Here is a 72,089-nt window from a genome sequence, read left to right as displayed (position 1 = left end):
GTAAGAGGACTATGACGAACAACGGTGTAATTAGCACAATTCAAGCCCCTAGTGCACAGTCATTCTCTGTGGCCTTAAAGTAGAAACTCAGACTCAATGTCCTACCATTATGCTTCACTAAAGGCCCAGATAAACATGAAACACGTGATTCTCATGACCATCAAAGCATACACTAGATTTTGCAGAGGAGAAAGTGACAAGCCGCCCTAACACTTGAACTAAGTTCATGTTTACAAGCCAACACAGACAACATGAACAGAATCACCCCACAGTGATGAGACAGGGCCACCTGAGACTTGTGGTGGAGAAGCAGAGACACAGGGACACTCTGCAGCCTCACAAATGACTGAACATCCCCCTCTTTTGATCAACAAGACTGACTGCTGCTTCTTCAATCATGGCGACTACCCCCACCTTCATCTTCCCAACGCCTAAGCAAGTTATCAAGACACCCAATTCCTGAACTGCCCCGCTCCATTAAACCATCCATGAGATCACCCAGCACAAGCTCAAATCTTAGAAAAAGCCCCTTCCTGGCTGCCCTTTACCCATGACACCCACGATTCCTACAATGAGTGATAGTCCTTGCTGCAGCAAGCAAAATGAGCCAAATTTGTTTGAGTACAGGGTGGTTTCTGGTGGGTTTGGTGAATGGGCTTCAACACGGGGTGATCCTGATATTAATAATCTGCCCCAACATCAGAGCCTGGGTTCCTTCTATGGCTTTGGAAATCTTATCAACACAACTATGTTGTTCAAGCAGCAAAAAAAGGTTAAATTCATGAGATACAAGTCTTAATTTCAGATTACTGTCCATGAATGACTATGGCCACCGGCCATCTAGTATATAAATCCTTAAACCATCCTGTGTGCACTACTTCACCTCCCTGAATACAGACAGCAGAGCCGTGGCCGTGGTAGTGGAGGCCGTGGCTGTGGGGTGCTGCAGCCAGCAGTAGCACAGTTTTGTTTCCTAGACTTTCCATTAGTTCATGGAAATATATAGATACAAATACAGATATATAGATACATAGATATAGATATGTTTTCCATAACATAATAAAAATCATTTCAGATAGGTTTCTTTCTTAGAGCTTCCATTAGCTCATGAGAAGAAACAAGAGAGTCACTATAATCTAATAAATACCATTTTGAATAGAAATATATTTCCTAGGGTGCCCGGGTGGCTCAGTCCATTAGGTGTCTGGCTCTTGAGTTCAGTTCTGGTCCTGATCTCACCAATGGAGCCCTGCTGCTTGGGATTCTCTCTCCCTCTCTCTCTCTGCCCCTCCCCCAGCCACATGTGTGCTAGTGTGTTCTCGTTCTCTCTCTCTCTCTCTCTCAAAATAAGTAAACTTAAAAAAAAATAAGCATAGATATAAAATAGCTGAATAATCTTATTTAAAAAACAAAAGTATTTCCCAATTTTAGAAATACTCATTTGTGGCCAAAAAAAAAACCTAGTTAATATAAAAAACATCTTCTGTTACATAGAGATCTAAAACTAAAATTTCACCCTTAAAGCCCAAGTCTAGTTAAAATCATGACACTAAATTAAAAAACTGTAGTGACAACAACACATTTTGTGAGCACTTCCTATGTGCCTGGAGTTGTGCTATCTTATACACACACACACACATTATTTCATTCCGTGTATGCAACAACTCTTCAAGAACTAAGATTCCCAGGGCACCTGGGTGGCTCAGTCAGCTAAGCGTCAGACTCATGATTTCGGCTCAGGTCATGATCTCAAAGTTCATGGGATTAAGCCCCAAGTTGGGCTCTGCACTGACAGTGCTGAGCTTGCTTGGGACTCTCTCTGCCCCTCCCCTACTCACGCTCACTCTCTCTCAAAATAAATAAATAAACATTAAAAAAAAAAAAACTAAGATTCCCATCTTGTAGATGACAAAACAGAGGTTCAAGGATAAGCAATTAACCTAGGCCCACCACTACACGTGGGAGATCCAAGTTTTGAAACCCAATGTCTATAATTCCAAACTCTGAGGTTACCAGGTAGATTGTTTCTCTTGCGTGTGAAAAGGGATCAACACTGTGCCTGAAACAATTAGAAGACTAAATCATGATGAAAGCAGTTTAAAAAATAAAACTACACAGCACTAAAGTGTCCTGTAGTATTAAATTTTCATTTTGCCACATCAAGTTTATTTTTATTATCCCATTTATAACCAAAAGTTACCAAGAAAAAGTTCTTTCACAAACTACTCCTTGTACCAATGAACATCCACTGTTCAAAAACCAGTTGGTATATAAATTACCTGAAGGTAGTCTTGGATTTTTTTATAAGCTTCTCCTTTCTGAAATACCTTCTTAAAACGGGGAAATAATGCAAGTGTGAACAATGCATGTGGGAAGAGAATTTCAATGTAAAAGCATTATCCCTCCTCCCCGGTAAATAAAATGAAAATCAAAGGACCTTTAAAAGACACTTTCACTGGGGCGCCTGGGTGGCGCAGTCGGTTAAGCGTCCGACTTCAGCCAGGTCACGATCTCGCGGTCCGTGAGTTCGAGCCCGGCGTCAGGCTCTGGGCTGACTGCTCAGAGCCTGGAGCCTGTTTCCGATTCTGTGTCTCCCTCTCTCTCTGCCCCTCCCCCGTTCATGCTCTGTCTCTCTCTGTCCCAAAAATAAATAAACGTTGAAAAAAAAAATTTAAAAAAAAAAAAAGACACTTTCACTAAGTTTGTTTTGTTTTTTTTTTTTTGAATAAAATAAACAAGAGCAAAGGGCACCTTGACTACTACTTAGGAAATAAAATCAGAACACAGGGAAATCTGTAATTCTAATCACATTGACATCTTCTCTCCTTTTTTACATTTCTCATCCAACATCCTTAGGAGCTCAATAGGCTTAAAAGAATTGGAGCAGAGTAAAGAACAAAGGTGAGGAGAATCTGAGAAACAACTTGAATGGCTGTTCTCACCATTTTAATAATTTCAAATTGGGTAACATAGTTTTCAGAAGATGTAAAAGTCGCAAATATAGGAAGAAACTAAAAAGTTCTTCTACCTGCTATTATTATAAAAATGGCATTTGGGCTAGACATCTCAGGAATTAACCACTTGTGGACAGTAAATGAAGAAAGCACTAAAAAAAGATTAACTTTCAGAAAAAACGAGTATCAAATTGAAATGTACCAGCTTTAGTGAGTGAAAGCCCATGTGCCAAATAAATACATTTATTACAAGGAATATTAACATTTGTATTCTTACATGGAAATGACTACTTACATTAACTATTGTTTTCTCTTGAGCTTGAGGACACTGTTAGAAAATCGGATACCCAGCTGTTATACTCAATCACGCTAAACGTTACAGATCATACATAAATACAAAAATAAGGAAAAGCAGTTATGAAGCATGTAGTACGTGTGCTTTACTCAGTTTGGGAATGAGTTTGTTATAGCGGGAGAGAAGTAGCAATGTCAAAAGAAATAGTTTAATATTTCATTTACCTATTCAAATAAAACAATGGCTAACAATTTGGAGACAAGAATGGTTTTAATCAAGATGATTCTAATTCAAAATAATACTTTCATGTGACTTTTTCTTAATGCAATTATTAAAGGAATTTAGCCCTTCTTCCCGCCAGCAACACTGATGTCCCCAAGAGTGTAACCCTGAACAGCCCCCGGCATCTGTACTGCTAGGATTCCTCCATCTCATTAAGCCACAGATGAAGAAATGTACTAGCAATGGGGAAACAATCCAGAATGGCTCAGAAAAGAAGATGCTTGCCATCCTGGCTCTTTTTTGTGGGGGGAAGGGGGAGGCAGGGGGGGGGGGCATATGTATCAAATGCAAATAAGGACACCATTTCCTTCTGTATAAGGCACAGCTTCAGTTTCCCCTCACATCCCGGTTACAAGGTATGCCAGTGATTGATACTCTAGAAACTTCCTCTTCAAAAGACATGAAATACACAAAGTTCTAGGAATGTAACAGCTAATCAATGTGTTGCATTCAGCAGGTACCAGGAATACTGAGACATTAAGAAGGGCGGTGAAATCAAGGCCTTTACTGGGGAGCTGTCAACGTTTCCTGAACATATCAGCCAAAATTAAGGCATTTGGGGAACAAAATCTAATAATGCAGGTGACGGTTTCATAAGCTCAATGCCTTCGCCCTATCCCCCTCCACCAACACAAAGACCCACTTCAGCAGTATTAGCTACTGATACCTGAGGTTTAGCTTTTTTTTTTTAATAAAAAGAATGCACTGAAATACGAGAACGGGCTTATAAGGGGGTACTATTGTTTGAGGAAAGAACTGCCCTAAGCTGAGAATATCAACTATTTTGTTTCAAGTAGTATAGAAAAAGCACCTTGTACTGAACAGGCATTCAAAAAATACTTGAAATATTTCAAATATAAAAGACTGGTCATGTAAACTAAAATGGACTTAGGGTTCCCCAATGCCCAGATTTTCCTTGCAGGATGAGGGGAGAACTGAGTTCACAAACAGCAAAGCAATAAAGCAAAATAGTTACAGTTCCATCCATAGCGCTAAGAGCAAGTCGCTTCACCCTGAAAACATAGCCAGGGGACGTATTTTAGAACCAAGCATCCTCCATAAATTCTTTATTCAACCCATAAACTCACGGCACTCATCTGCGTCTTGCCTTCATAGGCAGGGTGCATTGCTCCAGTAAAATCGTAGCTTCAGACACCTACTATTGCATTTGACAGCTAAGACCTGATCTTCCAAACCAAAGGTAAACTGGAAATCCCAGCAGCAGAAGGAAATCTGCGCGGTACGGGTGGGGAGCAGGGGGTAAAGGTGCAGGCAAACAGCCTTACAAGAAGCAGACTCTACACTGGCTACACTCAAGGTATTCTTTCCTCTTCAATCTCTGGTATGTGTCTCATCCATGTTTAGTGACTTCCCGATACATTCAGTTTTGATCGCCTGTTGCCGTCACATCTTTCAGGCGTCGACACTACCCAGTCGTCTGAGAGACACACTGGGTACTTAGTGCAGGTTCCCCCAAGGAGGGCTCGGTGCCAGGGCACAGAGGCAGCTAAGGGTCACGCCAGTGCAGGTGTACAGGGTCCGAGTCCTAATTAAAGAGGAGACGGCTGCCCTTCTCAATGTCCCATACTCCAGCAAAGGAGAAGAACACCGGTTTGTATTTTTAGTAGCAAACTTGGAGCGACCAAGCCAACTTGGTCCACCGGAGACAGCAGCAAACCGAGGCCCCCCGGCGGGGCAGTGGTGAAATTCCCACTCGGAACAGAAACGCAGGCCGCGCTGCCCCAGCTTTGCTGACCTCTCGCAACGCACCAGCAGAGACTACGGGAACCAGCGCGGGCGGCAAACGCCCAGAGCCCAGCTTAGCCGCAGGCGTAGTCTGGGTGTCCCCGCAGCTGCGCTGCGCTGCGCTGCGCTCGGGATGTTCACGCCGAGCTTACCACCCCCTCGCCCCTCCCCGAGGCCTCCCCCGGATTCACCCTGCCCGGCCGGAGTGCCTGAAAGGTCATCTTCCCACGAAGGGCCACCCCCAGAGGCTGAGGAGCGCGGGCTCTGAGCTCAGGACGCCCCCGGCCCTCGCCCCCGCGCGCCGCCCAGCGCTGGCGCGCCGCCCAGAGCCTGCCCGCCGCGCCTTACCTGACCGCGGCGAATCCGGCAGCCCCTTGACAGCTCCCACCAGGCGCCACTGGAAAAGTTTCCGAACTTCTTCGCAGCTCTGCACGCCCTCGCTCCGAGTAGACCCAACGAGAGCCAGAAGGAGGAGACAGCAACATCCCGCGCGCCAGGTCTGTGCATCCATCATCAGTGTCCTAGTCGCCCCTTCCCACGTAGTGGACCCAACTGTCCCCGCGCGCCTTGCGTTGCAGGCGCTGGAAAACGCTCGGCGGTCGCGGTTCTCAAAAGGTGCAATCTGGCGGCAGAGGTTCCGGGGCTGTTCTGGGACACCGGCTTCACCTGGTGGCACTTGGCTTTCTCCGGAGGAGCTCGGAGGCTGAGATACCAGTTCTCGAGCAGAGCGCCGCCAGGTCTCCCTATCCGGCGGGAGAGAGTTGGCGCTGTACCACTGAGGAAAACGCCTGAAGCCCACAGAGCCCGCGAGCATCTGGCTCCGGCCGCCGCCGGGGTTGCCGCGGGCTCAGCAGGAACAGCCAACCTGAGACGCGCTCGCCTGCCGCGCTCTGCGGGCAAGCCCCGCCCCTGCACGTTCCGCCCCGCCCCAGGTCCCGCCCCACGCCCCGCCCCCTGCGCGCGGCCGCAGGCCGCACCCGCCTTTCCTCTGTCAATGCCGGCCCACGCGGGGCCGACCTCAAAGCGGCGCTGCCTGGAGCAAGGAAGCAAATAAAACGAAACGCGGGTCGCGTTCTCCCAGGCCTTTCCATGGAACAACGGTCTGATGAAAAAAAGAGCGAATGTGGGAAGAGGCTCAGAGAAGATAAGAAATGAGGAACACCAATTGGAAGTACGATGAAATATTTGACTATAAGTCAAGGTCTTCAGTACATGGGAATTTGTATCGAAATTGCGCAAAATGGGATCTAGGTACAGTACAAAAGGCAAAAACTTTACAGTTGAGATCCCAATTGAAGACTTGATAGCATTTATAGGGTTTTAAGAGTGTACATGAGAATTGGTTTATGTTACTACTTTAGAACATTTTTCTGTAACATTAGCTATGATTTTCTGAAAGAATTTAGAAGTCGTAAGAATTACATTCAGACCTTATCAGGTTCTTATCATCACAGTAAAGTCCAGTTTATTCTCTCATCAACCTTTAGCATCGTATTTTACTTCATTACTTTGTATCCATATGGGCCCTCTGCGCTTTATCACTTCTGGAATTGTTTTAAAACATTTTTCAAAGAACTTCTCAGATAAGAGTGCTTAGGGGAGATTCTAAAAAGAAAGATAGAAAAATGAAGACTTTAAGTGATTTAAAAATGACAAAGGAATTTTGTCAATTTACAACTTACAGAAAGAATGCATGAGAAAGCAGAAACCAATGGGTCATGTGCATTTTCTGAATGTGATTGACTCAGTGCTAAGCCTGTGAGTGACAAGTGTCTCTTCATCTACAAGCATCTGAAGGTGGTACTCCTCCAGTAAAACAAAACTACTTAAAAGCATCAGGCAGGGGGGACTATGAATGCCTCTGCCACTTAAAGGGAATTTAATCTCAAATTTGAACCCTTGCCAAGAGATAGAGATGAATAATTTTAAGCCGTAGTTAAGTGTCATGGGACTTTTAATGACCATTTGATATCAAAGGCAGCACTTTCAAGCAGTAGATTGCTTGCTTTAAAACCATTCCAGGGAAATGGCTGAAATACTTCTTCAGTAAAATAGTGCTCACTTGGCTTTTGACATCAATTGCATGAATAGTAGTTTTTTGTGTGTTTTTTGGAGAAGCTCTCTTAATAGATGAGAATTGAAAAAAAAAATAGCTGCTTTTAAATTCAAGGACTTCAAGCAAAGCTTTATATATGTATCCTGAGTGGGGCAGGGGGGGAACTTCCCCATGAATTCCTTCGTCTCTAGACACCAAGCATGGAAAGGTGGCTTGGAAGTCAGCTATATATGTATCTACGAGAAGAACAAGAAGAATGACCATGAGGACGTGTATAGTGGGTGACAGACAATATTCTCAGGGCTTTTTATGGATACCAATTCATTCATTGACTCTTTAGGACAACCCTGTAAAGTAGTTACTATTTTTGTTGTTTTACAGGTGAGGAAACAGAGAGGTGAAGTGGCTTGTCCTAGGCCAACATGGCTGTTAAGGAGCGGAGCCAGGAATCAAACAGGGAATACAGAACAGGTGCTATTAACCTCAGACTCTCGGCTACTCAGTGCCAAAGAACCTATTGGGTTACATTCAGTAACACCAAAGACAGTTTCCTAATTTATCAGATTTTGCAGTAATAATTATATGTAATTTTCATCTATGGAATTTTATTCTACTAGAATTCCTTCTGTGTCAATATAAGGGTAATAAATCCCCAGGTTTTTCCAGAACTTCTTTTTTCCCTACCAAGGTCTCTCCTTGATAGATTTGATCATCATAGAGCATTAGCATTAAAAGAATTCTTAGCGATTACCTGGTCCAATTCACTCACTTGGAATTTCTAAAACAATTTGTCTTGCAAGGGTAAAATCGCAAACACAACTGAGAATTATTGATGGTTCAGTGAAACTAATCAACTAACAAATATTGAACACATATTAAATGTAAAAAAATAAACCACTGTGCATAATAGGGATTATAGAGACATGCAAGCAAGTTCTCTGTGTTTTTACCATTTATTTTAACAAAACAAGTAGGTGGGAAGTGATATAGAGAAATGGAGTAGGGGCTAATGAGCAAATAAATATATTTAATCCATATTAAATGTGCCCAATTACAAAAAAATAAATATTTGTTTCTACTTCTTACTCCCTATTGCCACCACAGTGGCTTCAAAGGGTTTTCCTAGCAGTATCCTTATGCCAGGCGCTCAAACAGTATGTGCTGGCTCTGCTGTGAAGCTTTCAGGATGAGTTTCCTTCTTCTGACTAGAATGTAATGCCAAAAAAAAAAAAAAAAAAGAATGCAATGCCAAAGTGCCTTTTCTATGAACATTCTAGAACAACCTCTACATACCGTACTAAAACTAATCTTTTGTTCAATTTACCTCTAAATATTATGGATGAAGCTAGAGAGGAATTTCCATATTTTGATAGTGATAATGTCTCGTTTTTCAAAGGTTATTCAATAAACATTTATCGAATGCCTCTTATCTAATAGGCATATGTTTTGCTTTTGAAAGACCAATAAATACCATTAGACAGGAGAATCTTTAAATGGTCATTATGGAAAACACACCTTTGTATCTTCTAAATGCAAAGCTTCTAAGTAGCCATTTAAAATGTGTCAAGTCAAGACCTTGTCAAGAGAAATGAAGAACCTCTAGTGTGATTTAGGTGATAATATCACAATACCCTCAGCCCTGACTACTGCTTTAGGCTAAGACTGGCCACTGGTTAGCTCACCTCCAGAAGCTGGTTGGGTAACTTATATACCCAATCGATAATAATAGCTAATACTTATTAAGCGCTTACAGGTATTATTTCATTCAACATTTCAACCACCCCATGAGATAGTTACGTTACGTTACTAATAGGGAAACAGAAGTACAAAGAGATTAAATAACCTTCCAGAAGCCACAGATCTGATAAGAGCCCAAATGTAAGGCAGGTATGCCAAGTTCTGCACTCCCTTAGCCATTACACCCTATTGCCTCTGACAAAACAGGTTCCTGTTTCTGGCTCCTTGACTCAACCTACCATATAAGGCACTGGTACTTAATGCTGTTCCTTGTGTACAGCCAGCTTGATCTCATCTTTATAGAGGTCCAGAGACCCAAAAGTGGCTCTGACACTGACCCCAAAAGCGCCTTCCTCAGTAGATGGCTGAGGTACTACTTGCTCCTCCTTTGTTCCTCCACGAAACTTTCAGTCGTGAGAATGGTATTGTCAGGACTAAAATTTCATGTGTTGCCTCGACATCTTTGAGCCTTGTAGGGTCCCAAAAGCTTAGATATAAGTTCTGCTGTTGCCAGATATGATCTCCCCACCCACCACCAGCAAGAAAGGCTCTGACCCTGGCTAACTCCCCCGTCAGCCAGACCAGCTCCATCCCACCTTATCTTCAACCTAACAGACCTCCCTTTGTCCTTCCTGGAGAACCAAAGGTCACCTCACCCTCCTGTCTGTCAAGCCTGCCTCCCACAGGTTCACTCTGCTCTCAGGTACAACTTCTGAGGCCCTGAGTGCTTTGTGGTGTTCTGTTCCCCTGGACTATGAGTATATGTGACTAATAAGCTGCTGTGAATCTTACCTGTCCATTGTCACGTGTTGGACCATCTCAAAGTACGGGCTGAATAGGAGGTGGTTAGAACAAGAAAATCCCCGATACATGTGCTTTCACTTAGGTATTGCCGAACAATCCTGACTTTTTTTCTTGCCCTACCTTCTACCTCTCCCAAATGAAGGCCCTATTCCCCTAGCTGCCCCGCTAAAGGAAGCCAAATTAGAGGTCAGTAAGGAATTTCTTCTGCCAAGTAACCAGAAGGAAATTGAAGGATTCTCCCCAACGCCTTCCCCGTTTCAGAGCAATGATTGAGAAAAAGCTGCCTGCAAGAGATTCTCATAACAGAGTACGAAATTCCATAAAATACCCAAAACCAGACACTACATTGAGATTTACATGGAAATCAGAAACACATTTTCCAGCAAAGTCTTTCTAAAATATGTATTTACTGCTAATGTATATTTCCAATTTGAAAATTCTCATCTTCTAATCACATTTGTTCATGATTTTGAAATACATTAGATGCACTTACAGCATTATCTCCTAGTAATTATGCTTTAAGGCAAAAACAACATACCTCTTTCACAAAAGGCATTATATAAATAAATTGTTCCTGTATGGAAATTCTAAAGTATTTTAAACTGTATTTAATGTTATAGGTTTTGTCTCAATTTCTGATGAATGACATTTTATTTCTTTATTTTAGAGAATTTAGTGAGAAATAAAAATATTAGTTGCTTTCTAAACAAGAATGAAAGTACTAGTAAAGACACTAAGAAGCCAGGAACACTTGATGAGTTTATTAAACCAAATTCCTTTAAATAACTTTCTTCTAGTCTATATTCAAGAATATGAAAACAGTGCCCTTCAGAGTTGTGATATATAGTAAATCTGTAAATTATAAGACATTATAATGAAAATAGGTACAGTACACATTTCTCTCATCTTCAGATTTATATTTTGCACCATTCAAAACAGCCCCAACTATTTGTGGTTTCCAAATAGAGCAAAACTCACATTCAAAGTTCAATCCCACCATTAATTAAACCAATACTTAAGGAAAGGCAATCGTGTGAACAAATAAATTCAGTTGTTACCTGTATGGAATATATAACATTCCTGCTTAAATAATGTTTTCGGGAATTGCAAAACAAAAACCCCAACTTTAAACCCGTCTATTGCTGGTTGCTTAACGTGAGAAGTGGCCACAAGTGTTTATCTGCCTGGTTAGCAGCCTTGTGAGGTCACAGAGCCTGCACGCTTGCCTCCACCCTCTAGGGCACCGAGTGAGTACACATTCTGCGTTTCCTGCACCTTTAGTGAATGAACCTGCCCTCTGTAAGTGTGACATTCTCCTGTGTCCTGCATTAATTTGATCAGAATTCTTTGATTATTTTTTAAGCAGCAGTCAACCTTTTAACTTCAACTTAATTGCTAAATTTCTATATTATTTTCAAGGTGGCAAATATCACCATAGGATGGAATAGCATCAACAAACATTTTGAAAACCAGGTTATAACTTCCCAACTAAAATTATGTATAGATCATTGTATCGTCAAGCATTTGACTTTCAATAACTCTCCGACGTCTGTTTCACTTCTTATCATTTACTTTTCTATGACAAAAATGTGAGGTGGATAGCTTTAAATTTTAATGTTGCCACCAAATTAATTATTTAATCAAGAGTTAAAGAATTATTTTCTTAATTGTTTTCCTACAACTTTTGATATTACAATATCTTAAATATTAATACCTTTAGATCAGATGAATTTTTTAAATTATTTTCTTTTTAATATTTTTTAAGTTTATTTATTTTGAGAGAGAGAGAACGCAATTGGGAAAGGGGCAGAGAGAGAGAGAGAGAGAGAGAGAGAATCTCAAGCAGACTCTGCACCACCAGCTCAGAGCCTGATGTGGGGCTCAAACTCACCAACCGTGAGATGATGCCCTGAGCTGAGGTTGGACGCTCAACCAATTAAGCCATCCAAGCGCCCCCTGATCAGATGAATTTTAATACTATGTATCAAATATTCTCCAGAATGATTATTCATCATTTGTATCATCTTGGGCAAGTTGTTAAATCACTCTGACACTTTCTTTCCTTATTATGTAAAATGCAGGGAAAGTATAATAACTATGTTATGATGTTATTGAGAGGGTTAACTGAGATAACACATGTGAAGTGTTATGTACAATTCTTAGTTCATATCATCACTCAGTAAATAGACATTATTATTCTTCTCCATTGGAAAAATGCTCATCACTAATTCCTGATCTATTAGTTACATCTTAGATGTAATTAGCATAATAAATCTGCTCCTCTGAATTAAACAATGATTCAAAGCTAAAATCTTTTGCCCTCTCTGTATTCATTGTATGGTTTCTTCATATTATTTAGTGTTTATGCAAATATCAATTTTTTTTTGAACAATGGAAAAAATGAGCATTATCTCAACTTGTGTAGGGACAGAAGAATCTAAGTTGCCCAAGGTCATGAGCTAAAAGTCATTTTTAAAGGAAAGAGTCAATCCTCTCTGAACATAATGAGCACTTAGAGCAAGAACTAGAGACTAATTATCATCAGCTTTTTAAGATGCAAAGTGTAGACACTCTACTAATGATAAAGCCTCATAATTGATAATTATCTTTGATTAACGTGTAGGAAGTTCTTCCAGCAGCTTTCAATGCTGTGTACCATTGTCGTAATTGATCTTTAATTCTTCCATCTACAGATTCCTCTTATCTTATGTTTGATCTTTGCTATCTATAAATAAGGTCCATGCATTAACTATTAACTATTATTAACTATCCCTAGATGTGATAGTACTTTACAAATGTCTTTGCAATTTAATTAGCATTCAGCCTAATTCTTTATATTTGCATATGAAAAGGTACAAGCAGTTCATGCTCTCAGGCAGAGAGGAGAAATCCCTTGCTCTGACCACTTTTGAATTCACTTGATCCAGATTTTGTGAGAAGAGAGAACAATTCTCTCTCTGGATGTGTCTGGGGACACTTTACATAATTGCCAGCCTCTCCTGGAGGAGAAATTGTATTCTGATCCTCTCTATCTTGGGGGGAAAAAACTCCATCTGAGCTGTTTCCTATATATCATTCTAGTTTTTCCTCACTCTCCTTTTTCTGTCCATATTCTCAAATCATCTTGTAACTGCTCTCCTGATGTTCATAAATCACCCTCATCCAACACCTAGTGGCCAATTTTATGCATATATCTGCTGAACCTGACATTCCCAAACACCGTCTCTCTGAAGACTCTAACTTCTTCAGCTTTCCTGACAACGCACTGTCCTCCTCCTCCTGGCTCTCCAGTATCTGTTTCTCTATTGTTTTGCCTGTTTCTCCCCTTTCTCCTACTTCCTAATGCTTAGTTTCTCCCAAAGCTTCCACCTTTATGCTCCCTCTTTATTCCCTCCATATCTCTAGGAAGATGTGCTGGGTTGAAGTGTCCTCTAAAATTCTCTATAGAACCTCAGAATGTGACTTTATTTGAAAATAGGGTCTTTGCGGATGTAAAAAGCCTTAACGAAGGCTCTTGAGATGAACTTGTCTTGGAGTTAGGGTGAGCCCTATATCCAGTGAGTGCCATCCTTATAAGAGACAACGACACAGAGAGAAAAGGGCAGCGTGAACATGGGGGCAGAGACTAGAGTGACCCAGTTGCAACCCAAGGAACGCCAAGGATCTGACAAGCCCCTGAAGCTAGCAGAGAGGCATGGGATGGTTTCTGCCTCAGAGCCTCTAGAAGAAACCAAGCCTGCCGACATCATATTTCAGACTTCTGGCCTCTTGTACTGTGAGAGAAAAAGAAAAAGAAAAAAAAGAAACCTGCTGTGTTAAGCCACAGAGTTTGTGGCTAGTGTGGCAATTGGTTAAAGCAGTGCTTGGAAAATGAATACCGACGATCTGGTGGTTCTCACACCAATGGGAAGTGATCCGGGCATGCGAGCTAAGTGCGCGTAGCCCTTGTTCTCTCATCTACCCCCTCCTCTCTCTGCTTTTTCATCTGGATACCCTACCAGTATCTCAAGTTCTATTTTATCAAAAGGACTTTGTCTTCTCCCCCAGTTCACACTCTTCTTCATGCACTGATTTTTTCCTACTAAATTTACAAACACAAGACCCTGAAGTCTGTTCTTTTTATTAATAAAGATCATCTTGCTGGCTCAGAGTGTTTCGTATCGTCTTTCTCTTCTAATGCCTCCATGTAATATAAATTACAAGACTTGCCAATATATCTACCTATCTCTCATGTTCATGTTTTTCATTCCAACTGCCCCACCTTTTCTCATTAAATTACCAGTTGATTGCATTATTTCCCAGAGAAGACTCATCACCTACACCCTGTTCCTGATCTAAATCATCTTCCATCCTGGGCCCAGATCAATCACTTTGCAGCAGGTCTATACTCTATTCAGGAAAATTACTAATTGATGGCAAAGCAATTAGTACCCCTGTGTTTCTTCAAGTCTAATTCAGGGAATACCTGCATCATGTTAATGTGGAATATTAGAATGCAGATTTCTGGACATTTTCCAAAAATGAACTCTTCGTTTGGGATGCAGAGTAATTCCCACAAAATGCTTATGCAAGTTCAATAGTGTGAATACACTTTACTCTGTTTCTGCCAGAGGGAAAGAAATCCATCACTCCCCCCACCCAAAATATGCCTTGCTTATTTCTACTCAAAAGCATTAAACTGAATATCACTTTTAACCTCCTCTCTTTCTCTTTCTTTAAAAGCTCATTTCTTATTTTTTGTGAAAACTTTTCCAGCCACACCAAATTATTCTTTGCCACCTCTGGATTCGTATAGCATATTATTGTGCCAATGATTACTTGCTGATCAGTTACATATCATTATCTAAGCTATCCTGTGGTTAAGCTTTGTTTCCCTAAGAAAATCTTAAGCTTCTCCACACTGTTCAGAGGATCTAAGTGTGTGCTGAATCAACGTTTGCAAGGTTAGGTGTCGCATCTTAAAAATCTAACCAGTTATAATAGGAGACTTAGATGTATACTGCCTCATTAGAAAAACTAATGGAAGTAGATGTTTATATTCCCATTCTTTCCACTTGAGTACAATTATGAAACCTGACTGGTGATAATTTAATAATGATAATGTGCTTGATATTTGCTCTTCGTAAATTTGAGAGTAGATCACTAGAATGAAACCACCAACTTTAAGTAACATTGTCTACTGGTCTAATAGCCATTGGATTAGTCTTAAGACTACAAAACTTGGTTAGGAATCTAGGAAAATAATTATGCTTATAAAAGTATAATGTTAAAACTAAACCAGTATTCATTACTCACTTTCAAATGTAAATCATTCCATTCATGCTGACAAATATCTATTGAGCATAACATGTACTATGCAAATCAAAATACTGATTACTTGGTCCATGGCACACTAACCATGGAAATTGAACATAGAATGATCTCTGTCAGTCTTTATGAAGAGGAAAACACAAATATTCTGCAGAGAAATACCAATAATACAGAGGTTCAATGAGCCTGCTTTTAATCCAAATAAATATAAATAATCACCAATAATATTTTAAGATTTGTTCACAATCATAAAATAACATATGTTTTTAAATCCTGTCTTGGCTTTCACTAATTAGCTTTTGCCTTTCCCAGAAGAAGAGTTCACATTACAAATTTCAGAATTCAAAATACATTCCCTGCATTCTCCATTCCTTATTCTCACTTCTCAGATGTTACATAGAGAGAAACTGGACAAACAATCATACTATATCTCCAGTACTTCCCCTGTCCACACATTTGACACAGTGAATGTTCCTTCAAAATCCAAACAGCATTACCTAAACCACTCACTCAGACCAAACCCCACTGACTTCTTCAACACTCAGTGTGGCCCAAAGCATCTCATTGATTCATTCAAACATCAGAGCAACTATACGCCAGGCTCTGTTCCAAGTATAAAACTAGGGAGGAAGAGCTGAATCACATCAGCCCCTACCCTCCAACAATTCACAAATCCAAAGGATAGACATGCACATAAAAAAAGACCATAAAGAGGTGTGGACGCCCTGATCAAAGTGCACAATGGCTTCCATGACTTCACAAAGCACAAGGCTCAAGAAGCAAGTTGATTTCATTGTGTAATTACTTAACAAATGTCCTTCTGAATATTTCAAAGTGCAATTTACTTTTCAAAGTACAAATATCTTTTCATGAGAAGCTGTTGTATCTAGGGGAATGACATTGGAATCATAGGGCATAGACAACATAGACTCATACAGTTACTCTCATTAACTCACAGCACTAATAAAAACAATCCATATATCACATCATCAATATGATGGTATATCATGTAGTCAATAAAAATTATACTCTTAAAGTTTCAAATAACTTGAGGAATGTTGTACGAAAAAATTAAGATTGAAAATGCATCAAGAATATGTTTGCGGCTGTACTAAAAATTGCCTACAAAAAGGGATGATACAAATATACTAACTAGTTATTTCCAATTTATTACTTCCTTTTTAGAGTATCAAGTATTTTCTAAATTTACTGTTGTAATCTTAAAATAAATATTTTATATAAATAAAACTCCACACTGTCCTAAAAAGGAAAACTACACTCCCCAACGTCTGAGGAAGAAAAAGAAGTAAGTACACAGAAAGTTTGGTGGAAGAAAAGGCATTGAAAGGAAAGCTACCACTTGCCTAACATCCTCATCACAAGAGATTCTCAGATATTTCATGGGAGCTTATAAGGACTGCTCATTTTGCAGCTCAGTAAATTTTTACAAAATGTAAATCTTTATATCCAAATTAATTAGTGTGCCTTAGTGCACTCCCCAATAATGTGTAGTAACTTACTGCCCCTAAGTATTGGGGCAGCAGTTAAGTAAGCACACCAGGCCTTTCATATTATTAAAAATGTGCTCAGCCCTTCTGTTTGCTCTTCCCCCAGTGGCTTCCCCTACGGCCACGCCCCTGCACCCCCCCCCCCCCGCCCGTATGCGTGGCCTCAGCACCCCCTCCCCTCCAGCAGCTTGTCAGAAAGGTGGTGGAGCAGAGAGGCAAAACCAAGTCAATCTCAACAGCGAATGGTGGAAGTCCAAGAAGTTAATTTCAATAACTATTTTTAAAGGGCCAAAGGGACCAAAGAATGTGTAACTGACCTTTTTGTGCTGTTCGTATGCTAATTTGGATAATGCTTTCAGTACAAAAAATGTCTCCACGTTCCCTAATTATATGGCCAGAAAATGCTCAGAAAGATTTCTTTGCAGTATTTTGTGTTTCTTTGCAGTATTTTGTGATAAACTTAACTTTGAAAATCACTTTTAATCACATTACTAAAAACAAAGCAAGATAATTAGGAGGGAGAATAATCAGCTACTATATCTGATCAAAATTTCCCTTCATCTTTGATATTGTTGCCTTGGAACAGTCGCCAAGCCTCTAAAACGTCCCAGTTTCTCCAGAGGGGTTGTGGGGGTGCTGAGCTAAATTGGCCTGTTATATCTCTGTCAGCTATGAAATTGTATATATATACTTTTAAAAATATTGTTGGGATGAGCACTGGGTGTTGTGTGGAAACCAATTGGACAATAAATTTCATATTAAAAAAAAATATTACTGGGTTTAGAGGCTCCTGGGTGACTCAGTCCATTAAGCATCTGACTCCCGATCTCAGCTCAGGTCGGGATCTCACAGTGAGTTCGAGCCCCACATCAGGTTCTGCACTGATGGTGTGGAGCCTGCTCAGGATTCTGTCTCTCCTTCTTTCTGCCCGTCACCCACTTGTGCTCTTTCTTGCTCTCTCTCTAAATAAATAAATAAACTTAAAAAAAATTTTTTTAAGTGTTACTAGGTTTAAACTAGGTTCTCCTCCTCCTACCAGAGGAGGAGAATCAATTTACATTTTGTGGCTTCTGACACGAAGGGCCTGTGGGAGCTTCCTGCCGTGGAGGTGGTGGTTGAGGACACACACTGTAAGTCAAGTGGACTCCGCACTGAGCAGCTGTGTGACCTTGTGAGTCTCTTCAGGTCAAAGCTGCGCTTCCTCATCCGTACAACTGACGTAATAACCAGGGCACCGGGTGCTTGTGAAGAGAACCGTCCGTGTTCACACCTGAGGTCACTGCCATGGAAGTCGAGTCTCCATGTTTCCAATGAGAAGGTGGAAACAGTTCTTTCTGGGGTCAATTTGATGTATAATATTTACATGATCCATAATAAAGTATTATAGTTACGTTCAAGACCTCTTGAAAAACAATAAGCAAAAAAAAATTTAAACTGGAAAACATTTTAGTTGCTCAAATGAATTAAGACACTTATTCCCACTATTTATGTAGATTTAAAAAAATTATACACATAGTTTTTTAGCCTTCATATTTTACAACTGTATAAAAGCAGCACCAAAATATATAGAACTCAAAACAAAATTGGCAATCTTCGTAATAAAACAGAAAATAGGGTCTAGTTCTACAATAGAATGGCAGTGGGTGGTTTTACCTCATGAGTTGGGTACTTCAGAAATTAAAATAATTTCTGGGGCGCCTGGGTGGGCTCAGTTGGTTGAGCGTCCGACTTCGGCTCAGGTCATAATCTCACAGCTCGTGAGTTCGAGCCCTGCATCGGGTTCTGTGCTGACAGCTCAGAGCCTGGAGCCTGCTTCGGATTCTGTGTCTCCCTCTCTGCCCCTCCCCTGCTCATGCTCTGTCTCTGTCTCTCTTAAAAATAAATAAACATTAAAAAAAATTTTCTTAAAAAAGAAATTAAAATAATTTCACATAATGCAAAAACCAAGCCTATCTTATTATTATAGTTATTAGCATTTCTATTAGCATAACAGTTTTTTACCACCATTTGTCAGAGTCTGTGATGTTTAACCTCATTGTTAATTTAGTCCACATTATAGCTTGTAGGTACAGTTATAATCCCAGGAAAAATAATCAAGGCTCAGAGAGGTTGAGTAACCTGATGAGATGACAAAGCCAGCGAGCAGCAGCACCAGATCTGGACACAGGTCTGTCTGATCTGCCCGTGCTCTTATCATTGCCCTAACACCCATTTTGCTCATCAAATGCCTCAGTGACACACCACTGTCCGTTACCTGACCTACCATACGAGGTCCTTCTTGAGCTGACCCCCAGCCTACCTCTTTAGAATTCCCACTTTTCCCTTTTGTACGTACTTCATTCAAGCAAAATGGAATCACTTCTTTTTCCCACCTTTGTGTCTTTGACCAAGCTATTTGGTCAAAGAACCTGAATTCCTAAACATATCTCAGGCTATTATACTCATTGACTGTGAAACCAGTTTGCCTTGTAGAGAAGCTATGAGTCCTGCCCTCAATTCTCATCATTTGCTCCTCTTGTATGGCATTTATCACCTCATTATTGGGTATTATAATTCATATGTTTGGATTTATCACCTCCACTAGAGTGGAGTTCTTATGCACAGAATCAAGGAAGAGTATATTTTTGTATCTTCAAGGCATTTAGCACAAAGGGAATGTGATTGGATTAGAATATTAGTTAGAAAGTTTAAAAATGAATATTTTATTTTAAGTCCAGGTAACATGCGTTGGAAACTGGAGCTGCTCTAGTCTTAAGAGGGCAACATTTAAGAGGGCACACATATTTACACAACAACACACACACACTCTTAAAGAAATTAAGTAAAATAGAAGTAGAAATATGGAAAGCTGAGATTATTTGTTGGTTTTGGCTAATTGTCACTGAAGCATAAAGAAACAGAATCAACTTGGGCCATAGAACTCTAGGCCTTCCTTTACATTTCCGATTCTCACAACTGGTGATGCCCAGAATGAAATCTGGTAATTTTTAAAATTTCATCAAAGAAAAATCAATTTAATATTTTCACTCTTATTTACCTCTCTGGTTAATCTGTAAAAGTCAAAATAAAAGCTGTAGCAGTGTCTGCACAGTAAAAACATCTGTACCTTTACAGTTAATGTTAAAAGTTTTTTCTTAAAAAAAAAAGTTTTTTCTTATGAGATTTTAATTAGAAGCAGAAAACATGGATCAAATAAACTTTCAATGTGCACACATAATTTGCCCTCCCAGGCTATAGAGTTCTGTTGTGAAAAGCTCTATGGCCATTTATGGCTCCTAACAAAATGTTTGCCATCAAACAATGTCTTGGCCCTGTTTTCTGCTTACAGTATGTCTGTTCATCCTTAACTGCCTGCCTGTTTCACTTCCCTAGAAACCTCTACAGGAACTGAATCCATCAGCTTTCCACTCTTCCAAATAATAATCTGTCATTAAGAAAAAGAAAGCCATCTTATCCAAGGGCCCCAGGTTCACTACCTTTCATCACAACACTTCAGACTAAATCACTATCATCTTACTGGATTATGTCACTGAGATTCCTTTCTCTTTTAGCATCCATATGCATCCATATAATCAATCATTACATCATCAATTCTCCATTCGGAAATTTTCTGGGATTTTCCTCTTCATCATTCTTACCACCTTCAGCCTAATCCAAGCTGCGGCTTCCATAGCCATCCATCCTGCACAGACCTCTGTGAGCTACAACGTGAAAGTCAGTCCCTTCAAAGAACATGTTAACTACAAAAGAGATCCGAACGTACAAGAAAACAAAGTTAGTTATAAGATCTACACATCAGGCACAAAATAAATATTTATTGAATGTAGGGATATAATCTATTCATGAATATTTTAATGGATAGAGGATTAAAACACAAATACAGCATATTCTTAATGTACAATTTCATCTTGTTATGCCACATGATATGTTTTATAATGTATTTCTAGTTCCTGACTTATTCCACATTCTTACTGTCCAGAAATAGATCTGACAGCTGTGGCCACAGATGGTAAAAACTTAATCAATTGAAAAATCCAAGATACTAATCAGTACACAAATACTTTTCTAGTAGGTGTTTTTGGAATTGTTACCAACTTACTGGCTTTTGTTTCCTTTTCCTCCATAGATCATTATTCCCGGATTGGACTACAACAGATGGCAGAGATGACTTTTTTTTCAAATGTTCTACATTTTTTTAAACCTCAGTTTACAGTTGAGGAAGTAATAAACATTCTTGACTACCTTGAAAAGCGTGTTTAATTTCTGTGTGTTTAAGTAGTATGTCAAGTTTATTCACCAAGACCCAGAACCAATTTACTGTTCTCAAACTTTTTAAATGCTTCATTATCTCTAAGCAAAACCAATGTAACAACCATAACACCTAGCACACCATAATTACACAGTAGATATGTTGCATAGATGTACAGAACAATTACACTTGAAAAGTTGAATTTTTGCCTTCCTTAGCAACAGAATAGATCCTATTTAATAAAGAATAAACAGCACAGGGGAGAAATAAGAATATTTGTATTTTGTTTGAAGCTATATTTTCCAGAATGCTGTCTAGAGCCATGACCTTCAATCACTGTGCTTCCTCAGCACTTTCCTTGTGAAATATTCAGAAGATCCTGTCTGGTGATCTGAGGAAGACCAGACAACTTTATTTTATTAAGTTATCTGTGTCAATAGGAAGCATCTCCAATGAAATTCCTCATTCAACAATAAAAAATAAAGGTCTACCATCAAGTTATTTTATTTTGTTAAATATGATAGAGTTGATAAGAGACAACACCAATACATTTCACAGGACCAAAGGATTGAGCTAAGCCACGTGCAAGCTGATGTTTACTGTGTGGTAGATGCCAAGGACCGACGTGTCTTATTTAATCTTCACCACAATTCAGGAACCAGGCATTATAATTTTCTGCAGTTTTTAGATGTCAACTGAAGCACAAGGAGTATCTGGTTGGTCCGAGGTCACATGACCAGTTAGTGGTGAAGCCTGGACTCAAATCAGCGGGTTTGACTCCAGAGGCCATGCTCTTATACAATCTGAATGTTAACAGCAGCCTGAGAAAGGAAACACAATGTAGTCTGAGTAGACTGCAAAGGCCAAATAAAAGAATGAGGCAAGCTAAATTCTAGAAATAACGGAAGGGGAGAATCAGAAATCAAAGTCAAGCATTGGGTAAATGTTAGAATCTACCTAAAATATTAAGGGACCAATAATGGCTCTAGAGAAATCTCAAAATCCTTGCTAATGCAGTCTCTAAAATTGTCAGTAACACAAACTAATATGCTGCTAGCTAAGTCATATGCTTCATTCCTATCTCATCAAAATTGTAAGGTAATTCTCCTGGATGATTTTCTGTAGGAAAAAAGCTCCAATCTTAGGACCAAATTAATGCAAAAATAAGAATTTCTTTACAGAATTTCATTTACAAAAATTAATTGCCACCTGATATTCATAGATTGCATCTAATCTGAATAGAAGAGCTACCCTTAGGTACTTTAGACCTCAACTCACCAATACAGTAGCCACTAGCCATATGCAGCTACTGAGCTCTTGAAATATGGTAGTTGAAATTGAGATATGCTGTAAGTATAAAATATACATCGGGTGTGGAAGGGGAAAAAAGCACGTAAAATATCTCATTAGTAACTTTTATATTAATTACATGTTGAAATAATGATCTGGATATGTCAGATTAAATAAAATAAATTACTCATATTAATTTCACCCATTTATTTTTATTCTTTTTAAAAATGTGGCTGCTAGAAATTTTTAAATTACCTATATGGCTTACATTATATTTCTAGTGGAACACTTTTGATGCTTTAAGTGCACTTAGTGAATATACTACTATGTATTTACTTGTATTATTACATAGTTTGAATCATATGCTAAGATTAAAACTTTTCTTCTGAATTCATATCTGATATAACTTTCAGCTTCTGATTAAATGCACCACATTTACTCAAATGCACTTTTGTTTTCAAATTCTGCATGGAACAGTGAAAGAGAGCGATCTTATTTTGGTGCCATACTTGTAAGACAGTTGCAAAGCGTTGGAGCCACCAACTGTTCAAAAGTGGCAATACCCGACTAATTCCAACCCTCACAGAACAAAAAATAAACAGCTGAGAGAAACTTCAAGTCTATGAAGGAAAAAAACATTTAAAATAATATGTAGACAATATGTATGATTTCTGTTTTACACTAATGTGGTTTGTTCATCCAACAAAAATATAGTGGCTCACATTTTAGGAAATTCTATTTGGAAAATAGATGGAAATCGTTCGAGAAAAAAATATTGATAAGTATCTGGAAAACCATATGCTGACTGAAAGATTTCTAATAAACACTAATGGGTCACATAGAATTTTGCTGTTTGAAAATCTTAATTGGAAGAAATCAGAAAATAACAACAATACATCTTTCGTAAGTGAAGCAGATTATACCTATTTTTAAAGACATGCTTATAAGTTTGAGAAGATTTTAGTGATTTTAAAAAGTAGTTGTCACTCTGGAATATGGCTCTACAGGGCCCTCTTGCATGTGGGAATGTTCTAATGACTGTTGTGGCTGGTAGCACTTTCCCAAGTGCTGGTGGTGCTTCATTCAGGACCAGGGACCCTGATGTATCCTCTTGGCTCCCACCAGTGTTCGGAGTCTCCTGGCTGGTCTTGTGGGAAAATTTCCGGGCTTCCTTGGCCTGATGAATGAGGAGGTCCGTGTCTTGTGCCTGAAGCTAAACAACAGAGGCAAAACAGTCAATTTAGCAGACTTAAACTTTCAGATGCCCAACCTTAGGGCACGGGTCCAACCATGGAATGTTAATCCATCCAGTTAGTCTTTCTTGGGTGTTTAACAATCCCAACAAGGATATTACCACAGCTCTGGGGAAATTTCTACCAGGAAAGACAGGCCATGGCTCTTACCTGTGATGCCTGTGGCAAAAGACAACCCTGAAACTCTCTGGTGTCATCCACATATAAATATAATACTTCCAACCACTAACCTTATTATTTTTTTTTTAGTTTTTTTTTTAATGTTTGTTTATTTTTCAGAGTATATAAGCAGGGGAGGAGCAGAGAGAAAGGGAGACACAGAATCTGAAGCAGGCTCCAGGCTCTGTGTTAACAGCTCAGAGCTGTCAGGGGACTTGAGCTTGCAAACCGCAAGATCATGACCTGAGCCAAAGTTGGACGCCCAACAGACTGAGCCACTCAGGCGTCCCCCTAATCTTATTTTTTACTAGCAAAATGAACCTTAGAAATTTGGTGACATCTGAGAAAAAAAGTCCTAGTTGCTGTGCTTGGAGAACATTAAAATGAACACTGGCGTGTTTATAGTGGTGATGGCTTTAGAGGAGGATGCATTGAAAGAAGATGGAGCCTGGCTTCATAGATCATTTAAGTAAAGAAACATGAAAACTGTGTTTGGAAACTTAAGCTTTTCTTATTTTGAGGCACACATATCTTCAGGCAACATGAGGAGTTCTGATGTTTAAAGGAATTTTCTGTGATTTTAAGAATAGTGTACAATCTTCTCTTTTCCTTTGTGGACTCAGTCAACCTTTTTAGAAACTTAGTTTTTTAGGTCTTCTAATACTGGCCTGAAATATATGATAAATAAAATCTTCCCTCAGAAAGTTTCTTAGAACTATCAATTTGTTGGTAAAGATCTATATTCAAATGCATTTAGTATGTTTGAAACTAGACACCATCTCAAAGCTTTGTTCTGATTTATTATCTCTTAAATGCATCTATTTGAAACTGTCTCATTTGAACATGTTTTATTTATGGTGTGATTTTACATTAAGAATTATTCTTAGAAAAAAATAACTCTAGATGTTTATGGGTAGCCAACATGTGTGAAGCTTTGTAACATATAACATTTACCACTGATACAATTTCAAACAGAAAAACAAAAAAGTATTAAAGTAGACGTGGCAGGCAAGGTAGAAAACACTCTGTTTCATGTTACACAGAAGCGGTAGAGATATGATTTCCACCCTGATGGAAATTATACACTAATTGTGGAGGCAGGACTAACATGTGACATGGGAATGAAAATTACAGAGTAGGAGTGAGTGTTAAACTTTGTAATGAATGCCAATGGGTTCCAAGAAGTCTTGATGCAGCAGGAAAGTTATCATTGAAGAGAAGGGACCTGTGAGAGCTTTAAAGAATAAATATAGCTTGGACAAATACAAGAGAAAGAGAAAGATGTTCCAGGAAATGGGAACAAAATGAAAGAAGATAGAAAAATAGTAATTTGATTTTCCTTTGAAATAATGAGGACAAGAGGTTAAAAGAAACACACACACACACACACACACACACACACATTTTTGTTTTTATCTTCCGAAGTACCTGATTTAAAGCCATTGTCCTCTTACTTTAGCCTGTACTACAAAGCTGTAATCATCAAGACAATAAGGTATTGGCACAAAAATGGACACGTAGATCAATGAGACAGAATAGAGAACCCAGAAATGGACCCCCATAAATCTATGGCCAACTAATTTTCAACAAAGCGGGAAAGAATATCCAATGGAAAAAAGATAGTCTCTTTCTCTTTAGCAAATGGTACTGGGAGAACTGGACAGCAACATGCAGAAGAATGAAACTGGACCACTTTCTTACACCATATACAAAAATAAGTTCAAAATGGATGAAAGACCTAAATGTGAGGCAGGAAACCATCAAAATCGTAGAGGAGAACACAGGCAACAACTTCTTTGCCCTCAGATGCAGCAACTTCTTACTTGCCATGTCTCCAAAGGCAAGGGAGATAAAAGCAAAAATGGACTATTGGGACTTCATCAAGATGAAAACCTTCTGCACAGCAAAGGAAACAATCAACAAAACTAAAAGACAACCAACAGAATGGGAGAAAATATTTGCAAATGACATATCAGATAAAGGGTTAGTATCAAAAACCTATAAAGAGCTAACCAAACGCAACACCCAAAAAACAATTAATCCAGTTAAGAAATGGGCAGAAGACATAAATAGACACTTTTCCAAAGAAGACATCCAGATAGCTAACAGACACATGAAAAGATGCTCAACATTACTCATCATTAGGGAAATACAAATCAAAACCACATTGAGATACGACCTCACACTGGTCAGAGTGGTTAAAAGTAACAACTCAGGCAACAACAGATGTTGGTGAGGATGTGGAGGAAAGGGAACCCTCTTGCATTCCCTGGGTGCAAACTGGTACAGCCACTCTGGAAAACAGCGTGGAGTTTCCTCAAAAAATTAAAAATGGAACTACCCTACAATCCAGCAATAGCACTACTAGGAATTTATCCAAAGGGTACAGGAGTGCTGATTCATAGGGGCATATGTACCCCAATGTTTAGAGCAGCACTATCAACAATAGCCAAATTATGGAAAGAGCCCAAATGTCCATCAACTGATAAATGGATAAAGAAAATGTGGTTTATATATACAACGGAATACTACTTGGCTATGAAAAAGAATGAAATCTTGCCATTTGTGACAACGTGGATAGAACTGGAGGGTATTATGCTAAGTGAAATAAGTCAGTCAGAGAAAGATAGATATCATATGTTTTCACTTATATGTAGAATTTGAGAAACTTAACAAAAGACCATAGGGGAAGGGAAGGAAAAATAAGTTACAAACAGAGAGGGAGGGAAACTATAAGAGACTCTTAAATACAGAGAAAAAACTGAAGGTTGATGGGGGTGAGGGGTTGGGGGGGTTAGGGAAAATGGGTGAGGGTCTTTGAGGAGGGTACTTGTTGGGATGAGCACTGGGTGTTACACGTAAGTGATGAACCATGGGAATCTACTCCTGAAGCCAAGAATACACTGTTTACACTGGAGGCTAGCTAACTTGACAATAAATTATAAAAACAAAAAAATAAAATAAAACAAAACAAAAAACACTGTCCTCTTAAGACCAGTTATTAGATAATGTTATCAAAATGGTTTGCCGAATTCAGTCAAGTCACTTTGTATGTATGTACTTAACCATGATCAAAACAAGTTCCAATACCAATATTTATTTGGATAAATTTAAATTTAATTAATGTTAGTTGTTGTTATTTTTTCCTTCAACTTAAGATAGGATAAAACCAGGCAGCTCCCGGTTTATGTTCAAGGTGTTCACAGATCCCCAAAAAAGAATTACCAATTTGGCATCATTATCTTCAAGATTATGGTTTTGCCAAAGAAAACTCAATTAGAAGAAACTTCCTGCTACTCCAAGCAGAGATAAGCACGTGAGTAGTTGGAATTCATCTAGCTTTGTGGGTGAGTGAAGAAGAGCCAAACATCACTGGGATGCAAGATCACAGCGTTCTACACTGGCATGTTTAAGATCAGTCGACAACTGAAATGGGGCCTTGAATTGCTACCTTTCGAGAGATTTTGTCATAACAAGGAAGGTAGTATATAATTGTTGATTTTCCAAAAGACAAGTCTTCATATACTTAAATGAACCTTATGTAGAAGTTTCACTATTAGGAGGATATAATCAACCCAAATTCCAGCTCCATTTGACAGGGAAGAGTTGACTCATGAATAGGGTCATTCGACAGATATTTTCAGCCACATGAATAAGGTAAATCCTTTGACTGGAGGCCTTGATGTGGCATTGAAGATACTGACGAAAAAAAAAAACAAAAACAAAAACTTATTGTTAGGTACAAGTTGCCACTCTGGAAAGGGATACTGAAAGCAGTTAACCCTGGAGATAGTCCAGCGCTGAGAAAATTCTTCAGGTTATGGATTAAAATGACAGAGTCCTGAAAACTTCACTATAAACAGAAACTTACAAACACCTATAAGCACTGCAAGCCACACTGAAGGGGTCTTCTGTGTGGTCAGAGGTAGAGAGCAGCAAGGATTGCTTGCCATAGCGGAATGAATCAAAAACCACTCCACTGTGTCAAGTTTGCCTCCCGGCCAAGCAGAGCATCCTTCTCCTTGAATTTACTTTTTACCTTATTTGATAATTTTTTAATTCATATTCAATATTTGAAGAAATGTGAGGAAGATATAGCTCTTTATAAATGTTGCTTTGTCATCTATGTGAAGAAAACCAAATTCCAATATAGAGTTAATTGTGCTAATATGTAACTAATGGAAAGTCCTTGGATTTCATTATATTTCCAAGGATCCAAGACCCATAAAGACTAAGAAGTATTGTTTGATAGGCATACTACAGATGATGAGGCATATATTGGTTCCTCTTCAAATACACTACAGGTGTTGGTCAAAATTGTGTTGAAAGAGACGCCTCAAATTACTTAAGTAAAAACTGAAGTTTAGTCGCTTTAATGAGTGAGGTTTTTTCATGGTAAAGCTGGATCTGGGTTTAAAGTGATATACTGAAGCAGGCTTGTGCTCTCTCTCTTTCCACATTGTGGAAGTAAATGGCCACCCACAGATCAGTAATCCCAACAGAAAGCTGCAGCTCTTACCCTGAAGTTATGAAAACAAGAGTCACATGGACTCTTGGGTCAAATGCTGATCCTGCTACCTACCCATCATTCTCACCTGAGATTCTCAGGTGTCCACTTTATGATTACAGATAGGTGGAATGATCTCCAGTTAACTTATGCCCCTAAGGAAATGGAATTCTCTTACCAGTAACAGAGTAGTAAAAGTGGAGATCTATGCATTGTCCACCCAGGAGAAACAAACCCTTTACCCCATAGATGTAACCTGGTTGTGTTGAACAAGCATGACATAAGGATTGTGATCGCGGTGACAATTAAGTTATGTCTCTTACCTTGGCTTCAAGATTTACTCAGTTCTGGTAATATCCCCTTACCTTGAAAGAATATTTGGACAGGTCCATGATTTTTGTGATCACTCACTTGCAAAAAACAAAAGTTGTTCAGTTACTATCAGTAGTAAACACAGTTTCAATTTAAAAATTGGACATCCAGTACAAACTCGTAAGCAAAATCTTTAACTTGATTCACCATTGAACGTTCTTTTAGCCCAAGCTTGGATCTGCTCTCTCTAGAGGCATGCCATGGGAAGGGAGGAGGGAGGCAGAGGGAACAAAGTGTGAATCCCTCTGGACTCTGCTCTTGCCCTTCCTCTCTTCAGAGACTCCTTAAAACACGATCTCTCTGCTACACTGCCCTTGATCAGGCAGATGACTCCCTAATGATCTTATATCATTTTGTTCCACACTCATACTATGTATGTTCACCTTCATTCTTTTTCTGCTGAGATTTTCTGTCCCTTATTGGACAATATTCATGACGTCCTACACATGTCCAATCTCTGGCTCATCCGTGTGTATTTGTTATCATAACATAACCCAGCTGCTCCTGATTAACTCACACACACACAAACAACTCTCTCCAATAAAGTGTCCTGACCAATTTCCTCTTTACTACATCCTGACTCCTTTTTATAGACCTTAAGGAACAGGTTTTTAGAGATGGTTACTTTCTAATTCCGCATATGTAAGCTTCATGTGGGAAGAAAATTTTAACTGCTTTGTTCATTGCTTCATTCCCAGCACCCAGAGTAACAAGTGACGTATGCTAGGCATCACGTGGTGAATAAATCAATATGAAATTGGAGACTGTCATTTAAGTGATCTGATGTTGATCACTGGTGCCTCTGTCAAAATGGAGACAGGAAAGATCCAGTTATAACATCATATTAGACATGCACAAAAAATTCCCACATTTCCTCTGCCTAATATAGTAAATACAATTATCCCACTCACATTGAAAATGCACTTATACTTCCCCAGAGGCAGAGAACACAAAATCAAATCCAGCTACTATGGAAAGTGGCATGTCCAGGATCTCTTAAGAAGCACACTCTTTTTAGTCCAATGTGATTTGTCATGTTTGGCAATATTTGACTCAAGTGTAGGTTTAATCACCCTATGTTCTGGTTATCTATTGCTGAGTTACCAAACCACTCCAAAACTTTGTGGTTGAAAACAATGACATTTTGTTCATAAGTCCATAATTCTGGAAGGGTCTGGTGGGGGCATGCCATCTCGGTGCCCTTTGGAGTCAGCTGAAAAGGCTTGAAGGATGATGGCTGGCATCATCTGGAGACTCAGTCACCCTTAACTGAGATGGTGGCAGGGGTACAGACACATAGATTCTTCTTAAGGGCACTTAGCTGCCCCAAGTAAATGGTGATTTGGTTCCAATGGTGAGTGTCAGGTGGATGAGGTGGAAGTTGTATGCTTTTTATGTGCAGCCTCAAAAGTCGCAGTGTCACTTTTTCCATGGTCACAGGATTTCCTAGATTCAAAGAGAGAAAATACAGACTCCTTACACATCTCAATGAACATGTGTCAACATCACACTGTATCAAAAGCTTGAAGGATGGGCTATATATCATCGTGATCGCCTTTGGAAAACACACTCTTCCATACCCCAAATCTTAATCACAACAATGAAGACAGGCAGAATTCCCACATTTGGAAAAAGAGCAAAAGTAAAGCAACAAATAGTGGTCCCGTGCCTGACACCAGGCCTCGTGGCCAGGAAGACAAGGCCTTCTCTCCTGATGATTGTTCCTCAGGCTGCCAGTCTGGCGGCCACCAGTTGTGTGCCCACCACAGTCTTAACCTGAAAGGGTTTAGGGAATAAGTCTCTATCTTTGACAGCTCTCTTTTTGTTAGTGGTGTTCTGAAGCTCTGAGAAAACACAATTAAGAGAATTAATCACCACAGTATTTTGAGGATCCAGGCTTCTCTGGAGTTACCTAAAATCTGAGTTGCTGGTCAATTACATGTCTCTTACTTTCACCAGTTAGAATGCTAGTCCAGGGGCCTGCTTGCCCTCAGATACAGCACTGCCTTTGTGCTATTCTCAAACTTCGTGGACTGTTCTCCATATTCCCATGTGATCTGTGTTTTGCTAGAAAGAAGAAACCAGGAATTTCTCCCGGTGCCTTGAGTGGCATCTCTGGCTGCATTTTTCATCATTCCGTCCTCTGGGTTTCAAGAACACTTCATCCTTCCTTTGCTCTCTGGATTCAGGGAGATGGAATGCCCTACTTTTTGCTCATCTCTGGGTTGACATATCATCTATTTGACTCCTCTCAGTGATTCCATCATCTAACTAACTCCACTATTCAATGTTCTTTGTTTCAAATTCTTAAAAGTACTTAGTATTATTTAAGCTACTGTTACTCTGTTTTAGGCATAGCAACTGAATCTATAATTTGCAAATTAAAATAAGTCTGTAGAGTGTTCTTTAAGTTGTGACTTAACTCATTTTAAAGTTTATTAAAATAAACTGATTAAATTAGCTTATTCACTTTCAGAGAAAGGAAGTATTTATTGAACATTTATTACAGATGATAGCTTTTATAAAGCATTCAATTCCCACAATTCAAAAAAATTGGAGGATCACCCTGCTTTTATAGTGAAAAAACTGAAAGATAAGTTAATTAAGTAGTTTACCCAGTGTCTGATTCTTTATTATTCTTCCCACTATACCATAGTACACATTGCCTATTTTATTTTTTATCATTGGTCTTAATCATGCTTTGAAAATTGCCATTGGGTGGCTCAGTTGGTTGGGGGTCCGACTTTGGCTCAGGTCATGATCTCATGGTCTGGTCCATGGGTTTGAGCCCTGCGTTGGGCTCTGTGCTGACAGCTTGGGGCCTGGAGCCTGCTTCGGATTCTCTCTCTCTCTCTCTCTCTCTCTCTCTCTCTGTCCCTCCCCCATTCATACTCCTTATTTCTCTCTCAAAAATAAACATTAAAAAAATTAAAAAAAAAAGAAAATTGCCATTTGTTATTTAATAATAAATTTTAATGTTTTAGTAAGTACCTCCAAATCAGAGCTATTCGTATTCTTCATAAGTACCTTTTCATCTATACTTTGATAAATCAAAGGTTTGGTTGAGAATTACTGTAGGAATCCAATTAATAAACAAACATGGAGGGAGAATTAAGGCATTTCAGGATGAATGGACAAAACCAAATCACCAATAATTACTTGAAATTTTCACTATTTGCATACTAATCTCATAGAGCCTAAAAAATACATTTAATTTGTAGAAAAAAACATCATGAATAAATTAGTATTAGTATTGAAATAAACAGGTTAATTGCTTACACAGTAGGTCTGACATTAGTTAGAAAGAAATCATATTGAATTAATACAATGTTCTCATTAATATAAACTATATTATCAGTTACTATAGTGTCACAAAAGGGGTCCCCCATAAAGTGATGGTTTAGTTGAAGCTACATTTGCATTGAAAATGATGAACAGTGTCTAAGCTTATTTGGTGTCACCTTGAAACATGTTTGAAAGCCCAGGAATACATATCTTTCATGTATATTTTATTTCATGTAGACTAATTTAGTGACAACTTTAGTTTTTCTGAGTTTCTTTGGGGAGAGAAAGAAAGAAAAAGTCTTGAGTGTGAGGATATAAGCCAAAGAAATGTGTCAAGCTGAAAGTGACAAAAGCTTCTGTGGCAGGCAGGATTCTAAGATGTTCCCCAGTATTCTACCTCTGGTGTACACACCCTGCATAATCCCCAAGTCTGCAAATTTAATGTGTTTTACTCCTGTGATTAGGTTATGACATATGACACCATTAACCTTGAGATGGGGAGGATCATCCTGGAAAGCTTGACCCAATCTTATGAGCCCTTTAAAAATAGAGAATTTTCTATGGTTGCTAGCAGAAGAGGAAGTGGAGATTGGAAGGGCAGTTCTCCATTGCTAACATGGGGAGGACATCATGCTTAGAAATGGGAACAGCCTCTAGGACTTTAGAGCTGAGTCCCATCGGACAGCCAGCAAGGAAACAAGGATGTTAGTCCTACTACAGCAGTGATGAATTCTGTCAATAACAAGAATGAGCCAGGAAAAGGACCTTAACTCCACATGAGGACATGGCCAGCTGACACCCAAATTTTAGCCTGAGCAGAAGAACCCCACCACGCTGTGCCTGGACTTCTGACCTATAGGAGCATGAGCTAATAAACAGATGTTGTTATAAACTGCTAAATTTGTGGTGATCTGTTACACAGCAATAGAAAAGGAATACATCTCCAAAGGTGGTGTGAACAGATCCTTTTCAGCACACTGGGAAAGCATGGGGTGAATGGAACACGGAGGGACTTCTGCACATACACTTCCTCCATATGGTCATGCTAGGACTCTCCACTCTACTCTGAACAACTGGAGTGGGCTTAGGCACTATGGGGGTTTCATTACTCAGCTTTAGTCCAAAAGCATGTATAGTGTCCTAGTTATCAAGAACATTTTGATCCAAGGCTTGGATGAGGTCGAAGCTTGACTCCAGCAAGGATTTTGGTTCATAACAATACAGACATTAGATGTTAGAAAAATCGTGTCATAAATACTTGGTCTCCAAATGTAAATCCACTGCTCTACAGTAAGATGTATCACAGTCATTGAAAAGGGTGAATTGTATTTTGTAGAATGATATGGCTTTCTTATTGCTTTATTTATTACCCAATAAATAGAATCTGAATTTTTGGGAGTTCTTGCTTGCAAATTGGCAATTTACAGATATGCAAAAACATAATCCCCAAACCTAAAACATTGCTCAATGTTATGCTGACGATGACTTTCTTACTTCAAAGATAATAGTAAAGCATATTATTCATTTTTTTAGCAAACTGAAACATTCTTGAGAAGTTACACAAAAAATGTTTTTTTAAAATAACATGTTTGTTATTGAACAGAGTAAATTTTAGAGATGCAATTCGTTGCCAGCCCTTGCCTTTTGCCTCTGTCTCTTTAACTATGGTAAATGTGAGGTCACAGCAGCCTGTTTAGATAGTGAAGTTAACCTTATTAATAACAGTATATGCCACAGATTGTTCCAAGTCATACTTCAGTATAAAATGGGTTCTAAGTTTTATCGGTTTGCTCAATACCTAAAAAAAGAGACATAGTTAGCATTACCACTATACTGGGCAGTCAGGTCATGAACACACTTTTGCCACAATGTGATTTTAAAGTATAGCAGACTTTGTATTTTACTTAGGCTCCAGATACTAGAAGAATTTTATATAGTGCAATGCTGTATCAATTATTAACCAAAGTGTGGTATGTGGGTCATGTGAGATGACTTTAGATTGCAACCTAAGAATATTTTTTTACTTAAGTAGTTAGAAAATAATATTATGTGTTAAGCATAATATTTACGGCAGGTAAAACCATAATGCTGATTTTAAAAAATAAACATATTTAAGTAGGAATGGAATGGAATAAAATAAAATGATTAGGTAAATGTTTTTTAAGTATTATATAGATATGCCAGAAATTGAGAGGGATTGAAAAATGATTAAAATTTGGGAAACAGTGCATTGCCTCTAAACTTTTTACCTCTTTTGATTTTTAGTTCTAAAATTAATTGTATTCCTTTACTCTTTCAAAGTATATTTTCAAAGTCATCAAGTTAATGTCAGCAATTAAACTTTTTTGAAGAAATTGAAAGCATTTATTTATTTAAAATTTTTTTTAATGTTTATTCATTTTTTTGAGAGACAGAGAGAGACAGAGCATAGGCAGGGGAGAGGCAGAGAGAGAGACACACACACAGAATTCGAAGCAGGCTCCAGGCTCTGAGCTGTCAGCACAGTGCCAGATGTGGGGCTTGAACTCACTGACCATGAGATCATGACCTGAGCTGAAGTTGGATGCTTAATCGACTGAATCACCCAGGTGCCCCAAAAGCATTTATTTTTAATTACTTGAATATTTTACTAAATGATTCAAAAACTACATTCTCCTACACAAAGGTTCTAGATCCAAACTTCTCTGAGTGTTATGATGTATTTAAAATCCAATCAGAATAATCTATTATTTATTTATGAAGTAAATAAATTGCATAATTATTTATTTATGTATGCATGAAACTCTGCTTCATATAAGAGTTTAATTTAGGGGGGCACCTGGGTGGCTCAATCGGTTAAGCATGAAATTCTTGATTTCAGCTCAGGTCATGATCTCACAGCTCATGAAATCGAGCCCTGTGTTGGCCTCAGTGCCAACAGTGTGGAGCCTGGTAGGGATTCTCTCTCTCCCTCTCTCTCTGCCCCTCCCTCGCTCATTCTCTCTCTCCCTCTCTCTCTAAATAAACATTTTAAAAAGCATTTAATTTTTGAAATGAGTATATTTTGATTTAGTTAATATAAGTGACCATCAACAATCATCGCTTACTTATATTGCTTATATTGTATGTTTTAAAGGTTTTGTATATATTTATATATACTTATATATTTTAAAATTTTTTTTTTCAACGTTTATTTATTTTTGGGACAGAGAGAGACAGAGCATGAATGGGGGAGGGGCAGAGAGAGAGGGAGACACAGAATCAGAAACAGGCTCCAGGCTCCGAGCCATCAGCCCAGAGCCCGACGCGGGGCTCGAACTCACGGACCGCGAGATCGTGACCTGGCTGAAGTCGGACGCTTAACCGACTGTGCCACCCAGGCGCCCCAATATACTTATATATTTTAAAAACATATTTTAGTATATCTATACACTAAAGGATTTTCATGTGTGTATGTATTTAGTTGTTATAGATTACACAGTAACTGAAATTAATATCTACACTTTGATCAGTATTTGATCAGTGTTTTGATAATAGAAAATACTGATATGTTTTAATCATCACTTGTGTTTAGTATAAAACAGAACTAAGTCACTTAGTGCTTTTGGTGATGAGCAAAACTACTATTTGGTTATGAGATATTTTGCACACCTACAAAATAAATTAGAATTCTCCCATTCCATGCTTAGGGCCCTCCATATTTTCTGAATCCTCCCAAGATTATCAGCAATGAAAATGCATAATGTTTCATATTGTGGTCTGCCTCATTTGGTGTTAGTTACTACAGTTATTGCCTCTGTCTATATCTCACTGTGTGATTGACACCAAAAGCAATCTTGGGCTGGAGAAACAGATTCTTCTTATTTAGGTGCACCCTGGAAGGCGTTATAATTACATACTCAAGGGAACTTATGCTGAACACAATTTTACATTTACATTATGGACTCTGCCTGCAGGCAGTGACAGTAAAGAATAATGAGATGAAGCCAAAGATTTCTGCAAACTCTTCTCTCTGCAAAAAAATGGGGGGAGGGTAGACTCAAGGGAAAGAAATACTGTAAAATTTCCATGTCAGATAGAAGAAAAATAACATTTAATTTGAAAGGAATGTGAGAAAGAAGATTGTGTTAGGGAACAGGCTAAGCTGATGTAACAAAGAGACCGAGAATACATTAGCTCACAAAAACAAAACAAGAAAGATAATTTTAGCTTTCTCTCAAGTATTAGTCCAGAGGCAAGCAGGCGATGCAAGGCAAGCAGAGGACTCCCCTGGACCACCTATTCAAAACTGGCTCACCAGACTGAGTCTTCAGTCAAGACCAAGGGATAAAAGAGAGAGGAGCACACACCTAATTATGTCAAGAGCAAGACTGGGAAGTCACATGTATTTCTTCCCTTTGCATCCCATTGTCAAGAACCCAACCTTACTTATCTACAAAGGAGATTGGAAAAATACAGTCTCTGGCTGGGCAAATACTCATCAAAAACTCGAGGAGTTTTACTATTAAAAGGAAAAATGGAGAAAGAATATTGGAAAACAGAAGTCTTGCCTTTGGCCTCCAGTGCCCAAGTGTCCACATGCACCAATCTTCCCAAACAGAAAGCACAGGCCCTCCCCAGGGAATTCAGCTCAAAGTTCATCTAGTTATTGTTCCCATTTCAAAATCTCGGATCTCCTAGTGGTGTTCATTTCTGTCCATCTGATTTGGAGACGGACCTTCAAGGACTAACAATTTACTATCTTAGAGACAAGTTACTCGCACTCCCATACATCTCAATTCAAAATGATGAAGATGAAGAGCTGCAATAAAAATTACCATTCTAAAAGCAAAGAATGGCAACACTGCAATCACTATGATGTATTCTATCTGGCAGGAATTGAAAAGATTTCCTTACTAGACAATAAAGTAAATTCCTTGGTTAGGCTCTGGTTCTGACTTCTGAAATGAACTCATTTGTCCACTTGCTCCCCATGGTCCCTGGCCTCACCCCTGAAAGATTCATTCTTCTCATTATCTACTGTGGTGTCTGCTTATGTAAGCCTGGGCCCAATCAGGAGAGAGAAAACATGCAGTAATTTGAACAAGAAGTGTTTAATATCAAGAATCACTGAGGCTCCTGGCTGGCTCAGTTGGTAGAACATTCAACACTTGATCTCAGGGGCCTGAGTTCGAGCCCCATGTTGGTGTAGAGTTTACTTGAAACATGAACAAATAAAATCTTTAAAAAATATATCAAGAATCACTAACTAAACAGGGGTTTGGAAGAATGAGGATTTGGCTAGTTAGGAGCAAGAACTCCAGAGAATATAGGAATAGGCTTAGATAAGGGCCTCAAGGAAGAAGCCCCCCAAGGACTGAGATCCAGACCTTGTTAAAATTGTCAGCACAGCTCACTGAATGGTAGAGAAGTCACTGTGGGATTGACTCAGTGGAATTTGCCAGAAATCCACCCCCTGGTGTGCTAGGGATAGCTATTCATGGGGCTAGGTCTTGTCCTAGGTATTCCACTGTGAAATTGCTCAATGGAACTGTTGTTTCTGGGAACTGCAGACAGTTATAAGTTGGAGGAGATGGGCAATGGAGAAGAGCCTGCCAAGTGAGCACCAGGATGAGAAAAGAACACCTCTTTCTCCTGCAGTCTGTTCTCAGCACCTTCTATCGACAAAGCTTAGTACTACACCAGTTATCAGGGAAAAATACTTAAAAAGGTGAGCTCCATTTTTGTAGAACAGTCAATGATGGGTAAATTTGGAGGTGAAGGACATTAAGTTGATCATTGGACATATCTGAAGTGAGTTGTTGGGGATATTCCCCTCTGGAATGTTACAAAAACTAGCCTTGGTAACTTTGGGCTTCTTAGTGCAGGCGACAAGTTTGCGAGGGGGGGAGGCAGATAAAGGAGTTACTGTAATGGTGAATGTAATTCATCCTGATCACCATGAGCTAGAGTTGCTAGTACAAAATGAAGTGAGTGAAGAGTATATATTGAGCCCAGGGAATTCACTAGGGTGTCTCTGTGCCTCTATGCCTGTTGATCATGATGAATGGTAATTACAGCAACTGCAACCCAAATATGATATGGCAAGTAAGGGGTCAAAGTCTTTAGGGGTGAAGGCCTGGATAATCACACCAAGCAAGTGACCAACATCAGCTGAGATGCAAGCTGAGAGACAAGGAGATCAAGAAATCCAGAAAACGTGGTGGAAGAAGGAAATGATGAATATCAAAACAGAGGCAGGACTAGCTGCAGTAATAGGACCACACTTATTTCAGTAATGCTGTCATGTTAAGTGTGCTGAGATCATGACCAGGCATCATTTTACAGGAACTCTATAATGGATTGCAATTAATGCAGGACACCAGCAGATCTGAGTGGGGCAAAGGGTGTGTGTGCTATTGGACATCTCGTGTGCACCATTTTAATCTCCTTGAAGACACCTCATGCTCCAGCTTCCAGTATGAAGTTGCTACAGCACTGCCTGTGTTCTCCTCTAGGATTTTGGTTTCCTGTCTCACATTTGGGTCTTTCATCCATTTTGAATTTATTTTTATGTACGGTGTAAGAGAGTGGTCCAGTTTTCCCAACAGCATTTGTTGAAGAGCCGGTCTTTTTTCCATTGGACATTCTTCCCTGCTTTGTCAAAAATTAGCTGACCATATAGTTGTGGGTCCATTGCTGGGTTTTCTATTCTGTTCCATTGATCTTTGTGTCTGTTTTTGTACCCATATATATCTGCTACCCAGAAGAGTGGGGTGGTTAACACCCAGAAGCAATTTCAGCAGGAAATGAAAACCAATAAGAAAAACGAGTCCTCCTTTTCCCTCCCAAGGCAGACAGTTTTGGAATGCATTTTGTGAGGGTATTCTGAGGGTTTCATGGGATGGAACACCTGGCAATTTTAGTAGTGACCAACTTAACTCTTTTCCTGTTTTCACTCCCCTCTCCCTCATCCCCGCTCTGGGAGTCACTTCTAACATAAACTACTTGCCTGTCAGCCTTTGTTTCAGCGCAGCCCCATTTAATGTCGAAGGCTCCACTCCAAAAGGATGTCTAGAAATCCAAGCTCCTTCACTCTGTTGCTTTCAACCCTAGAGTTCCATTCTACTTCTCTGCATAGCCAAAGTTGACTCACCAGCACCAGGTCCGTATTTCCTCTCAAGGATGGGAAAAGAGAGAGGAAGATAAGCACATTGCTTTAAAGGAAGTGACCTGGAAGCTGCACCTATCACCTGTGTTTACTTATCATTAGCAAGAACTTACTCACTTAGCCACTCCTACTGCAAAGGAGCCAATAGTCTCTAGCTGGGTCCATTGGTGGGCTTTCTATTCTGTTCCATTGATCTATGTGTCTGTGGTGTGCCAGTACCTGTATATATGCACTACCCAGAAGAGTGGGGTGGTTAACTCCTGGGAGCCACAGCCAGGTAAAACTTTGCTGATCCTGTTTCTAGATGTGGGGGGTGAGACAACATTTGGAGGTGGAATGAACAGTCTGCCACAAAAATAGAAAACGTAGTGATGTATGTTAAGAATCTTCTGAAAATATTCCCTTCACCACCAAGTAGAAATCTCTGGGATTATTGTGGCATAGAAATAAGCACCAATACTGCCCTTGCCTGGCACTAGTTCTGCCATTTCTCCCAACCAGCACACACTATATTTATTTGCCACTTGTTTTTCATTTTCCCTAAATTATCAACATCCACCTTTTGCCTGTTCACTTCTTTGAGAACTTTGTGATGTCTTTTGTTATGACTTTTTTTTTTAATTAAAAAAAAATTCCTTTAACGTTTATTTTTTTTTTTTAATTTTTTTTCAACGTTTATTTATTTTTGGGACAGAGAGAGACAGAGCATGAACGGGGGAGGGGCAGAGAGAGAGGGAGACACAGAATCGGAAACAGGCTCCAGGCTCTGAGCAGTCAGCACAGAGCCCGACGCGGGGCTGGAACTCACGGACCGCGAGATCGTGACCTGGCTGAAGTCGGACGCTTAACCGACTGCGCCACCCAGGCGCCCCTAACGTTTATTTTTGAACGAGAGACAGTGCATGAGTGGGGGAAGGGCAGAGAGCAAGGAAGACACAGAATCTGAAGCAGGCTCCGAGGCTCTGAGCTGTCAGCACAGAGCCCAACACAGGGCTCGAACCCATGAACTGCAAGACCATGGAGCTGAAGTCGGACGCTCAACCGACTGAGCTACCCAGGCAACCCTATGATTGCTTTTTATATTAAGAACAGTACTTCTATTTCTCTTTTGTTATTATTTATTTCCTTTTTTTATTTCAGACATTTTCTTTAGTGTAGGTTTGTATTTTACCTATTTTGGAGTTCTTGTATATAATGGCTGTCGGAGGCCTATTTATTTTGCTCCACTGATTTGTCTTGATTACTGCCAGTGTGTCTCACTTTATTAGTCTAACTTCATAAAACATTCAGTGCCTCCTATGTTTCCTGTGTTGTTCACCTTTTTCCCATCTTCACACCTGTTTGTTCTTCCAGATGGATACTGGAATTATTTTTGCCAGATCCAAAAGTAAATTCCACTGAGTTTTTATTGGAGCAGTGTTAGTTCAATAATGCAGTATGGGAAGACTGACATATTGCTGTTTTTCTCATATAGAAACCTGGCTCGCATTGTTTATACTTTTCTTTTATGAATCTCAGTGAAGTTTAAATTTTCTACCTTTCACTCTCCATATCTAAAGTTTTTTTCTAAATGTTTTCTACTGTTTGTACTGTTTTTTAGCCTTTAAAATTGCTTTGTAGCATAAATATGCTAGTATCTAGGAAAACCATTGGTTTTTATATCTTACTTTTGTGTTAAATAACCTCATTGAAATCTCTCATTAGTCCAATTTTTCTTTTTTTTTAGTTCTAGTAATTTTTCCACTGATTTTCTTTGGGTTTCCCAGGAAGACAATCATTTTGAAGGCTGATAATGATAATTTTGCCTCCACTTGTCCAATAGTTAGGCCAATTACTTCTGTGTTCTAGTTTTTTCATTGAGTTCATTAAACACTACCAAAGCAGAGCTAAGTCACAGTGGTGACAGCAACCATTTTAATATACTATTACATATGTTATGTTATTTGCATTATATTTATGTAGTTAACTTGCATCTGTCATAAGTGAGATTACCGTCTATTAGATTTAGTATTTTTCTCAGATGTTAGTGCTAACTTGAAGAAATGCATTAGGAAGACTTTTACCTTTCCTCTGTTGTTTCAGAGTTTATAATAGCATTGGAATTGGCTCAGCCTCAGAAATTTAAAATAACTCAATACCTCAAATTCTCTAGGCTCAAAGTCTTTTTTTTTTTTTAATTTTTTTTTTCAACGTTTATTTATTTTTGGGACAGAGAGAGACAGAGCATGAACGGGGGAGGGGCAGAGAGAGAGGGAGACACAGAATCGGAAACAGGCTCCAGGCTCTGAGCCATCAGCCCAGAGCCTGACGTGGGGCTCGAACTCACGGACCGCGAGATCGTGACCTGGCTGAAGTCGGACGCTTAACCGACTGCGCCACCCAGGCGCCCCTAGGCTCAAAGTCTTTGAGGGGTGTAGTTCAGTTACGTTTTAAAATATTTCTTGGTTATTGATCCATTAACAATTTATGTGCTTTTGGTATCGTTTTTGGTAGTATTTTTTTTTTTTTTTGGAAAATCATTGATTGTACCAGGGTTATCAATTTTTAGCATAAAATCCACATGTAATTTTTATTTTTTTCTCTTAAACTAGGGGCTTAAAATCCAAACCAAAAAAATAAAAGTGCAGGAAAATAAAAAATCACTGAAAAAAATCTCACCACTTGGATAACATTGTGATGGACATTTTCCATGTATTTCTCAGTCTTTCCAGTGAGAGTCCTTTATACTACTCTTTGCATAATTTTCATAGAAATTATACTTATCTTTTTTTGTGATTATAATAAAAATGTGGTCATTCTACAAAATTTGGGGAAGGTATAAACTCAGATATTAAAATTGCCCTAGATTTGTCTGTTTGGCAGTAGGTAATGTTAATACTTTGCTGCTATTCCCTTACATCCTGTTAGCATAATTATCATAATGATACACTGGTCTGAAAGGCAGTGCAGCAGTTAAGGGAACTGGCTCTAGAACTAGACTGTTTCGATTAAAATTCTGGCTCCTCCATTTATCAGCTTTGTGAATGGGGTCAACTGCATAGTTTCCCTGCCTCAGTTCCTTCATCTATGAAATGGGGACAGTAATTACAGCAGTTATCTCATAGTGTTACTGTCAGGATTAAATAGATACCCAGTGCCTGACACTCGAGAATTGTTAGTTGCCACTATCTGTAACTAAACATAAAGACATTCACAAGTCCTCTATGAAGGATGAAGAACTGAATAAATTGTCTAAAGCAAAATTACTCAAGCCACTCAACATAAATCTTAAGGTTATTAAGAAATAATGTCTCAAGGTTCTGCACAAGGCAATGCAGCACATCATCCTGCCCTATGCAGTTCTGCAGCATAACAGCCTGGCTTGTTCATTACTACATCGTTTCAGCAAAGAGACTAAATAAATGAGTAGGGATGGAGTGGCTATAACTCCCCTTCCTTGCTGTGGAGGTCAAAGTTCAGAGAATAAGGAGGCATAGCAGGTCCTTTTGCTTTTTTCAGCAGTGTCCACTTTATCCCACCAGTTCTGTACTGTGGGCTCACAGGTTAGTGTCTGTGGTGGTCGCAACTCCCACCTCACTTCCGTAACTACCACCTACTTTTTTCTAGTCTACTTGCTCTCTTACACAATTCTAGACCAAACTTTTCCAATAATGCTTTCTTAATATCTTCAGCCTCTAATCCCATGGACACATGTAGCAATAATGAATTTCAGCCACAAATTCCAGGATAGGGAGGGGCTTTTTCCACATTGAGTTTTGGATATTAGACCATATTTGCCACTGTTGGGCTGTCTCTTATTCATGACTGAAGGCCTTTTCAAGCACGACACTCTCAGGCAAGCAGGATCCTTCTGACACTTCCAGGCCTCCTTACATGCACAGGAATCATTCTGCTGCTCTCTCATGCCACAGTTAGTCATGAGAAATCTGGTGAGAATTCTCAGGCCTGTCACCTGAGTGAGGTGGCAAACCTGGCTGTCACATTCCCAGTGTGTCTGGACTTTCTGTTTACCTCCTACCTCGGCCCCGCCCCCATGAAACCAGGGGTAAGCCATGGTGTTTCTGCATTCTCTGCTCCCTTCAACCCCAGCTATCCACATTCCAAGGAATCTTTCCTGGTCTTGAAATACAAGAAGCTTTTCTTTGACATCATTATGCAATATATTTTTTTAAATCATTATGCAATCTTTTAAACACAGTTACTTGGGGATGGGTTCATGAGATTAAAAAATACTTAAAAGGCCTTTATTTAACCTCAGATTAAGATGGCAGCAGGACATATTAGACACCATGTTAAGTCCAGGAACTTTGAAGCTGAAATGACTAGGAAATAGGAGATGGTTCAACAAATAGGCAGTTAATTCTGAAGTAAGTTAATGAATCTGATAGAAAATAATCTTGATCTTAGTCATCTGTTTCAAAATATACTATTTTTTAAAATAATACTTTTGCCTCTGAGTTTTCCATATGAATGACAAGCATCCAATTGAAACTAGAAATGTATTTTACGTTGATAGTTCCTCAAATACTTAAAATTTTGTAAGGATGGGTTAATGATTATTAGACAAAACCCTTAACCATGTGTGTATCATTGATGATGCAAAAATGATAGATGAAAAGGGAGGGAAAGAGAAAAAAAAAGGAAAAGAGGGAAAGAGAAAAAAGAAAGGGGAAGAGAGAAAGAGAAAGAAAGGGAGGTAGTAAGAGACAGGGGGAGGGAAGAAAGAGAGGGAGAAAAAAGAATGCAGGACTAGAGCTCCAACAATTCCTGGAACAAAAACTCCTACTAAAGATCTAGGAAGAGTAAAGGTCTGCTGTCATCAAGTATATTTTCTAAAATTCAGCTTTTTCATTTTATCCTGTATGGTCATCTCAGTGATAAAATTTGCCAGGCAATTGCTTAACTCCACTTCAGTTTACCTTTGCAAACAAAGTTACTGGGTCAACATAAAAAATTCAAACAGTTTCAAAAGTGGGACATTTTGAAAGCATTTTGTTTGCTAACACAAATATACCTTATGGTTAACTATTTAGTAGAAATTGATCACCTCGAATTTGGCCCAATTATTCAATGAGTTTAAGACAAAACTGTGTCAGGAGGACATAGCTTATTAAATCATGGTTAAAGTGTAAAAATCAACCAGTGGTCTCAAGCTTTTCTTCAGAGTCTTAGTAGCACATACTGTCTTTAGCATTGTATTTTTAAAAAGTGGACAAAGGTCAAGACTAAGTTATTCTCAGTTACTTAAAATACAATAGTATTTATATAACATGCTTATTTAATTTCTGCAATGTAACCTCACTAAATTCACCATTTTAAGAGGGCAAAACACTTCTATAGTGGTGAGAAGTCTCAAATTCAAAATCAGAAACTTATTCTCTGTCAGTAGCATCAATCATGACCAAATGGTTTCACTGGGCACTAAACTGCACATTCCAGCTTTGGCTGGAGAAATCTGTAAAATACTAGATTCTTCATATTAAACAAGGAGAAACATATCAAGACCAAATCAGTGAAACACTTGATTACTGTATTTATGCATGCTAAACTAGACAGAGTTAATTACCTAAATGCTATAAATACCTATATGCCAAATGCACACACGGTATCAGCCACTGTCCCTGAGCTCAGGGAGCACTTACTTGCTCAGGGTTTTATTTAGTACCAGTTACTTCTTCATTTGACTAATTCTAATTTACACATGTTAAGTTTATCCCAGAATCACTGATGTCTTCTTGAAGACACACCAGTTATCAATATATACTTTCATAAAGACTTGTCAGTTCATTGAGCAGTTTACTGCCCAAGGACTCCAGCGATCTGGGAGAACAGTACTGAAAGTAAAAAAAAAAAAAAAAAAAAAAGTGGTTCTGACGTCATGGACCCATTTCCTAAATTACAAAGCAGGAAAACTGTGAGTTAACTTCTGTCTGAAATCTCTTCTGAACCATTTTTATCACATTATGACACATCAGTAAAGCCCTCAGAAGCCACCAGGTCACGACACATCACATATGAAGTCCTGGCCCTTAGCCCTGCCATTTACAGACTGTCTTTTTTCTATCCTCTACGTCAAAGCAAGCACAATCTTGACTCTGGACAAAATTTGGCATCAGATGAAGAACGTTAGGATAGTGTGGAAATCTACTGCCATAAATCAGAAAATACACTAATTGTAAAATTATATTTGGGAGTGATCTTGATTCATTCAACAGATATTTACTGAATGTCTATTTTGCACTCATCTTGGGGAATACAAAATAAGATCTGCTTGTTGTTTTCAAGGAGCACACGTATACTAGCAGGTGTTATCGCCAGGCCAGAGAGCAGTAAGGTAAGGGCCAGGACTTACCTCTGAGCATGACCAAACCATCACCTGCCTCACTTCCTATGGCTACAAATAACCAAAGCTTACAGGTTTATAAAACTTAACTGTTTGAGTTAAAACACAAACTACTTAAAAGTGTTTTCTGAAAATTTCTGTTAAAATCATCTTGCTTTTGTTTCCTTCTTTCATGTCTTTAGCTTTGTGGGTTGTTTTCTTAAGCATGTTTCCTAGTAATTTCAAAGTTTAGTGTTTTTATTCTGCTGGCTGATGCTTTGAAATAAAAGTAACAATCAAACATTTTCTGTACTCTAATTAAACCAAAGGATAAATTGTTTATTTACCTTCTACCTGTCTCCAGTGGCTGATTTCCTAGTTTTTGCCAATTTTGAGGTTTTACAGCCCAATGCTCTCTTCATATTCTGTCTCTTCACTTCTTACAGTAGTTCTTTAATGTGTACATGTTTTATTGGCTAATAAATATTTATTTCATGGTTTTATCATCCTGGAAGTCTTTCTTTAAATAATCGGTTAGTAGACTGATGCAGTCCTACAATTTTTTTCCAGAATGGGTTTGTGAGAAATATACTATGAACTCTTTTCATCTGATAATCTTTGTTTTACTTAGACAAGAGTGACAATGGGGTAGTTATTGTATTTCTGAATAATCATGTTCTCTTTGAACCTCTATAAACTGACATTTAAATACTGCAGAGAAAATTCTTAAGATAGTCTGAGGTCTATTTTTTCTCACCAAAATTTTAAAAGTATTTTCCTTAATTCATTAACTTAAGCTCAGTCTGAATAAAATCCAAAGTAGTTACACAGGCCTGGGACTATTACAATGCCCAAAAGTGACATGGGCGATTCACGGTAGGCAGAGTGGCCCTCCTCAAATAACCCCTCTAATTCCTGGAACCTACCAATAGTATATACATGGTAAAGAATTAGGGCTGCTAATCAGTTGACCTTAGAATAAGATTACTTGGGAATATCTGGGTGGGCCCCATGTCCTTAAATCACAAGGGTCTTTAAAAGTGGAAGAGGGAGGCAGAAGGTCAGATGGAGACTTGATGACAGAGGTCAGTATAATGCAACGTGTGGACTTGGCCCACAACTGCTGGATCTGAGGTGGAAAAGGGTCTAAGAACCAAGGAGAGCTGAGCTCTAGAGGATGGAAAAGGCAATGGATCCTGTCCTACAGCCTCCAGAAACACAGTCCTGCTAACACCTTAATTTTAACTGAGACCCACTTTGAGACCCCTGACCTACATAACTATAATAAATCTGTGTTGTGCTTTAAATGAAACAAGTGGTAGAGATGGAGACCTGAGTAGGGTAATGACTAACATTTAAACTGAGACCCAGAAGCAACTCAATCAGCCAAGCCACATGCAGGTGAAGGACGTCGTAGGCCTGCTAAAGAAGGTCTGCCTCTTGCACACGTGCTCAAGGGGTCATCTTACCTGATAATTCTCTGCCTTTCTTCTCCCACCCCTCCCCTTACTGAAATCCCACTGTTTGGAGGCAGCAAGGATGTACTCACAATTATTTTTCCCTTCTGCTAGGTATCCTGTGTGCTTCTGGGATGGAAAGCTGTCACTCCCGTTCCCAATCGGGTGCAAAAGGATCAAGTCTGAACATGATTTTATCCCTTAGACGACCTAAAGTGGGTCTCACACCAAAATTTGTTCAAACTGAGCAAAGCTTAAAAAACAAAAAACCCATTTTGAGGGTGGGGCAGATTTGGATTTGTTCCAGGCTTCACGTGGACTGGTACCATTAGAACAGGTATTTACCTTGCTGACCAAGGTGGGAAAATTAAAGACAATTTGCCTATATTGTTAATGGGAGAGGCTAGTACTTGAACCAGGAAGTCTCCCTCTTAAATACTACCCTGGGGCTCCTTAAGTAGGTACTTAATTTCTCAACCAGTTAGCCAGTACCACCTGTGACTTTAGAAGTCTTCCAGAGTCTACAGCATATTTCTGGGGCGCACAAACTAAATGAATTTACGGACATGTGTGAGAAAATCGATTGCCATTACCAATTTCTGTATGTTGTTTCCTAAAACTAACCCGAGAAGGTACCTGGTTTTCCTTCAGCAACTCTACCATGACCCTTCTTACACCACAAATATCCCTGAGATACTGGTTTTACTGATGCTATGTCCCAGGGTGTCAAAAAGACAACTCAGAATTTCATCAAAGCCCAGTAAACCAGCGTAAAGACTTCTTTGTATTCCTGACACCTTCTGCTGGTGGTGAAACTTAAGACTTAGAAAATTAGAACACCATATGGTATTTTGGTAAGCATGGTGACATTTTCTGAATGCTAAATTGTTTGATAAACAAAAAGGGGGGGGGATTTAAAATTGGAGAACAGAGAACAGGGACTAAAAAACCATTACAAGACAGAGCCTTATTTCATTCAGGCAACAAAATCCTGCTGAGAACTAACCTGTCACTAAAAGCCTCTCATCAAGGTTACCTTCCTCGGCACCAGTTTGGCGAGTACTCCTTTAACCTGGTAGCCTGAACATCAGTTGCTCATTTTGTGAGATTGTGAAGTTCAACATTTACTTCCATCACCAAAACACTGCCACACAAAGGGAACATAGAAGGGAAGGTTTTCTATTTTCTTAAAGCTTCAGACACTTTAAGATCTTCATTGTTCCTGGATGATTACTAGATACTGTAATCTTTTGCTTTCGTTTCCCACCTCATACTACTCTAATCCTTTCCAACAGACATTTGATAGATTATCACTAATGTAGTTTACAATGATTACCTTTAAGTCCATTATGGACTAACAAATGTCTTGTTTTTCCTGTGAATTTCTACGGAGCCTCTCATTTAAGCAGTCATATTCACCTGTGGGCACTTCCACTCACTTATGCAAGACATATTAGGTGTTCTATGTGCTGAGTACTGTTCCAGGTGTTGACTATGCATCAATACACTTACAAATCCCTGCCTTCATAGAGCATCCTAGAAGGGAGTGGGTGGGCAACTGATTTTCAAGAGAAGACACTAATTCAAGTTTGGGAAAGGGGCCCAGATCCTGCATTTCTAACAAAATCCCAAGTGAAGCCACTAGTCCCCTATCAGGAAAAGTGACCCAGCGAGTGAAAAATCAATGTAGTTACGAGGGGGCGCCTGGGTGGCTCAGTCAGTTTGAGCAGGACTTCAGCTCAGGTCATGATTCCATGGTTCACAAGCTCAAGCCCCACATCAGGCTGTGCAGACAGCTGAGAGCCTAGAGCCTGCTTCAGATTCTGCCTCCCTCTCTCTCCTCCCCTCCCCTCTCAAAAATAAACATAAAAAAATGTAGTTGAGAACTAGTTTCATCTACTATTTGTGCAGACTGGAAACAGTTATCATGTGGCCATATGAAAGGGTTTTTCCAAGCTAAGGGAAGAGCAAGCGCAAAGTCCATGAAGAAAGTCAGCCATCAGGATGCTCAGAGAGTTGAGTAAGGATGAAGGGAGGCAGAGCACTTTAAGGTCTTTGCACAAAGATGATTAATGAATGAGCTGGGGGCTTACGTTCCACATTTTAAAAGTAGCCTCTACAATGTTATCATTAACAGTAAAGAATAGAATTCATTCAGAAATGTTCAGAAAATGACAGAAACTACATCTTTTCCATGTAAACCTAGAATTTTATAGATCAAAGAACATGAGATGGCACAAATTTGACAATTCTTTGGAGGGCTAGGAAATCATTTGTCAAGAATGATCTGTAGACCAGTGTGAATACAAACTTCAACCCCCAAGGAGATCCAAAAACAACTGCATAGTTGGCTTATCACTGGGGCAGAAAGGGGTTACTATTTACTACATAGAGTTGGAAGGAAAATCCTATGGATTCAGAAGCAAATGTAAGATTGGCACCAGCTAAAAGGCTTATGCCAAGCAAAATAGCCATAAAACCTGTATGAAACACAAAATGTACATTCTCTATTCCTATTCAGTCTCACCTCCATACAAATTCCGAGGTACTGCTTTGATGTGCTGCATTCATATGGCTCATTATGTTCTTACAATATATAGACCAAAACCAACCAGTTTCTCAAAATGCTGGTCTTCCTAGCATCCAGCCCTACTTGCTTTCTAGACTGTTATACACCTGAATTCATGTTTTTATTTTGAAAACCCACCTGTGGTTAAGAACCTGATCTCAACATGTAACCACTCTAGATTCCAGTAGTGTTCACTGAACATGGCCCTTGCATTGAATCTGTTGAGGAATGTAACTGGACTTTTAAGGTACCTAATAGTTCAAGAAGCATACATCCTCAACCTGAATATTAAGTAATTTTCATCTACTCTTGCCAGTCCCAGCTTCCTGTATGTCTATATTCCCATACAAATAACACCTCAACCAAGTAAAGGAAAATGATTCCTTTAATCAGTGTAACTTAAGAACCTTTTAATGTCTTTAGGTCTTTTAGTCGAAGTTCAAGTGAACATTATAGTTTCTGTAACAATTTCATAGAATACATACATCTTATAAACAAGCATGTAAACAGGTATGTACTCATCTTCTTTTACTAAGCGTACATACTCTTAAGTTTAGGCATGCAGTTATTAATATATGCCATAAACACTTGCCCCATTAATGACTAAACCTGTATTTACATTGCCAATTTAGTTACTTTTTCAAGTACTCAAAACTGCACAGGGATGGAATTTCTGCTTTTAGAATTGCTTTACTGGCCACAAGCAAAATATCTTAAAAATCTTAAATTTCATCTTATTATAAAAACACTACAATTTGGACAAACTGCTGAAGATCTTAATTTGGTTTAAGTATAATACAAACCCATTAAAAAACATTCAACCCTGTCATCAAATATTTAGATATTTACTAAAAAGCAGTTTAAGACTACACACTTTGGCTTCCTCTCTTAAATTTCAATGTATCAATAGGTCAAAAACAAAAACAAAACTATTAACATGTGGACAAGATCCCAATAAGTACAAAATAAAGATGCTTCCTACTTAAATTAACAAGTTAACTAGCTGGATTTTAAGTGCCTATGATCTGTGATTGGAAAAAAAAAAATTGTACTTGGGAGCCCTGAGCAGAATTTAATATACTAGGAACCCAAATCTCCAAATCAAGCAAATTCAAATGTGATTTAAGCATTGTCAGATTCAAAATAGTAGAGGATAACCTTTTTTTTTTTTTTATCGACTAATTGACCTGGGTTTTAATCCAGACTCCACTGGTTTTAGATCTTTGCAAATAAATACTGTTGATCTCACTTCCTCATCTGTAAAACTAAGACACAAATGCTGCCATAGATACTACAAATGCTTTAGTAAACAAATAGAGGCAGTACAATCACCTCAGGACCTGTCTCCACTTCCCAACTACCTTAAATTGATAAGCAAAGATGTTTGGATCAATTTATAATAACAAACAACACCAGAGAAACTGCCACAACTAAGAATGACCTTAAAATTTTTATTTTAATATGCTCATTCTGGACAATTTCTTAACAAACAGTCTTAAAATATGGAATTTTATTTGTTTACATTAAACGCACCAAACAACTCAAAGAGCATGACTAAATTGCAAATACAGAAGTAGGCCTCTGAATGCTATGCCTGCTCAAATTACTGGAAAGAGAATTAAGCCTTAACAATTTTCCTACTGTCTTAAAATTCATGGGATACATCCATCTGAGTTATCCTTTAAAACTCTTGAGGAATATTACATCTGGAACTGAACTTATAAAAACAGAAAACTATATTAATTCATACTTTAAAAACAATGTAGGCTAAACAACCTCTAAGGCAAAGGATAATCTGCAAAGACTCAAGTAGACATGATGATCTTACTTTTAGTTGGACACCAAATACTGGCCTTTGTATGTATACTTGTGCTCTCCTTACCTTTACTACTCAGCCCAAAGGCTAGTTTTCTAATGCTAGACAACTACACCATAGTTGTCAACTTCTAACAGAACAATATTTCACTAAATACATAATAAACTTTAACATAATACTGAATTGTTCTCCAGGCAATTGCAGGTTGCATTTTGTCAGGAATCATTCTGTAGGGCTCTTCAAACTACAGGGAAAAACCCAACTCTGGCTTGTTCTGTTTAGACAGGTCTGCCTGTAAAATGAAGATCTCAAAGTTTTTAGTAAAATCACCACTACTTTGCAGTTTTGAAAATTCATAAAGCTGTAAGTGCTTTCCTTTTAAAGACAGGCTAAGAATCATACATGTATAACATGCAAAAAAATAGAAAAACTTATTTTTCCTGAAAATAATCTTAAAGCTATCAAAACTCAAGCAATAGTACCCTAATACTCAATTCTTAACAAGGTTAAAATACAAAAAAGGTTAGAGCTTCCCCCCTCCCCGGTCAATTAGAGAGAAGGCAGGCAATTATGAGCTATAATCAAGGTGTTCAAATTATTTGTATCTCAAAATGGCTAATTATATTTAGATGGCTTTTTGTTAGTGCTACTTGAAAACTATGTTGTATTGTTTAAGAAAATCTTAACAGAATCATGAACATAAACTTTGCCACGCATTTTAAAACCAAAAACAAATAAAATGCAATTCCTAGTGAACTCTAGACAACCTCAGCCCTACTGCCAACCTCACAAGAAAACACCCACCAAACAAGTTAATAAATGTGTGTGTTAAGTCTAGTTACAGTCCAATTGAGTTCTGAACACAAATACTACAAAGGTTCAGCATCTAGGGAGTAAAGTTAAGATTTTATTTAAAATCTGACTTCCATTTTAGCATGTAAAGAAATCCTCTAAATGTCTTATCACTATTCTATGTTAAATAGTAATGCTAAAAGCTTTAAAATGAAATTATATGGTTTGGTGGAGTAAACATCACTTTTTTCACTAATCACCATGGCACATCTTTCTGGAGACTACTATAACCCATGCTAACCTTATGGGGCTTTAAAAACATTTAAAGCAGTATTTGTCATTAAATGATCAAAACAAAACCACTTTAAGGTTTTCAATTCAAAAGGTTTAAGAACTCAAAGGACAATTAGATCCTCATTTTATTAATCGTTGCACAATTCTTTGTATTTTCTCTCTGAAAAGTTACCTTTTAATAATCACTCCAGAACTATGAAACTCTTACCTTTCTATTCAGGGATCCATGATTAAACTCTAAGTTTCTTTAAAAAGGGATACATTAGCAGTTAAGCTTTCCATGTTCAGATTTTACATAATCGATTTTATAACACGGTGTAATAAATAAGTTATGGCAAATTTACTCCATATTACAGCTTTCCTTCAAAATTTAGCTTGGATCCAATTTTAACAACGGATCCTTTAAAATCTGATTATTCTCAAGTTAACCCACATTCTTCTACAAGGTGAAAACACAGGCTAGACACAAACACATGAAAGAAAAGGCAGAAATGTTGAATAAAATACTGTTACTGCCACTTCTTAGGTTCCACTCCAATGACTTGAAGTCACATATGCCTAGACCAACTATCAATGCTGCAAAAGTCCGGTTTATGAAGGGAGAAGTACTAATAGTATTACAGCATTAGAGAAAACCTAACTTCAGACTCCCAGCCTACACTCTTGGCATGAGACATGTCCACACACACATACTTGGCACTCTGCTTAGCATCAGTGTGTCTTCTTTTTAACTCCTGTTTTTTAAGTTCCAGAAAGTTAACAACAGTCTAAGGACCACTAACTGTTTATACAGCACAGATAATTACTAAGAAAACTAGTATGTAACCAGTTAACAGTTATACATTAAGAACACCAGTACCAGTAAAAACAGTATTTGATTACTAGAAACAAGACAACCTCCCCTCCCCAAATGTCAATTAACATGCTTAAAAAGCAACCAAACCCCACAACTTTCTTAATACATTGCTTTAAACAGAGTATTTTCACCAAATTTAAATAAACAATGCACAAGCAATGCAATTATTAACTTTTGGATGAAGACAGTGCAAATACCAACTCTAAAAAAGCAAAAAGGCATCTCCCAACTTCACAAATTATCATACGTTTATTAAAATAAATTTCCTTCACAGACACGATTAAAATCAAATACTTAATAAATCTATTCCAATATAGTAAAAACTTATAATCCTGACATGCAACCTCAGAATGTTTTAGCACAAAATTATGACAAAACTTCAGTTTAAGAAACAGAAAGTTGTATAGATGAATTTCAAAATTAAAATTACAAAAGTTTTAAAAATACTTTACATTTCTGGAACGTTTAAAGTGGAAGTCGCATCTTCAGTAATATTTAATTTTCAAAATCTTCTGGTCACAATCCCCACCAAACTCAACAGGCCGGGACAAGTGCAATACCATACAGAAACACAGCATTGCAACCGATCCCAACCTGTGTAGAAAGGGGTTTGATTTTCCCTTACTTTTCTACAGACTTTTCACTACCACAGTCAGTTTTGCATGGATTTGCACAGCAGAATATCACACAGCTGGATGCAAACCTGCAAAACTAACCATAGAAGAGTGTTCAGTAACTGGACAGTTTGACTGGGCGACAGGCCGAGGCTGGAGTTCTACAGCTAGCAGTACTTTAAGTGCTCATAATGCAGTAGATAACTAAACACTACCTGCACTATAAGCACTTTAGTGCTACAGAAGCTGTCACATCAGATACACCAGGCAGATTCTACATCGACACAATAAAAGTACACAAAATTAGTAAAAATCACTTGAAGGAAATAGCAGGCCACCATCAGTTTTGCATAGATTTGCACAACTACATTCTTCTTGTAGTGCAACTATGCAAAACTAACAGAGGACTGCAAACAAAAAGTATTAAAACACCTATATACTTGCTTGGCTTGGATTACTGGATGAAAACATAACTTCTTATGCCAGAAGGAGCACTTAGGGCAGTAGATGCTAATCTACTTCACTATCTGCACTAGATGCACCTTAGAACAAAAAGCACTCAACACCAGCAGGCCCTGCACTTTAAAGCCCACCTTGGCTTCCCGAGGCAGCTGTCACCATAATGCTACAAGTGCCTTCACTGCAGTAGATGCACATATCACTACCTGCACTGTAAGCACTTTGACATTATTCTGACTGGTCACAATCTTCAGTCTCACAAGGTGATGTTCTTTATTCCTGCTAAATTTGAAATAAATAATTAGAAGAACACCTCAAACTTTTAAGGGCTAGAAAACATTCAAAATTCAGCATAATTCCTAATGGGGAAGAGAAAATGAGTTTATCTCAAACCTGCGAATTTCATTCACAAGCACATTTACACCTTAAAAGTAGAAAAAAAATCTTTTTCACAAGACAATCTTAACCATCTAATACTGTCAAAGAAATTGGTGGCTCTTCCTTTACCTGGAGGTTCCCAAAGACATACTCAAAAAAAAAAAAAAAAATCAAGATTAGACTGCATATGAATGAGAATTAAACAGGGCAATTTGATTCATACATGTACCTTTTTAGAGGAAATCTTCATATCCACGTGGCAAAACATTTTTTTCTTCTGGCTTCCAATTAGCAAATACTTGGCAAATCAATTAACAAAATTACCTTTCAGACTACATTTCAAGTGTTATTAGCTTGTTATAGAACTTAAATATCCTGTTTAAATTGTTTTGAACCTTGAAAACTTACTCCAAATTAGATCTACTTTATCACCCAACTTAAAGCAGTTCTAAAATTACATTTTATAAACTGCATACCAGTTTCCAAAGATTTTTATGGTATTTGCATTGTACTTTAACTAACTTAAAAATTAGCTGGCCACAGAGTTAATTTTTTAGAAAAGGTAAGTGAACAAAATACAAGATACCTATTTCACTATTTGAAAACCCAATCCCATTTTACTCAAATGATTAAAATAAAAAAAATTGTTTTAAAGAAAAAGTTAACCAAAAAGAATTAGAATACACTTACCCACTAGGGAAAACTTTCTTCTTGCAAGTATCCTTAGAAAAGCTTTTGGTGCAGTTAGGTCCACGTGTATGACTGCGTTGGGGGGTGGGGAGACAGGAATAAAAGACAAACATATTTGCTGAAAATTATTATCACCCTCCAAACCCATACTTAAATTTAAATTTGCTTATTTCTAACGCTCTTGTATCAATTAGTTACATTCATTTGCCAAAACGAGGATAACGTAGCCAAGCAACACTGGCAATGTTTAAAAGACCAACAATGTATATAAGTGTAAACGTGTAAGAGAATAAAGTTGAAAAACCCACAGGTATTAAATTCATGTCTTATTTAAAAAGATCCTGAAATACTCCAGTATGATCCACAGCAATCCTTTACTGTACAGTTCTAATGAGAGGGAAAAGCAGCAGCAGCAAAGGGACTATTCTTTACCACCCCTCCCCCATCCAAGACCTCGTGGCTGCAAGCCGGGATAAAGAGTTGTTTCCTCAAGTGATGTGGTCGGATGGCATGTTGGTAATTTTTTCTTTTGGCGATACTGCAGGAACGAGTCTGCCTTCTCCAATTCCCGTCCCCTTTGCTCCGGCTCAGGAGTAGAAAAGGGAGCAGGAACGCTCGAGACTGCAAAGTGCCCGCCTCGCTCATGGAGCCCGGGCCGGCAGCACATGTCGCACAAGGGGGTGCATGGCCCTGCGGTTTCGCGAGCGGCCGCCAGGGGGCGGTGGGTCAGAGTCGGGCCCTGCCGGACGCGGCAACCCCCCCCACCCCGTTTCCCGGCGGCAGCCGCGCGGCGACCGGCGGCGCCGAGGCCCGAGCGCGGCGGGGACGCGGGCGCGCCGCCCCTCCTTTGTGTCCGCCGCCCCCCCCCCGCCCGGCCCAGAGGGGCGGGGGCTCCGCGACTGCGGTGCCCGTCGCACGCGGCCCGAGGCCTAAGCCGGGAACAATCGGCGGCGGCGCGCAGTCGCCGCCATGTCCCCCGCCCTCACCCCCGCGCAGCCCGCCCCGCAGGAATATGGCGGCGCGGCCGCCGCTCCCGCCGAGCCGGGCCGGCCCTCCCGCGCGGCGCTCCCCGCCAGCCGGCGGGCAAAGGCGGCTCCACGCCGTCACCGAGGCCGGCCAGGGCCTGCTCCGCGGGCCACGGCCCGGGAAGTTGCGAGCCCCACCCGGGACTGCCCACGCGGGTTAACAAAGCCCACGCGGAGTGGGGGTGGCGTCCAGGCCGCGCCGCCCCGAGCTCCCGCGCCCTCCGCCCACCCTCGCGCGTACAAAGTTTGGGGGCCCGCGGGCTCCCGCCCACGCCACGCCGCCCGCCAGCGCGCAGGTACCTCGTGGGCGCGCCCCCTCCCGGCCCGCGGCCTGCCCCATGTGCCGCTGCCGCCGCCGCTTTGTTCTGGAGGCGCTTTAACTCTCGCCCCCAGGAGAAACTTTCCCTTCCCGGGGACCCCGCGCCCCGCGTGCACCCCGAGCCCTGGAAGGGGCGCGGGCCTCGCGCGTACCCTCCCTGAGGGGCCATTGTGTGCGCCGCGCGCCCACCCGCCCGCCGGGGCCGGCCCAGGCAGGGTCCGCGCGGGTCCCGGGCGCGGCCGCCTCGCGCACGCCGCCCCCTCCCACCCTCCCTTCCCCGGCCCTGCCCTGCCCCTCCGCCAGCCCGCAAGCAAGCGAGGGGGCAGCGAGTCGCCGCTGCCACACGCAGGGGCGGCCAACGGCCCGAGACCCGCCCCGGCCCCCGGCCACGCCGCCGCCGCCACGCTGCCCCGGGCCATTCCGCCCCACCCGCCCGCCCGCCCTCCCTCCGGACTGGGGCCGCACACAACAGGTTTCACTCACTCGGCGGAGGGGCGGGCAGACTCACCAGGAGGAGTAGCCGCCACCATCTTCGCCTCGCCCGCCGCGGGCTCTCGCTCCCGCCTCCCCACCCGCCTCCGCTTTACTACGACCGGAGGCCCCAGGCCGGGGGTGCGGCCGGCCGACCGGCCGGCCCCGCCAAGGAGCTTCGCGAGGGGCGCGAGCCGCGACTACGCGGCGGGGGTCGTCCCCACCCCCTCGGCCTCGCCCGAGGGCGCGAAGTGGCGCGAAGGCGCAGGTCGGGCGGCGACGGCAGCACCTCGAAGGGCCATGTGGGTGAATGAAGGGCGGCGGCTCCCGCCTCAACGTAAATACGGACAAGCCCCACTCCCTCATTAGCATAAAAAACAAAGTACTTCCGACCTCCCCGCCCGCCCGCCAATCACCGCAGGCCCCGCCCACGGCGGCTCGGCTCGGCGGCCGGGAGAGCGGGAGCTGGGAGCCGCTCTCGGCGCAGCGCTGCCTTTCCCCGGCCGCGCTTCCCCGCCGCCCGCCCACCGCCGCCCGCCTCGCGGAGCGCCTCGCCCGGACACCTCGCGCCACGCCTCCGGCACGCCCTCCGTTAACAAGCTCTGCGCGCGTGCAGACCCCCGCTAGCCGCACACCCTCCTGGAAGCGCACGCTTCCTGCGGCTTCCTGAGAGCTCTGCTCTCCCTGGGACTCGACGTGTACGCGATGTGATTACTGTTTATTACTTTCCTTGCCCACGATGGGTCTCGGTGGTAATTAGGGGCCTGCTTCATGCCAACATGAACCAAAGATAAATAAAACCCAGTGACTTACTCTCACATTGAAACCGGATTACTGCGTGCACAGATCGTTTTAGAACAGAGATAAATGCATTACACCCGGGACTCATGAATGCACACATCGTTGAAGTGTTTCCTTAACCCGGCCGTGTGTAAACCAAAACGCATGCCCGAGCAGAGGTTTCGCAGCTGCAGTACCTGATCCTCCTCTCCTACCCCGCTGCACTTAGTAAGAACACTTGGTTCCCCTGTGCAAATAGTAGAGCTCGGAAAGAACCTCATCAACAACCATAAAGCTGAGAAAAGGAGCCCACTCAGGAGCACGTCCTTCTACACATTGTGGTTTAGGAAATTCCAGAATTCTCGGAAACAATTGTCAAAAGAAGTGAGGTTTCATAACATTTACTACAAATACAGTAATTTTAAATTGGTTTTAAATAATCCAGTAAGTATTTGGTGGAAAGCACATAACCACGATTTCGTGATTTTACAAGCCAACTGGAAACACCATATTACCAGAAGATGTCTATAATGTCCAAATGCTAAAATATTCGACATTCAAATTTGATGATATTGCTAATATTTACTATCTTTATGACTCATTTTGTCATGCTTTGCTTAAATTGTCAGACTAGAGATGATATAAAAAGTAAAGGATTAACTCTTCTTTTTGCTAGTCTTTTATACGAAGGACATTTTTTCTATATATTTTTGCTTTACAAATCCAAATAAATGGCCAAATCTGAAATTTTACAATATTTAGTCTATCTATAATGGTCATTTATGAGACTTTCAAAGGGGGAAAACTTATTGCTAATTTTATTTAAAGTCTGTATTTACATTACTTTTGGCCAGGATTGACAGATATATCAATTTCTTTTTCTTTAAAACTTCTTCTGCTTTAAGTTAGAATGGCTGGGAGGAGGAGTGCTGTGAGTGTTCATAACACTCTCTGAATCATGGGAAATCCCACCTGTACACAGGTTTCTTAGCAGGAGAGAGTTATTTATCTCAATTTTTTTTCCAATTAAAGTCAACACTGCAATACTCCTGTGTTTAAAAAGCTCTTTTTTAGACATCTAACAATATTTCTGTGGAAATCTAACATACAAGTAACTATTTTCTGTGATTACAGTTTGCGAGATTTAATTCTTGATGTATATACATTTTTACGGTAATCAGAATTTTGGAAGATGTAAATTCATTTAAACCAACTTACTTGGAAATCCCAGAAAGTTTCACAATTAGTAGATTGCATTTTATTTTTAAGGGGTTCACTTACACTTCCTTTCAAAATTAAGAAACAAATTATGAGTATAATTAGAATAATTGAAAACTTTTCAATCCCAATGAACTTAAAGATTACCAACTTTGTATTGTTTTAAGTCATTACTAACTAAAAACTCATCCTTCTCAATTTTAGGGGCCACACCTAGGGCCACAGCTAGGTATACGTTATCACTAAAGTAAAGATTTTGTGGTTATGATTTTGAAGATCAGAAAAAATTTCTGAACTGCTAACAAATGCCTTCTGCAACCAAGAAATGTAAAAACAAAGCTATCTGAAATGCCAAAGTAGACACATAGTCTTCTCAAGTTAACTAAAACAGACGATACTGTTTTACACAATCCAGAACTTTTTAGATGATTTGAAAAGCTCAATTCAACATGAGAACATTTGCATTAACTTTGTACATTATATATAACAAGTAGTAGAGAAATATTTGTATTTTTTACTTTTCATCCAGATGTTTCAGTCTTATAGGTGTTATGAGTTGAAAACATGTGAAAAGTTCTGATCTTGTAACATTCAGAATTTTATTCCCTATTTTTTGCTATTTGGCTACATCAGTATCAATTGACTTAATTGTATTGAATTTTTGAAAGAGAAATTCAGTTTAAATATTGTTTTGTAGCATGATTACAGGATTTTAAGAAACTAATGAAGCAATAATCCCATTCACATTAGAGATGTGAAAACTCAAGAATGGTGCAGGAATGCAAGACAAATACAATTATCTGTTATTTTAAACCTGTATCTCTGTATAATTTGAATAGTAATTTGGGGATTGCCTGTAACTTGGCTCTTGCAATTAAGTATATTTCATATTTTGGCAATTTGGCATTTTTAATATAGATTCCTATAGTAATTTATATTTTCTTATAGTATTCGAATTTTAAGGGAAAAGGAGATATGTTTAAACATCACTTTGACTTTGGAAAATTAACAGGTTTTATAAATCAAGAACATTTTGAACTCTTTTATAAGGTAGCAAAAAGGGATCAGTGATACAAATTTATTGATGACGTTTTGGATTTTTACAATATGTATTTGTAAATGTTTGAAAATGCATAGTCTAGTCTTAACCACATTAATCATGTTTTATATTTAGGATTTTAAAGATATTCAATCTAAGTTAACAATCATCTATTAAGTATCTGCTATTCTCTGGGTACTGGTCAACATTTTAATAAGGAATAAGACAGAGCCTATGCTTATGAAAAGTTTAAGAATTATAGTATATTACAGATTATCATTAATATTTCACAAATAAACCAAAAGATTTAGGTCTTCAGGCTTTTATTTGTTCCTTCCAAAGTCTAATAAAGTAATCCCACTGATGTCAGGTTATCTTATTTCCTTAGTTGAGAATTTAGAATATCTGTACTCCATATATGTTATTTGATAATCACACATAACATGAATATATGGATTATTTGCTACAAATGGCATTCCAAGGTGCTGTTGATGACAATAGATTTATAGTGAACACAAAGATCATGATCATTTAACCTGATAGTTCCATTTATGGTTTTGAAATTAAGAAAATACAAATTATAGAGGGAAAGATCAATGTGTGTGATTTTGAATAAAGAAGCAATTTGAAGAAAGTCCTTTTTTTTTTTTTTTTTTTTGGTATCCTTGAAAGTGTCACTGTGGTACTCTGTAGAATCAGATGGGAGTAACTGATTATTATTTAATTAAGAAAACTAGGGGCGTCTTCGTGGCTCAGTCGGTTAAGCATCTGACTTTGGCTCAGGTCATGATCTTACGGTTTGTGAGTTCGAGCCCTGCATCGGGCTCTGTGCTTGACAGCTCAGAGCCTGGAGACTGCTTCGGATTCTGTGTCTTGCTCTCTCTCTGCCCCTCCCCTGCTCATGCTCTGTCTCTCTCTGTCTCAAAAAGTAAATAAAACATTACAAAAATTAAAAAAAAAGAAAACTAGATATACTAGGTACTATTTGTCACAATAAAGAGACAGTCTCTACTCTTAAAGAGATTTGGTGTGCACTTATGGTTATCAATATATGTAAACTGTATGGCTTTAAGAAACAGATAATATATATTTAAAAAAAATTTTTTAACATTTTTCATTTATGAGAGATGGAGAGCACAAGCAGGGTGGGGGCAGAGAGAGAGGGAGACACAGAATTGAAGCAGGCTCCAGGCTCCGATCTGTCAGCACAGAGCCCGACGCAGGGCTCCAACTCACAAGCTGTGAGATCGTGACCTGAGCCGAAGTCGGACGCTTAACCGAATGAGCCACCCAGGCACCCCTACAGATAATATATTTTTAATTAAACAGTTAAAGGTGATGTATCATAATTATAGTAAAGTATTTTACTCATTTTTCACTTAATTTATGCAACATTAAAATTAGAAGTACCTTATGTTTAATTTCTTGTTTTTAACTTAATTCAGTAGTTCTTTACCTGGCTGTACTTTACAATTACCCATAGAGTCTTTAAAACATGCAAATGCCTGGCCCTTACTTGAAAATATTGTAATTTAATTGGTCAGAAGTGGGACTGGAACATCATTTTTTAATAAATTTCCAGGTCATGCCTACGCTAAGTCAGAACTGACAAGCTCTGGTACTTAGTGTTTGCATTAGATAAAAGTGTTTGATTAATCAGTACCTTTAGCTGGTTAATCTTGATAGGTGCTTGTGCAGGTATCCATCCATATTACATATTTGCATTATTAATACACACAGAGAAACTATGCAAAACTGACCCAGGGTATTTTAAATCCTTCACCCAAGAGTCATGGTCATAAAAGTTAAAAAAACAATAATAAGCAAAAACTTCAGAAATAATGCTGAAAAAACCTATGAACTTTAACTGTAGCAACCTTGGTTTATAAGGCACATTGGAAGCTAGCATCCTGTTATATTTTTGCTATTTGGGGTTGCAATATAATTTAAGAAATCTATTTAACAATGGAAAATCATTCCAAATATGGATTGTGTTTGAAAAATTGTCTGTAGTGGACACATTCAGATGTAAGTTGAATTTTTTTCTCAATCATTTAGCAGTGAGAAAAGGATATATACAAAGATCATCTGGGTCATCTATAAGATCTTTTTTTAAAATTTAATTTATTTTTTAATTTACATCCATGTTAGTTAGCATATAGTGCAACAATGATTTCAGGAGTAGATTCCTTATTGCCCCTTTCCCATTTAGCCCATCCTCCCTCCCACAACCCCTCAGTCATCTATAATATCTTAAAAATAATAAAAGACAGACAACAAACAGATCTCTGGTAGGAGTAATTACTGAATGCTAATGCTTTCAATGAATTTTTATTTAATTTCCTAAAAGCTTCTTAGGTTTTCTTTATATTTCTTGCTTTCAAACATAGGCTTTAACTTCAATTTATATCAGAGGAAACAAGTTGATTCAGCCAATCATCTAAGTCTGTTCGGGTAGCTCATAGCTCCATAATCAACTTAAGATATTGATTATACAATTACCTCTTTAAGATTGGTTAAAATAACACAGATTTCACAATTGTCATGTTATTTTACATAACTACACTTGAGTACTTAACATTCAGGCCTAATACTTTCTATGTATATAAAGGTTACGAAGAATTATTTTAATGTTATGGAAACTGTAATTGGTTATGTGAATTATAATCATATATACATAATTTGCCTTTCTGAAGTTACTTTACTGTGAATAGATGAGAATCTGTTTAGAGTGAAGGTTTGTATTTCTGTATTGCTGTATTTCTGTAAGTGTCTAACAAATAGAGAAATTGATACCGTTACAAAAACACAGAAGTATTATTTAAGTAAGACTTCCACTAACGGGGATACATTTTTGGAAAATCTTGCAAACCAATGCACTTTTGTTCTCCTAAATGACGGTTAATTAAGCTATTTCCATATGCACTCCGTAAATTTCAATGTGTTAGTTTATTTTTCATATAACAATGTTCAAAACAAGGGGGTATATTACAAAGTTTGACCAGGTAAAACCGAAACTGAATTGGAACAAAAGAAGACATTTCTGTCTGAAATGATAAAAGTGTAAGGGCTGATTAAAAACATTACAGAGAGTGAGTATAGGCTGTAAATTACAATCGTCCAAAGAGAAATCAGTACCCACCCGAGGCTCAGAAATCCTCCTTGAGAATGTGAATGATTTTCTTTGTTTTCCGAGAATATGTGCATGATGGCATTGTTGGTGGTAGGAAGACCAGCTATGACTGACACATTTGTTTATAAAAATTTCCCCAAATTATGTAGGTATAAACTTAAAAGCAAATGATATTAGATTAGCTATACATACTTAGATGTTCTCAGTGCTGAAATTTGCTTGCAAAATACTTAGAGCAAATTGTTCCTGGCTGGGAGGTAGCTGTTATGGGGAGCTGCAAGTTAAATTAATCCAAGAGAGAATTTAAAGCAAGTCAAGATAGGATGGGATGACGGAAGCTGAAGTTTACAAGCCATAAAAGTCCATGCAGGATATCAAAATAAGGAGGAAGACAGCTCAAAGGATAAGAATGGGGGATGGAAAATAACCTAGAAATGTTGACGCTAAAAATATTCTATTTTTTCATCTAAGAGGTGGTGATTATTTGGGTGTAAAAAAAAGTCATTGTTGCACACTTAGATTAGTGAATTTTATGCTCTTCATTCTATGTAGATTTTCTCTCAATATCAAAAAACAATACAGACAGCAATGACAACAAGGAGGAAGGAATCAGTGTTAAGAACCCAGGGCAAACAGAAGAGCAGGGATTAATGAGACCTATAGAAAGATGGTGTGGTTAAATACCTGCGTATTGTCTGTTGCTGGCTTTTGTGTGTTCTCTAAATGATTACACGTGGATGTGCCAGTTGCAATTAAAGAGTAATGGACAGAATGGATAAATCACTCATAGGTTATATTTAAAAAACTATTAATGCTTAACATTAGCCAGAGGAGTTGGCTTTTATAATATCAAATATTCAAGAAAATACTAACCTCTAGCATTAGCTAAGAGAATTCCCTTTTTCAATATTAAATGTTTAAGAGATGACTAATGTCTTACATTATCTGGGCGAGCTGACTATTTTAATGGGCATTGTTTAGACCCACATCTAATATTAGCTGTAGCAGCTGGTTATTCCAATACCCAGTGTTCAAGAAAGATTAATGCCTAATATTGGCAAAAAGAATGAGATATTTTGAAGTCTAATGTATGTTCATCTAAAATAATTGCCATAGAGTATGTGCTCAAAAATTGTTTGTTGAATTAATCAATGAATGTGACAGTCCTTTCTGCAGAATCATGAATGCAGTTTCCGTTTTATGAATGTATCCTTAGAGACATACTTAATAAATAAGTCTTGTAATTCTATCTGAAAAGGGAGACAGACTTATTTTGGTTTTATTTACACTTACATAGTATTATAAACAGGGACTTAGTTGAAGCCTTAGTAGGAACCAGTGAGATGCTAGAGATGGGAAGGGACTGGCATTAAGAAACGATGGAGACATTGATATTAGATACTAGAGTCTGTCAAGATTATCAGGGTTTTAAGTTATGAAATCAGATGCGAGTTGGGACCGGGGGATTAAACATTGATAATGGGGGGTGTGAAGAGACTGTAGTCGAAATGGCGGGCAGGCAGCAAGATATAAACAGGAGAGGCTGATCAGGATTAACCAGCTAACTCAGGATCAGAGAAACAAAAGTGAGGTGCTGAATCAGCTACTGATATCATGAATGGATTTTGGGAAGACACATTTTATCTGGGATGGCCCAGTGATTCCCACAGAACCTGTGGCCCCCAGGTGAAAGTTCTCTGTCTTAAAGAGCATTAGAGCATTAGATATTGCTTTCTTCTGCCATCAAGGAATCCTTAGATATTATTTGATATCATTCTCTGATAACAGAATTAATTCTCTACAAGTGGGCAAGTAAGGGAATTCAGCAGTGGGCTAGATAGGTTGATCCAATTTCCTGGGAACTCCATGCTGTATCACATACCCTGGACATAAAACCAAAGTAGAGGTGAAATAGAAATAAGTTTCTAGCAGACCAAGTTTTGACTGGAATTCTGAAAGAGATTCAACAGGTTATAGTATCTGGTATTTGACTATTAACCAGCTGAAGAGACCATTAATATAATGATTCATTCACATGGATGGGCCAGTGAGGGTTTATGATCCCCTTCTATAACCTAGAAGCTGATGCAATTGGTGGTGGTGAATCACATTTGGATTTGTCTGCTTAAGAACATTCAAATGACCACCAATCATTATCTGTGAATATGCTCTCTAGCTCATCAAACTGGGGTCATGGCATATGCAAATAAGATATTAGGATTAGAAGAGGTCCCCTTTCCCCCCAAAAGGCTGTGGTTCCCTGTGGAACTTTGGAAAGCAAATGAGGACTACAGCTAGAAAAAAATCAGTGCAAAGCACCAGTAATCACCACACTGCCTGGTACAACTCATACAGAGACAGAATTCTGTCCCAAATGAGAGTTTCTTCAATATTTCCTTCTCAGGGAGTATACTAATCTGGCAGTGCTGAATCAACAGGAGACAGCTGGTAGATAAAGGTTAGACTGACAGTGCCCTAAGAAACAGAAGGTGGGTAGATTCTAAGACAAACCCCCTGAGGGCCAGCTTTTACGGAGTTCCCCTGGGTGGGCACTGCAGCTCTGATCCTGGAGGCAGAAACCCTCTCCAGTGTCTTTTAGTCTTCTTGAGTAAGATGAACTATTGCATTTCAGCAGAACTTCATGGGTGTACTATCATATTTGATGTATTTTAGGGCACAAACAGTATCAGCTAAACTAGATTCAGAGATTTAGCATTTTAAAACACTTCATATATTTTTCATTTTCATTTTGACTTGTTAGGAATATCCTGTGTCTTTGTTACCTAAAAACTGCCAAGCTAGGTCGAACAGTATTGCTGATTTTATAAGGGATTACTAGTCATTTGGAATTAGTCAACATGAATGTATTAAAGAAAATTAAATAATTTAAATCTGAACATTTCCAAGGCACCAAATCCTCCTTTGGAAAATCTTTAAAAGAAATAATAATAAATTAATAAGTAAAAAGTAATAAAATAATAAATAAAAGGTACTTTAAAGATTTTATTTTTTTAAGTAATCTCTACACCCAACATGGGACTGGAACTCACAACCCCAAGATCAAGAGTTGCATACTCTACTGACAGAGCCAGCCAGGCACCCCATAAATTATAAAAATGTACTTAAAAAAAAAATCTTACTTTCTTCGGTTGCATCAGATTCAATGAAAGCAAAGTTGCTATTGTTCTGATTGCTAGGAGAAGAAACAAAAGACAAGAATTATTCTCATATTGCCAGTTCGAGACAATAGAAAATTGAGAGTATAATATAGATTAAGTAATCCCTTTCGAGTTCTCCTGAAGTCTCAAAGGCATATCACGACTTTCTCAGCTGCTCTATAAAATAGCTTGCATTTGCATAGCTATTTATTTTTTTTTAACGTTTTTTTTTTTTTAATTTATTTTTGAGACAGGGAGAGACAGAGCATGAACAGGGGAGGGTCAGAGAGAGGGAGACACAGAATCCGAAACAGGTTCCAGGCTCCGAGCGGTCAGCACAGAGCCCGACGCGGGGCTCGAACTCACGGACCGCGAGATCATGACCTGAGCCGAAGTCAGCCGCTTAACCGACTGAGCCACCCAGGCGCCCCTGCATAGCTATTTATTAAAGTACAAACAACATATACTGATGTTTAAAGAATGGAATTTACAGGGTCACCTGAGTGGCTTAGTCAATTGAGCATCTGACTCTTGATTTCAGCTCAGGTCATGATCTCACTGTTTGTGGGATTGAGCCCCATGTTGGGCACAGCGCAGAGCCTGATTGGGATTCTCACTCTCTTTCTCTCTCTGCTCCTCCCCTGCTCATGTGTACACACACACTCTCTCTCTCTCCTCCTCTAAATAAATTAATTAATTAATTAAAAAAAAAGAAGAATGGAATTTAGAGCAATAAAAATCCATCTCAGGGGTCCCAACTGTCCTGTATACTAGCCTGAAATCATGCAGGCCCTTCTACCTACCAATTTCTTCACTTTAAAAGAAAAATATTAATAATATCTATTTTACCAGGTTGTTTTTAAGAATTTTTTAAATATATATATTTTTTATTTCAGAGAGAGAAAAGAGAGAGCATGAGTTGAGGAGAGGGGAGAGAGAGAGAGACAAAGAGAGACAGAATCCCAAGCAAGCTCCATGCTCAGCACAAAGGCCACATTGGGGCTTGATCCCACGACTCTAGGATCATGACCTGAGCTCAATCAACTGAACCACTCAGGTGACCTTACCAGCTTGTTTTTAAGAATTAAATGACCGACTTCAGCCAGGTCACGATCTCGCGGTACGTGAGTTCGAGCCCCGCGTCGGGCTCTGTGCTGACTGCTCAGAGCCTGGAGCCTGTTTCCGATTCTGTGTCTCCCTCTCTCTCTGCCCCTCCCCCGTTCATGCTCTGTCTCTCTCTGTCCCAAAAATAAATAAACGTTGAAAAAAAAAATTAAAAAAAAAAAAAGAATTAAATGAGATAATATATGTAAATGGTTGAAGGTCATAAATGACATACAAGGACTCAATAAATATTAGTTATTGTTATTATTAACAATATAATAACGTTGAAATATATTTATGATAAGATTATTTGCCAACATCTAAGTTCTTATTGTCACAAAGATACTAAATTATATTATTATATCTATTGATCCAGCTTCTCAACATGTTCTAAGAGTAAATTATAATTGAAGAAACTGTGATAATTTTTGAACCATAAAAGTGGCCATTTTACTATCAAAGTATCTGAAATTCTCTCTGCATAGAATCTTCTACATACCACACACATCCTTATATGTGCAGGATATATATATAAAACCAGGTAGGTTGTGTGTTCATAAAGCAAGATCAAGAATACATATGATCCTTGCTTGCCATGCAAAGAGAGTGCAAAGGAGAGGAGAAACTTACTTTCTTCCGAAGTCTTTTCTCCTTGGTTTAAGATTCATGGGAATGGAAAATAACTGCCGGTTGCCTCTAAATTGTTACATTTGCTCTGAATTGAACTTCATGTTGTCTCCTTTGGAGCATGATAGAAAAAAAAAATTTATTTGATGGGCCAAATCCAATGTTCAAGAATGAATGAATGAATGAATGAGTTCATTTATTCAGTCAACAAATAATTCTTGAGTAAGATACAGAAATGTATAACACAGAGAGCTTGTTTTCAAGAACTACCCTTAGAGTGGACATGTGTACAAGTATTGTGTGGGAAAATAGCCAGCACAATGCCTTGCAGTGAGAAGATCCTGGATACAGGGTTTCTTTGTATGTGTCTATACGTTTTCAAAATAAATATACAAAAAGTGGATCTTCACTGATATGCCTGTACCATTTCAGTATTGTTTGTACAGAGGACTGAGGTTAAGAGAGTTGCCAGTATTTGCTGAATGGGTAAAGGGAAAGCAAGAGGAGGGCATGAATGGTTATTTCTCTCCTTATTTAGTTAAGAGCAAGGGCTTACCCAAAATTCTCTTAAGGCTCTTTTGCCAGGACCTCCGAACCCTTCTATCTCCACCCCAAGAATTAAAGTTAAGTATTGTTTCTCCTTGTTCTTTGCAGAATGCATTTAAAGCTGCAAATTCCCCTAATCTTTTCCTGGCTCTACTTTTTTTTAAGTACTCATCATCTTACAACACCCAATTTAATTTATTTTCTTATTATGTCCATTGTTTATTTCTGGGTCTCCCTACTTGAATATAAGATCTCTAAGGGGAGCCATATTTTCTTAGTTTCTTCATAACCCAAAGATTATGGTTCTTTGATCTTTTTATTCCAATTTTGTTTTACTCAAAGTCATTTTCACTCTAGTCTCCCCAACACCTTTTGCACCCATTGCTCTGCCAAACTGGAAACATAGAGGCACACTGGAGAAAAACAACAACAGAAAACAAAAATTCCAAATGTTATTTACAGTTAAATCTTCTTAAATCCAATTCACTTTAATAGTGTAGGTGTGTGCATGAAAGAAAAAGACTACTATTTCTAAGATTCTAGCCTCATCTTGGGAGACATGAATGTATTGTTATTCATGGTAGGTGCAAAAAAAAAATGGCAACACCTTAATTAATTGGCGTAATTATATGTAATTGTCCCTTTAGCTGTCATTCTCTGATTTTCCAAGGATTAATTTTTTTTTTTAAAGTTTTTATTTTTATTTTTGGGACAGAGAGAGACAGAGCATGAACGGGGGAGGGGCAGAGAGAGGGAGACACAGAATCGGAAACAGGCTCCAGGCTCCGAGCCATCAGCCCAGAGCCTGACGCGGGGCTCGAACTCATGGACCACGAGATCGTGACCTGGCTGAAGTCAGACGCTTAACTGACTGCGCCACCCAGGCGCCCCAAGGATTAATTTTTTTACGCAATGAAACAATCAGAGAAAGGCTGACCCTGATAGAATGCAGAAATCTGGATCAATGGAACTCTTTAATTTGCCTCTTTGTATTGGAAGAGCCTCTAATTAAATATTTTTAGAAATCTACCTCTTTTACCATTCAAAAACCTTTAAATAGTCTTCTAAAATGAACTGTGTATATAATCGGTGATCTTTGTAAATCTTGCTTACAAACCATTGGTAACACAGGCCATCAACCACAGTGTCAATACATTTTGAAAGAGGCTTTAGAAAATGTCAACTCTACAATTCTCTTTAGTAGCTTACACTGACAGAAACATATAATCTTTCTTTAAGAGTCCACAACTGTAGAAACTAAGTTCAGAAGCATACTTTGGAAGGCACCCAATCATTAGGGCTGACTCCTAATTCCTAGCATAGAAGGTATACCACAAAACCATCTCACTAAAGAACCAGGGAAAATTCAGGAATTACATTTAAAGCTAGGAAAAAACACTTTTATTTTATTTTGATTTAGAAAGCCCATAAAAATAGGCATGTGCATATTTTTGGTATGTTAGTTAAATTAGAACTTTCTGACAGAAAAGGTTAAATGACAAATATTTTAAAAACAAAATTGATGGTATAAAAATCTGTAATAAATGTTATTAAAAATAATTGAATGATTGAAAAGAACTTTAAAAAATAATTCTACTTTAAGGAGGTAATGATAAACCTGTAAAAGTGACATTGCCTCAGTCAAAATTTGTGGAATTATTTTTTTCTTAGATTAAAAATGCAGTTAGTGTAACTTAAAAGCAAAAGGAAGAAAATAGGAAGCTTGAGAAATGCTTAAGAATTATTGAATAAATGGGATGATGAACATTTAACTGTACTTGCCATGAACTGGCATGGCCTGAGGCTGAAGTCTTCCTACCCTTGATTTATGGGGAAGAGTTTCAGTCAAACTATATAGGAGTAGAGAGCTTTACATTTTTGTTTTTAATTTAAATCCAAGTTGGTTAACATATAGTATAATAATGATTTCAGGAATAGGAGAGCTTTTCATTTTGGGGGGTTTGTTTGCTTCAATATTTGCTTCTAATTTTGGGGGGAAACATGGTGTCAGTGGCTTGTGGGTTATAGTTGACTAGCTGCCTGTTCATAAGGGTGTGTCTCCAACTATTCTATTAAGAATAACCTCTTTGGCTGGACCTAAAATGAGATCAGTACTCCTCTAGAAGTTATATATAGCATGCTCCTTTTCCATTGAAAACTTATACTTTAACAAGTATGCCAAAAATACACACACCTACACACACATACATACACACATACACAGACTGACTTTCTAGATCAAAATAAAATAAAGGTGCTTTTGAGTTTTAGATGCAGCTTGTGAAGTCACCCTGCTTCTTTGGTAGGGATAATTTTACATATATCTTGGGTACAAGGAACTAAGTCAGCTCTAAAGATAAGAGATCCCTACCATTAATCACACCTTTTTGGGTGAGAGATTATCTCCATAATATTTCTATTAAAATCCATATGCTATCATCAGAGGGTAGTACACTAACTCACAAGCACATGCTACATCTTCATGTTATTGACATTAATGTATTCATGCTGATATACTTTGTTAACCATTAACCTATTAACCTGGCAAAGACAGAATCTGAGGAGGTAAAACGGAATAGCTAAGCTTTGATGTGGGAGAACTTTGAGGAGGAAAATTTTGGATGTAAAAGTTAAGGGCATTTGACCAGCCAGGAAGCATATTAAAATATTGATCAGGGGATTGAAAGAAGTAATAAATGATAAGGGTGATAAAAATAATGGTTTTTGAAAGAGAACAGATGGAGGGCAAAACAGATGAAACAAAATTTGTCTGTATCATGGTTTGCCTATGGTCAGCTTGCAAATTTGAGTTGGGGACAGGATAGATCTAATATTGCTGCCCCAGACCTAGAGCCTCTTTGTTTTTGTTTGTTTGTTTGTTATTTTGATGGTTATTTACTTTTGAAGGAGAGAGAGACAGAGCGTGAGTGGGGGAGGTGCAGAGAGAGAGGGAGACACAGAATCAGGCTCCAGGCTCTGGGCTGTCAGCACAGAGCCCAATGCTGGGCTCCCACCCATGCACCGTGAGATCATGACCTGAGCTGAAGCTGGACACAACTGATGGAGCCATCTAGGCGTCCCATTGAACCTCTTTGTTTTAAGCCAAGAGATTCTAATACAATTTTGTTTTAAAAATTATGATTGTAAAGAATACCATTATTACAACTTTCTCTGTGTCACTTAATAAGGTAACAATGCTAAAATGTTAATATTCTATTTGAGATGAACTTTTCTAGTAGTTAATGAGGTTAAGTGACAGAACAGTTAACTTGAACATATGTTTTCTCATTTCAGTGCATTAACCCAAACTCTCTCTTCCCTCTGTAAAACACACTGACCCAAAGCCACAGAGTATTCACTAGAGCTAACAGGCTTCCTTCCAGTTTAAGTTCTACATATCTGCTCCCACCAGTCAGTCTTGGGGGCTTGCCAAAAATCAGTTGTGTTTGTTTCCAAACCAATTTATGCTAGTTGTTATTGTAATTA

The 72,089-nt window shown here is 38.9% G+C and overlaps 1 long non-coding RNA gene across 1 annotated transcript; it reads right to left on the bottom strand.

Moving 5' to 3' along the window:
* Positions 1-20,487: 20,487 nt before the first annotated feature.
* Positions 20,488-57,291, bottom strand: LOC116737930. The gene is made up of 6 exons (XR_004343273.1): positions 57,036-57,291; positions 55,184-55,255; positions 27,180-29,968; positions 23,155-23,444; positions 22,220-22,288; positions 20,488-21,762 (listed from the first exon to the last, which is right to left on the bottom strand). It is a non-coding gene; the product is annotated as an uncharacterized LOC116737930 (long non-coding RNA).
* Positions 57,292-72,089: the final 14,798 nt, after the last annotated feature.

This window comes from Lynx canadensis, chromosome A1 (genome assembly GCF_007474595.2).
Source record: "Lynx canadensis isolate LIC74 chromosome A1, mLynCan4.pri.v2, whole genome shotgun sequence".
Lineage (NCBI taxonomy): Eukaryota > Metazoa > Chordata > Mammalia > Carnivora > Felidae > Lynx > Lynx canadensis.
Note: the sequence above shows the minus strand (reverse complement) of the source record. Positions and strands in the feature narration are given on the sequence as shown.